Source organism: Podarcis pityusensis (genome assembly GCF_964106645.2).
Source record: "Podarcis pityusensis genome assembly, chromosome: 4".
Taxonomy (NCBI): Eukaryota; Metazoa; Chordata; class Lepidosauria; order Squamata; family Lacertidae; genus Podarcis; species Podarcis pityusensis.
This window is the reverse complement of record NC_138027.1, coordinates 58,299,510-58,371,598: the sequence shown is the minus strand read 5'-3', so window position 1 is coordinate 58,371,598 and position 72,089 is coordinate 58,299,510. Positions and strand designations below refer to the sequence as shown.

At 41.9% G+C, this 72,089-nt stretch overlaps 1 protein-coding gene across 1 annotated transcript; it reads left to right on the top strand.

The window, feature by feature from the left end:
- Positions 1–38,409: 38,409 nt before the first annotated feature.
- Positions 38,410–70,373, top strand: LOC308476235 (amine oxidase [flavin-containing] A-like). Its single transcript, XM_081003766.1, has 15 exons — positions 38,410–38,546; positions 50,544–50,638; positions 50,906–51,043; positions 55,308–55,412; positions 56,690–56,781; positions 59,040–59,181; positions 60,068–60,217; positions 60,685–60,844; positions 61,833–61,929; positions 62,367–62,420; positions 62,835–62,892; positions 65,516–65,613; positions 66,869–66,980; positions 67,923–67,985; positions 68,506–70,373. Exons 1-15 carry the CDS (start codon positions 38,501–38,503, stop codon positions 68,665–68,667), a joined length of 1,572 nt encoding a protein of 523 aa, XP_080859892.1. The 5' UTR covers positions 38,410–38,500; the 3' UTR covers positions 68,668–70,373.
- The last annotated feature ends 1,716 nt before the right edge of the window (positions 70,374–72,089 follow it).

The following is a 72,089-nucleotide window of genomic DNA, read 5'->3' as shown; positions in this document are numbered from 1 at the left end:
CACTTTTCTGTATATATATATATATTTCCATGGAAACAAGTTAATTTATTTCATTGGTTCCCAAACATTTGCTTTCTGATGGACCATCTGAAAACTGCTGAAGGTCTTGGTGGACCACTTAATGATTTTTCTGCCTCTTGTAGCAATTGCAATGTGCAATGCTAGATGCTTTATGATTTTTAATTGCATCTTTACAGACATGCTTCACAAAAATGTGAAGTGCAATTCTGTTGACACCTCTCATTTCCAAAGTAGCTAATTAAATTTAGTTCATTTAAACGCCAGTTTTCTACTGTGCACAAAGAAGCTCACAACACCATCTTATTATCAATATACAAAACATTTGGGTACACTAAACCTATGTGAGGCTTGTCACAAAACCTATCAATAAATTCAAATGAGAAAAAATAATATTTCAACAAAGCAGAATAAATTCAATATAAGTAGAGAGGGAAACATAAGTTAACAGACCACCACCACCCCTGCCCAAAGCTAAATACAAGTGCTGTAGGTTTGCTGTATTCCAAGTGGCCACAGCAGCCTGGGTCGAATACACTTCAGATGGGGTGGGAATCTTCTTACCATGCTAGATGGTCTACAGCTGGCTAGTTCATCTCTCCTCCAGAGGAGGCAGGCAGCAGCAAAACGGACATGCTGGAGGAGGCAATAGTGGCAAGCCCTATTCCTCCAGCCTCCCAAATGCTCTGGCTGGTATTCCTGGTCTTACTGCAGTATGTTCCTCACAAACATACGAGCATCCAACATGCACTGCATAATAATACTGAATTATAATGCACACTTGCCTCTGGTGTAAATCTTGAAAAAGAGATAACACAATATCCCAAACTGTCAGAAACAGTAATGGCAATTCTACTCTCTGACTCTAAACACATTGCTTGCAGCTTATTTGCTTATTTCTTTAAAGAACCCTCCAAATTCTCTCTTTACACAGCAGAAAAAAATGAAGCCTGTTTTGCACTCCCCAGTCCCAGCACAGCAAGATATTCCAGGGCACTTTGTTGGGTTCAGGGTGCTTGTGAATAGTGAGCACTGGAAACACGTGTTCTGGTGATAATTCATTTATTCCCAAATATGTAGCTTGGGATTGCCTTGACACATTTAAATTTCCAGGAACATGGAACATGTGTGAGCTGCCAGTGGGAAGGACCAAGGAGTAAGTTGGAACAACATGGCAAATCAGGTGGCAGGATCAAGGAACAAGTTGGACAGAAGGACAGCCAAAGGATTGAGGAACGGCAGAAACCGGGAAGTTTTTGTAAGGCTCAATTGGAACCGGGAAGTCCTTTTACACTCCTTTCTGTCCAAGGAGCCCATGGCCAGTGACCCGGTTGGATGAGCAGTGTCAGTCAAGAGTGTTGGGGTACCTCACTGAGAAACTACCATCTACATACAGCTCAAACATTTGCTATATGGTGAGTCAGCAGTTCCTGATACACTGTACAACTAAGCTGGAAGTATGATGAGCCTCACTCCCAAGTATGTTTTTCTGAAGGCAGCCCTGTTTCTGAAGGCAGCCCTGTTTAGGGAAGCTTTTAATGTTTGATGTATTACAGTATTTTAATGTTTTTTTGGAAGCTGCCCAGAGTGGCTGGGGAAGCCCAGCCAGATGGGTGGGGTATAAATAATAAATTATTATTATTATTATTATTATTATTATTATTATTATTATTCCACTAGGGGTGTGCAAAAAATGCTGCAAAATCAATAGCCAAAGCAGGCGTCTTCAAACAGCTTCGGGACTTGTCAGAGCCAAAGTGGGATTTCTTTGAAGCACCTCAGAGTGAAGCGGGGATCTCTGAGGCGCTTTGGATATTAGGGTGTTCAAAATATATACTGCAGATGTGTATGTTCTAAAAGTGAAAACTTGGTTTCAAAGTTTGTCATATGAGGAAAACAGATGGAGTTCAGAAGGAATAGTTCTGCTAGTGGTACTTGCTTGGAAAATGCTTGATATTCAAGTCCTTCTGCCTCTGTGCCACATGACCACATATCCCACCCTGGCAAATCACCTTTGCACTTACTTTCTGTCACTTTTTGTGCCAATTTACCAGAACACCAGCCTGAAGCAGTTTAATTCATCATTACTCCCTAGGTCCTGCCCTCCTCGTTCTTCAGGTTACTTTCCTAGGCGCACCTCTATAAAGCATGCCATTTTCATATTGTTGCCCAGAAAAGAGGAGAGGGGGATGCAATCTCTTTCAGTTCTCCCCCACCCCAAATCCATTCAAAAGTGCCTGGCACAAAACATCCTGGATCCATATGTGTGTGAATTGACAGGTTTCTTACCTTGGAAAATCTCTCCCATCTCTGCTATTTTCATACAGATCACCCATAAAACAATATGAGAGAATAAATGAACTCCCAATCAGTAAATGCTGCCTTGGCAGGAAAAAACACTGCAGCTATCCTCATGAAAGTTAGCAGGATTCATTCATTCATTTATTCAGGACTGCCATGCCTGAAAATTCCCTCTAATTCTTCACTTTTATTGGTGGTGGGGGTGTTAATGGTGTCCATCACAAAAAAGTCTTGGACCTATTTGTCAGTAATATGACATTCGTTATCCACTCAGAAGGGGTTAATATGCCTGCAAATTCCATCCAATTCTGCCAAGAGGGGGAAAGTATTATCTGAGTGTTTTGGTGTGTTTTTTTTAAATCCATAATAGGGAGGAAGGGAGCCATGAAGCTTAATTTTCCCCTAACAGGGATTCAAATTCGAACCCTGAGCCAAATGAAACAGTCTCCAAAGTGCTTCTGACTGAATCTTGATCGTTTCCAAAGCACAAAGCTTTGGATCTTGATCTTTTCCCTAGTTTCCACTTTAAAATGTTTGTGCCTCAATAATAATAATAATAATAATAATAATAATAATAATAATAATAATAAATTTTATTTATACCCTGCCCTCCCCAGCCAAGACCGGGCTCAGGGAGGCTAACAACTAATAATAAAAACAAGTTGATTAAAATGCAATTTAAAAAACAAGATTAAAATACAACATTAAAACATTAGGATGCAGCCTCTACACAGGAGGAGAAAGGAAAAAGAAAGAGGGGGAGGGAATCAAACTGATTCTAAGCCAAAGGCCAGGTGGAAAAACGCTGTCTTACAGGCCCTGCAGAAAGAAATCAGATCCTGCAGGGCCCTGGTCTCATGAGGCAGAGCATTCCACCAGGCCGGAGCCAGTGTTGAGAAGGCCCTGGCTCTGGTTGAGGCTAATCTAACTTTCTTAGGGCCCTGGACCTTTAGGGTGTTGTTATTTATGGACCTTAAGGTCCACCGTGGGGCATACCAGGAGAGGTGGTACCGTAGGTACAAGGGTCCTAGGCCATGAAGGGTTTTAAAGGTCAAAACCAGCACCTTAAATCTGTACTCCACCTTAAAACCCTGTACTCCACTGGGAGCCAGTGCAGCTGGCAAGGTGGTGTCTCTGCTTTTTAAGATGCTGTCTAGGTTTGTCATTGCTTTTCTCCCAAGAAGCAGGTATTTCGTGACTGCTGTCACCATCTGCAGTGTTAGCCCTCAACATAGAGGGCTAAAGAATGGTTAGGGTTGTTGTCTTTCCTGGATGTGGTGAGCAGCAGGTCTGTAATCGTCACCTGTAGCATTCGCCAAGTCCTTCTAGTTTTGTCTCCTGCAGTGTTTTATTTTACTCCCTTGGAAGCAACTGTGAAATTAATAGTCACTCTAGGAGAAGCAATGCTCATTCTTGCCATCATAAAATCACAGTGATGAGATGGCTCACTCCAACGCCAGAATCCTGCTCAATTTGAAGCAGAAGCATGAAATTTGGATCAAGTGCTATGTTTGTCATGCTGAGCAAAATAGGGTATGGGGCCAGTCCTCATTTGGCCTTGTTTGGGCAGGAATGGCCATTTTCCAACATGGCAGCTCCAGCGATGGGTAGCTTTTGAAAAAAGGTGCCATTCAGTTTAACATTTACTGGTTGAAAATTAGCCTTCATCCTTGGCATGGTTGCTAGGAGCTCTGTTTTGGCAAAAAAAAAAGATGACTGATATAATCTGCAATCTGAAAAATCAGAAAAGGGTCCTGCTGCTCTAGAATAGCACTGCTATATATATATAAAAATGAAGCTGTTCTCATGGCTTTTTGTTGCATATCAGTCACAAAGAGGAGATCTCATGGCCGCCATCTGTTTCAGCATTTAGAGAATGCAGCTTTATGGCATAGTTTAATACATGGGTAGACAAACTAAGGCCCGGGGGCCAGATCTGGCCCAATAGCCTTCCATATCCGGCCCACGGACGCTCCAGGAATCAGTGTGTTCTTACACAAGTAGAATGTGTCCTTATATTTAAAATGCATCTCTGGGTTATTTGTGGGGCATAGGAATTTGTTCATTTCTCCCCCAAAATATAGTCCACCCCCCAAGGTCTGAGGGACAGTGGACTGGCCCCCTGCTGAAAAAGTTTGCTGACCCCTGGTTTAATATAAGGAAGGGGTCTGCATTGGAAGAGTGGGCCACATGGCAGTGGTGGTCGGTGCAGGGTGGGGCATTGCTCACCAGGCTTCCCAATGCTGAGAATCACTGTTGGGTACTGAAAGGGAGAGGGGGAGATGCACGGGCAGCTCAGTGTGGTGCCAATATGACACACCAATGTGTGCCCACACTGCAGCAAGGCCCCCTTGCCTCTCCCTTTCTCAGTAACCAGAAATGATCATAGATTCATAGAACTGTAGAGTCGGAAGGGACTCTGGGGATCATCTGGTCCAACCCCCTGCAATGCAGGCATATGCAGCTGTCCCATATGGGGACTGAACCTGCAGGCTTGGTATTATCAGCACCATGCTCTAACCCAGGCTTCCTCAACCTCGGCCCTCCAGATGTTTTGAGACTACAATTCCCATCATCCCTGACCACTGGTCCTGCTAGCTAGGGATCATGGGAGTTGTAGGCCAAAAACAGCTGGAGGGCCGAGGTTCAGGAAGCCTGCTCTAACCAACTGAAGTTTGTCATTGGGAAGCCAAGTGAGTTACACTGCCCTACCTGTGCCACCCCTCAGACTGCTGCAGCCACATGGGCCAGCTCTGTCCCTGCACTGGCGATTTGGAGAGCTTCAGAAGGAGATGCCCATCATCAATGCACACACAGAGGACCTCCACAAGAGGGCTTAACCTTGCATAAAGAAGCTCCAGGTACATACATTGGAGTCATCATAATCTTGCCTCCAATGTACTCTAAATGCACAAATAATGGAGCAAGCCAGTGTTTCCTCTGGTATGGAAGAGCTTTATGAGTACACATGGAGCATGTGCAAATTCCCTGTCTGGTGCACTCTCTAAGTGTACATGGCACATGTACATGGTACATCTCTGAGTGTTCATGGTACCTGTGTAAAGCTTCTGTCCAATACACTCCAAATGCCAATTCGCCAAATTCAAACAAAACACCACTCCAGTCACGCAAACACCCAACTGTGTAAAGGAGATGAAAAAGACGCGACATAGGCAAATTAGTGTCTCCAATATGGAGAAGAAATGGAATAGTTTGCATAAAGAAGGTCCCAGATTTACTATCTTCAGTTTTCAGGATCTTTCACAGCAGGTGTCTCTGTCCGAAACCTTGGAGAGCTGCTGTCAGTCACAGTAGATAACACCTGGCTCGATGAACCAGTGCTCTGCTTTGATAAAACTCAGCTTCATATGTTCCTTGTTAAAATGATTGCATAAATTCATCATTTCACTTTTATGAGCCTAATAAATGGGACGTAGGCTGTGTTTTCAATGGAACTAAATTTCATTAAAATCAATGAGGCTTATTTCTAAGGAAATGTGTTGTGGTTTTGGATCACGTTGTCACACCCCTAAGTAACTTCGAAAGTCTTTTGTGCCTTCTAATGTACAGCTGCACCTCTTTCTGTGAGCAAGAATAGCATGCCACACCGAAAGAAAAAACTTAGCAGCCTATCTATATGCTGCTATGTCAGAAATGATTACACATATTTTTAAAAAAATCTATCAAACTTGAAATTATTGGCACAACTTGCCATATTTGAGAGTGCAATTCTATGCATATCTCCCCACAAGTAAGTCCCATTGATTTCAATGAGGCTGTCTACCAAGTAAATGGGTCTAGGCAGTGCTTTTTTCTAAAAAAAAGTTTATGGGTACTCTCATTTTCCTACTCATATTAAAATACTGCCCCTCAATGGGGCCAAACTTAGATTCACAAAATGTTTAGGGGTATGCTTACCCCTGCATCCCCCCCAGAAAAAAGCACTGGGTGTAGGACTGAATTCTCAATTATTTATTTGCTTTGCAGTGTTTCCATTTACGCAGAACAATCTCTCCCCTTTGTAGCAGCTCTTCCTTTCAAAATGTACCATGAATAGGCAGCAGCCTCACAAATTGCAGACTCACAGAGGCAGGAATCAAATCCAGCTAGTATATTCAGCTTGTCATCCTCTTAGGTACAAACAAGCCAGCAAACAGAAAAATATTCATTTTGCCTTGAGACCCCCTGTGGCAGTGTGGATCGAGGCGCACGGTTCCCGGGATAGACGTTCTTCGCGTTCTCTCCATAAAATTAGTTAAATAGGACTGTGGGTTTTGGCTTTCAGTACAGTAAAAATTGTTCTCAGCTGTTCTCAGCCTTTGACAAAAAGACACAGAGAGGAGGGGATGTTAAACAAGACATAACGCTATAGGGTGAAAACTAGTGTTGCGGTCCCACTCATTGAATGGCTTTTGGTGCAGCTGTAAAGGTAAAGGGACCCCTGTCCATTAGGTCCAGTCGTGACCGACTCTGGGGTTGCGGTGCTCATCTCGCTTTATTGGCCGAGGGAGCCAGCGTACTGCTTCCGGGTCATGTGGCCAGCATAACTAAGCCGCTTCTGGCGAACCAGAGCAGTGCACGGAAACGCTGTTTACCTTCCCGCCAGAGCGGTACCTATTTATCTACTTGCACTTTGACGTGCTTTTGAACTGCTAGGTTGGCAGGAGCAGGCACCAAGCAACGGGAGCTCACCCCGTCACGGGAATTCGAACCGCCGACCTTCTGATCAGCAAGTCCTAGGCTCTGTGGTTTAACGCACAGCGCCACCAGCGTCCCGCTGGTGCAGCTGAAGAGTCCACTAATACAGGAGGGGGAAGCCTTTGTCAGCCAAGGGACACATTTCCTTCCAGGCAACAGACACTGGTGGAGGGAGCGGCCAGAGGTGAGGGATGAAGTGAATTTTACTTTTCCATGTTAGGGTGATTTCAATACACACTGGATGGTCCTCCATCCAAGCAAACCAAAAGTATTATGACTATGATTACCCACTCTTAATTGGAGGCCCCAGGGCAGGCTGCAGCCATTTAAAATCCAGAAATTAAGAACAGTTGGAACAAATTAAAGTCACAGGAGTAGGGTGGGTTCTGAAAGCATCAATATCAAGTGTCAAAGGCAGGGTAGAGTTGTGTCTTCAGGATTCACCAAAAGCTATAGAATGAAGATGTCAGATGCATCTCTGTGGGGAGGAAATCCCACAATTTAGGGACTACCACAGACAGGTATCAGGCCACTGCCCTCCAAATCTCTGTTGATCTTAGCACCTGAGAGGGTCAGTAGGGAAGGAAGACACTAGGTCATTTGACCTAGGTCATTTACCTAGGTCATTTACAGACTCTCCAAGTGCCACTATAGTCTAGGTACAGTCCCAGATTTACAGAAGCCATCCCAGTTTCTAATTTGATTCTAAAATGTCCCACTTTTTCTTGTGGCTGTTTAGTCGTTTAGTCGTGTCCAACACCCCTATTTTCATTGGAGAAATGTTGGTGAGTATGGTGTTATCTGACCCCGAGTCATCTGAAGGCAGTCTTGTATAGGGATTTTTTTATGTTTAATGTTTTATATATGTTGGAAGCCACCCAGAGTGGCTGGGGCAACCCAGTCAGATGGGTAGGTACACACAGTACAATTATTATTAATAAAATTAATAAAATTATTATGGAATAGGATGTCTCTATTTTCATCAGGTAAATACTGGAGGGTAGGCATTTAGGGCTTAAAATGCTAACATGAGCACCTTGAATTAGATCTGGAAATGAACCGGAAATACACTTGGCAACACTCTCTTGGCTAGATGTCAAAAGCCCATTCACCCCTTGGAAAAGCTCTGCCAAACAGCTACTTAGAGATACAATGGTGGTGGAAAAGTAAGCTTTCTTTTCTGCTACCACTACTATTCTTATCAGAATTCCAAAACGCATTCCTGCTAAGCAAAAACACTAAAGAAGGGTGCACAGCAAAGTCAGTGAGGGGTGAACCTCAGGGTGGTGTCTGGCCTGGGAGGAGTCCTGACAACCATTTAGATAACTTCCGGGTTGGCGCCATCGCCGAATGGCGGACTCCCTCCGAGCTCCGGAGGGAGTCGGCTCGGCAGGGGCTGGGTCCTACCGCGCCGGCGACGCGGGGACCCTTAAAAACCACGGGCCCGGGGCCCGTGGACATGGGGACTCGGCTGGTACCGTCAGCGCCCTCCCGACCCGTGAAGGAGCCTTTTTAAAGGCTACGGATCGGGTGCCTGGGAGTGGCGTGGTACTTTGAGTCTATCGCTTCCCCTGCCGAGTGCAGCCGCATGCCATTCGTCGGAGAGCGCTGGCTTCTTCCATTTGAAATTCGGACATTTAACAAAAACCCGTGAGTAATTGGGTAACCGGGTACAAAAGGAGGGGGAAAAAAAGGAATTTTTTTTTTCGGATTCGGCACGAGCGGGGGGGATCTAAAAAGGAAGTCAGTCCCCTCCCTGATTGTAAACATGCTAAAACAAGGACTGAGAAACCAAGATCAATTCAGAAGTTTATTGCTGACTAAAAATACCAAATTCCACGATGGAATCATTACAAGAATTGTGCTGGAGGAGAGTCGAGGGTGAGAGGGAAAAGGCAACCCCCCCCCCGGGAACCGGGGCGATTCAGAGAACCTGGCGGAGAGAGATGGAGAGTTTGACAGCTGTCAAAGTAGCTGTCAAATCTTGAGAATATAAAGAGGACTTTGCTACAAGTACTTTGCTGGTTAATTTTGATACAATTGGATATAAATATGGATACAAAATGTCGGGTGGAAAAAGAAACAACAATTTGACTTTTGGATGAGAGGACACAAAGTTATTGCAATCCCTCTAGAGGGGCTTTGGGACATTACAAGCGGCGTATATGGAAAACTACTCTGGGATGTGTACTACTGGTCTTAGCTCCTGGGAAAGTAGCAAAACTGAAATATTTGTTTTGTCTACAGAGGTGACAACACAATAGAATCTTTCTATTTAAGTAAGCTCCTGAATAACAAACCTCTGTAGAGATACTAGATTTCAGAATAAGAATGGTTTTGCAGCTGAACAAGACAGAAACCTGAGAAAGTAAGAAACAAAAGAGTAAAGGACCAACTACGCCACGGCAAGAACAATGGGAGGAGTAACAATGATCAAGGGAAATTAAAGGCCTCGATTAGACTGGACTTTTGAAATTAAACATTATCAAAACAAGTAAATTTAAAGAAAACCGGCAAGATGAATTGAGAAAGTTTGGCTGTGGACTTGAGACCTCCAGGCCGACAACATACAGACTGATGGACATAGGGAATCTAAACCGGGGAAGGGAGGGGGAATTCTAGAATCCAAAGGCTATGTAATCAACTTCTGGAACCTTCTTCTATTTTCTATCTTTTAAATTTTTTTTTTTTTATATATAACTTTGGTATTTTGATTTAACAAGTTTTGGAAAAAAAAAGAAAAGGGGGAATTCGTGGAAGGAAACGGGGTAGATTTTGGGGAAAAAAATCTTTGTTCTATTTTGTTAAAGGTGAGGAGTGATGTTAAGATTGTAATTTAAATTGGCTATTAGGCATAACATATTAGGTTAAATTGGGAATGAGAACTTGTGGAACCAACGTAGGGAAAGGGGAATACAGTCGGGAGGGGAAGGAGGGAGTCCCAGAAAGAAGGTTATGAAAATAAGGGTTTAAAATTGGTCTCTTTTCTTTCTTTTTTTTTCTTTATCTTTTCTATCTTCTTTATTCTGTTATTATTGGAAATTTTAATAAATATGATTAAAAAAAAAAAAAAAAGACAACCATTTAGATAGCACTAGGGGCCCACATTTGACCTCCAGGCCTGAGGTTCCTCATCCCTGCACTAATGTAATAGGAAGGGAGGGAATATTCTCAATCCCCCCTCCCACTGCCCCTTTGTAACTTGTTCTGTAGGTTCCTCCCCAACCTTCCGGATCAGAATGTGTGGGAGCACAGGGAGCTATAATGGGAAGAGAACAATTGCAGAAAATTGCCTCCCATCCTTTTACGCTTCTTCAAAAACTCATAATGTGAGCAGGATAGCAAAATTGGATTTCACCCATAGCTTAAGACAAGCCTTTCCCATGCATGCATTCACTCTCTCACACACATTGTACATTAGTGCTGCACCCAAAATCAATTCTTTCAGTGTGTATTCAAGCACAATGCAGAAGTGCATGCTTCTGGGAAGCAACTTCTTTTTTAAAAGAAAAGAAAAAAAACTCTCCAGGGCAGGCAAGATTACATACTGAGATAAAAGGATAGTTTACAAGACAACATTGACTTAATGATGTTAATAAAGAAGAGCTATTAGTTCACTTATGAAAGTAGGCCACCCCGCCAAACCTGACAAGAGAAGATGATGAATGTAGATAAAACAAGCCTTCCCTTGCTTAGTTTCCAGATCAAAGAGCAAAATGTATTGAGTCCATCTGACTATCAGTGGCTTTGATTGATTACTTCTGACTTCTATGGTCAGCAAAGAAATTTTCCCTATATCTCTGGATGGAAATGAAATGGCTCCAAGTTAAAGTTTATTCTCAATCTAGTCCCATTGAGAACAGGTAGATTATATTTCTGAATATTTGGAATAATATATGCTGTATCTCTATTTAATCAATATTAAGATTGCCATGCTAGAAATTTTAGCTGACAAATAGATTAGTTTTTAATTAAATTAACATAAATTTGCATATAAAAACAACAGCTTTGGGGGGAGCTGAAAAGGGCTGAAACACATGATACAATTGCGTTGCCTAGAAGAGGCATGACCTTCCATATGTAAGACACAGAAGCATTTGTAAACTATTGCATTAAGAACTTTAACAAAACAGTCTGGTTATATCAGGGGCAGCTTTTTAATAGATTGAAGCTGCAATCCCATTCCCACTTAACTGGGAGCAAGCCCCATTGAATTTAGAAGAACGTCCTTCTGAATAGTGATGGCTAGGATTACTTTATAATTAACTAAACATATAATCAACTAAACATTGTAACCCTAATCAATATATGACAGAATACTAACAAAAATGTAATTTGTAAACCGACATTGGTTTTCATAGTATTAGTTAATATAAGTCATGACTTATCTGAACTGTTCTTGTCAGAACTCACTTCATAGAGACAGCTTCCGTAGCAGATTGACTTTGACACTAGCAAATGTCTCTCCATAATTAGGGCAATCTGACAGGTGATATTTCAGACAAAAGCATTCTGCAATCAAAATGAAAAGCTTCATTGCCCCAACAAACTCTGCACTGGGCAGCCCACTGCCTAGGACAGTCAATCTGTCTTCCCGGACATTTGGAATCGCATAACAGAATATAATGAGCAGTGCGATAGGAGAATTGATTTAACAGAAGGTCAGGCTAATACTGCTTGCACGTAATTTTCAAGCCCACCTCTGTTTGCATCTTCGCACGTGAGGGAATTCCAATAACTGCTGTGCCCTAGCAATTCTGATTTGTCAGGCAATTTTACAGCAACTGGCTCAGCACTTAGGGAAACCTGTGCATCATCTTCAGGCCTAACCTAGTTTGGGATCGGAACTGCTTGACCATACATGAGACACAATATCTTGATTACAATTCTACAAGAGCAGATATGAAAATGTCAATTCATTTCTTACTTTAGCAGTGGTTTTGCTGCTACAAAATCATTTCCCTATATCTTGCTCTCAGGCTCCACTAATAAATAATGCATTTCATCATCATCATCATCATCATCAAACCTTTACTGGCATCATCTACAAACATTCAGAATAAATAGGCCAGTGCGATCTCATCACCATTTCAACAGTACAGTCATTTGCCAAAGGGAAGAAGAGGTGAGCAATCTATTTCATCTCTGTGGGTCTCCAGCAAGGGCAGGATCCTGTAGCGTACTTTGGCAATAAAAAAAATCAAATAGAGGAACTTAGCTACTGTCTTGGTGAGCTCCTGGTCTCTCCCCTGTAATAAGAAGTGTATAATCTCTGTCTCTGGTTTCCGTGTTGGAATACATAGATGGTCTAGAAATTGTTGGCGGAGATCATCATACGTTTTACATTTAAGGGCCATGTGAGCTAGTGTTTCCACCAGGTGGGCATCGCATGGGCAGGTCCTATCTCCTTCTGCCAATAATGCATTTCAGCTCGTTGCATGTTGTTTCATTTTCGTGTGGTTACTTGGATATGTCAGTATTCCCATGCTAGCATTAGCAGTCCCAGGTAGTCAACTAGGCTTTACTCAGAGTAGACCTACTGGAATTAATGGACCTAATTTACTCATGACTCCTTTGCAACTTGTGTTCCCTAGCCACTCCAAGCAGCTATGAGGCAGGGTAGTGCAGCATTTAGTGGGAGACCATAGTTCGAATCCTTCTGAGGTTTCTCAGTCTAACCTACAGGTTTGGTTGTGAGGCTAAAATGAGGAAGGGAAGAACTGTGTATGCACATTGAGCTCCTGGGGGGAAAGGTGGGGTATAAATGTTATAAAATGAATGAATGAATGAATGAATGAATGAATTTTAAAGGCAGCTATCAGATCGCTTCATCAGATTATAAATTTATTTCTTTTTTGAGAATAGCATGCAGAGATAGATGGAAAGAAAGAAAGATAGATAGATAAAATCTGCACATTAACGTGCAAATGGGATGGAATAGAATCATAGAAGAGAGTTTGAATGGAACATTTTTAGAAATGGTATTGACCAAATTTAGACTGATCTGTCAATCCCCCCCACCATTTTTTTTAAAGCTATATAAATGTGATAGACTGTGAAAAAACTATTCCCCCCCCCAAAAAAAAAAGTTTAGTTTATACATTGAATGGGAAAGCATTTGAGAACTGCATGAGAGATTAGCAAAGGGGTGTCAGAACTGTTGGAGATCAAGTGTTGATCAGAAAGAATGAAAGATCTGAGAAAGACCAAGGGCTTTTTGGTGACACTGCAGAGTTGGATGAGGGAGTTAATATGGTGCTCAGGATCAAATAATATTTTTTAAAAAACAGTTGGGAAATAAGAGAATACAAGGTCAGCTGTCATGAATATAAATGCTGAAACTGCTCAGGGTAAGGAGATTGATAAAGAACTGGGCAGGATAATGAGAAGAATTTAAATGAGCAACTGTGAGATATACCAGCACTGCTCAGGCATTTTAACACATGTACAATGAACACCCTTAGGCTTGTATGTGCTTCCTGGGGATTTGAAAAAAGCACAGTCCCACAAGTGCACGTATGACCAAATGATGTATTTAGGCATGTTGGAAACATGTACATGAAAGTACATATGGTGGTGGCAGAGCTTTGTCCCAATTATACTACTGACCTAACATGCACGTGGACAAACACTGTCGATAATGAGCGAGGCACTGGAAATGACATAGAAACCATTTTTGAAGATTGGAAGATAGGAAGAATAAAGCAGGGCACACAGGGGTGTGGGTTTTTTTTCCTCAGAGTGCAGCATGCTCAAAGAAGGTTCACCAGATCATTGGTTCAGATGCTTACAGTGCTGGTACTACAACACACATAATAGGGACTTGCCTTACACCTAACTTATGTAGTCCCCAGTTTTAGCAGACATACAAATCTCAGGAGCTCTCCTTGTTACTAGCATGTTTGCAACCCATGCACTGCCTGCTTCCTGCTCCACTAGGATCCTCAGCCAATATCAGCCTCTCAAAAACCTCTTTGAGAGACTTGCCCTTCCCCTGTTATCCCCAAAGCTCATCTTTGACATTTCCTTCCCTGTAGGATCTCCTCTTGTCACATTTCATCATTATTTTGTAAATGCTGCTGCAAGCTTTGCAAATGATGAATTAATGTTTGGGTATGATAATGACGCTTCACCAAAAGAGCAGGTAGCTTTCGACAGTAGGCAATATATAAAAGAAGCTGAGATAATGTATATTCAATCCTTCAAGACTGACAGAGACTGAATACTAGCACACACACCAAAATTTCATCCTAAATAAGCAAACCAAATGATACCCCTAAAATGTAGTGCCTCTGAAATAAAAGCCATCCCTTGTGTTGTCTAAGAGTTCTTACATTCTAGAAATATGGGGCAATCATTTTCCACTGGGGGGGGGGGGAGAGCAAGTAATGTAGTAGAAGGGACTTTAAAAAAAGAAAAGAGTAAGATGTCCTTCCCACCTGCACTCCAGCTTGGCAGACACACTGGTTAGTCACAAAGCAAATCAGATCAAAGCTATTAATGTCAAATTAAGGCAATTCATTATTTCACGGAGCAAATAATCTTTCTACAAAAATCTGATCCCTCATGCATTGTAATTGAGTCAGTCTTCTGCTTTTCTCTGTAGTAGCCAGTCCAGCAAACCTTGCATTTCTTTGAATTTTTATACAAATCACATATTAGCATAGAACCAGGTGAAGCATCGCTCTGAGAAGGTGACTGGTGTGATTTTTAAAAAATCTTCCCTATTCAAAATGGTTCCATGCTGATCGCACAGTTCTTTGAGCAGCTGCCCTAAGTAGGCCATTCTAAGTACTTATACCACAAATTAGTACAGAGTTTGCTTTTAAATATTATTGAAGGTGAGCACTTCTGTTTGTTACTAAAGTATACATTTGATTCCTCTTGGAACATGTCAGATTAACAACCATGCTTATAAGAACAGGATTAGATCTCTGTTCTCTGAGAGTATTTTCATTGTGCTTGGGAAATCCATAGGTGATCTGTGGTGGGGCAGTGGACTAAGGGGTGAAGATGCTGGACTATAGATACGACATACATGAATATATCTTTAGGAGGCTCATTGCTGTTACTCCTAAATCACTTTTCTCCTCTCACTCTCATGCACTCAGTGATGCTTTCAGTCAGCCATCTTCTAGGCTGTGTTGTAGTTGAAATAAAGGTTGCTGTTCTTTTAAAAGCTTGTGCTATCTGCCTGGTTCTTCATTCTGTGGACAGACTTTTGAAAGCTGGTCTACATATAACCCACATAGAAATAATAATATAGTCATAGGCAGCCTGGCCAGTGGCCAGTCAGGGCTTGGGCAAGCAAGAGAATAAGAGACAGCAATGGGGGCCAGTCTTAGCTGTACCATGTTAGGCATCAATGAGCTGATCAGATGAATGAAGCCACAATGGAGCCTGGTGCAACATCGGAGTGTGGGGAATATCTTAAGTTGCCATGCTTCTAACTGACAGAACAGCTTGTTGACTGGAAAATCCCATTCTCTGGCTCCAGCCGTTTCTGGAACAATATTTCCTTACTTAAAACACTTCAGTTTTCTGAGCATTCATCTTGATTTGTTTGCAGGGAGGTTAGATGGTGCCAGTTGTTTTTGGAGCATTCATTTGTGTATGAGGAGGTTATACAAAAACATGTCAAGCAATGTGATTTGCAGTTGCTGCCCCTACACTTTCCAGGTGACTGAATCCCACCTGAAAATAGTGACAGTCTGGAAGTGCCCCTAATTTCCCCAGCAATTTTTATAGTCAAGAATAACAGAGAACTAGGTCTTAAAAAATAGAGACATCACCTTGCCAACAAAGGTCCGTATAGTAAGAGCTATGGTTTTCCCAGTAGTGATGTATGGAAGTGAAAGCTGGACCATAAAGAAGGCTGATCGCCGAAGAATTGATGCTTTTGAATTATGGTGCTGGAGGAGACTCTTGAGAGTCCCATGAACTGCAAGAAGATCAAACCTATCCATTCTTAAGGAAATCAGCCCTGGGTGCTCACTGGAAGGACAGATTGTGAAGCTGAGGCTCCAATACTTTGGCCACCTCATCAGAAGAGAAGACTCTCTGGAAAAGACCCTGATGTTGGGAAAGATGGAGGGCACAAGGAGAAGGGGACGACAGAGGACAAGACAGTTGGATAGTGTTCGCGAAGCTACCAGCATGAGTTTGACCAAACTGCGGGAGGCAGTGGAAGACAGGAGTGCCTGGCGTGCTCTGGTCCATGGGGTCACGAAGAGTCGGACACGACTAAACGACTACACAACAACACAGGTTATGTGAGTAAAAGCGCAAACAGCTCTCTTGTTTGCCAGGCTCCTCTTGTTCCTCCTGTTTCTGGTTTGGGGTGAGGGACCAAGGAGAACATAAGAAGAGCGTGCTGGATCAGGCCAGATGCCCATCTAGTCCAGCACCCTGTTTCACAGTGACCAACATGAAGCCTCTGGGAAGCCCAAAAGCAGGGCCTCAGTGCAACAGCGCTCTCCCCATTTGTGATTCACAGCAACTGACATTCAGGGACATACTGCCTCCAACAACAGAGGTAGGATGCAGCCATTGTGGCCAGTAGCTACTAGCCTTAACCTCCATGAATTAGTCTAATCGTCTTTTAAAGTCATCCAAGTTGGGGGCCATCACTCCATTTGTGGGAGAGAATTTCACTGTTCAACTAAACACTGGGGAGCAGTCAGGGCAGACAAGAACATGGAAGTTCTGGACATTTCTCTTCAACCATTGATGGCGCTTGAAGAAGGGGAGCTAACAGCTGTGAGACGGCACATAACTCTCCCCTCAAGTGGCCTGATTTCAGACACAGGCTGTCAGCAGCCAACATTTCTGTTTTATAAAGACCCTTTTGCCATTTAGGTTTCAAAATATTCCTGTTTGGGCTTTTGTAAGTATACTAGATATTGTCAATAAGACATTTATAATGAGTGTGCAGGAATTGATGTGATCTCCAGCATACATTGGTACCTCGGGTTAAGAACTTAATTCGTTCTGGAGGTCCGTTCTTAACCTGAAACTGTTCTTAACCTGAGGTACCACTTGGCTAATGGAGCCTCCCGCTGCTGCCGCGCCACTGCCGCATGATTTATGTTCTCATCCTGAAGCAAAGTTCTTAACGTGAAGTAATATTTCTGGGTTAGCAGAGTCTGTAACCTGAAGCGTCTGTAACCCAAGGTACCACTGTACCTTGTTTTAATGACTTGGCAGAAACCAGAACTGAAAATAGATGATGAATATTATCACTTTCATTGCATGGAAGAATTAGTATAGCTAGGATTAATGCTTAGATTAACAATTAACCCCCTGAGCATTGGCCTATATATGTAATTTCATTATTGCTTATTGCTGACATTTTGGCTTGGCAATGTTTTGGTGCAACCACCATTTCTCTTCATTAATGGCTGTGATAAGCAGCTCGGAAATAAAAATAAAACACTATTTAAAGACTCATTGTGGGGTAATGCTGCAATGAATGTTTAGTAAGATTTTATGTGTAAATTGGTAAAGTTCCAGGTTGTATGGTTTATCATTCAGTCTCCTATTAGTCTAATTCATTGCAGTTTTTGCTTGTAAGCATGCATGGCATACATAATTTTTGCAACACGAGGATGTAGGATGCCATGTGTGAAACGGCTTTGAGAAATCAAGTCTGTGACACAGGAACTAAAGCAGATCTGATCAGAGATAGATATGCTTAAGCCCATTGATTTAATCTACACACTGAAGCCCATTGACATCAATAGGCACCAGCATTTCTAACTCTGCTATGCCTAAAAAATGTAACTAACAGGTTATATAACAACTAAGTTATACTCAGAATATAATTGAAATTAATTTCAATTGGTCTCCTCTGAGTAGGACTAGCATAGTGCATATTAAGGATAATTGCATACAAAAATGAGGACATTAGGCAAAATGTGCACGAAAATTCACACATTTTTTTTCCTTTGGAGCAGAAAATTGCAAACTGATATGGAAATGGGGTCAACTGCACTTAAGATTTTTTAAAAAAGAGAGAAACAGAGAAAAAATGAAATGGGCAAATCTGTCCCTTCCTGCTGGGGACCCAGTTTTGCTGGAAGGAGTATGCTAATGGCCAGATGCAGTCACTGCTTGTCTTAAATTGCGCTAATGCTGATGACTGTCTAGTCATGGTAACGCAAGGCTTTGGCCAGTAGTTTATACCTCAGTCCCTAATCCCTTCTATTAAGGGCTTTAAAAAGATGAGAAGAATTCTATTGACTTTTACCTGAGCTGTGCTAGAATAAATATATGGCCATTGGCCATTGGCCAAACACTGAAATTCCCAGAGAGTCCTATAACTCTTAAGTCCTTCAAGAGGCATGTAATCAACGAGGCCTGTCAAATGCATTTTCAGAACACACTATGCCTGATATTAGCCACATAAAACATAATGTCTAGCAAGCTGATGCCATTCTTTGAGCTAGACCTACAAAGGGGAAAGGCAGCGTGTTTCACATGAGCTCAGCTCTTTCCCAAATGGTTTGCAATTCCAGCAGTCCAGTCAATGCTTTTTTTAAAAAACCAACAGCAACACTAATCCAATTAAAAAACAAAATATGGTGTCAGCCCTTAAAATCTCTGTAGCCCAGGTTCATCGTCCTTCTGAAGACCAACTGCAGTAATTGGAATGGTTACTTTAATTGCATAACACTGGTAGCATAAGTGGCACTGGGTTATCTAATATCAAATGGCAGCACAGAGATGGCAAATACAGTGAGTCAAATTAATATAAGATACAATAATATCTGCTTTCTAGGGATGCTGTTGGAGAGGGTTATGGCAGGGCACTTGCAGACATTCTTGAATGATATGGGTTATCTAGACCCCTTCCAATCTGGTTTAAGGCCTGACCCTTGAATTGAATCAGCCTTGATTCACCCTGATGGATGATCACTATCGAAAACAGAACTAGGGAAGTATAACCTTGCTCCTTATTCGTAATATCTCTGCAGGCTTTGATGTTCTTGACCATGGTATCCTCCTGGACTGGCTCCCTGAGATTGGAATTGGAAGCACTGTGTTACAGTGGTTCTACTTCTACCTCTGTAACCGAGTCAAGCAATTAGCTTTGGGGGTCCACTGGTTGGTAATGGTATGGAGTGCCACATGTTCTGCGGTGCACATTTGGTTTGCAGGAGCCCTGTTGGAATTCCCACCCCCACAAATGGTCCATGTACTGAAAATGCTAGAGCCTTTGTGCCTACCCTTTAAAGCAGGATTCCCCAACTTGGTGCCCTCCAGGTTCCCCCTCCCCCCCCCAAAAAAAACTTTGTTGAATTAAGCATATATATACACACACACTTTTATATGCCTGTTGTCTTTGTCCATGCGAGAATTCATCATGCAAAAGGCTGGGCTGAATGAATCCCTAGCCGGAATTAAGATTGCCAGAAGAAATATCAACAACCTCAGATATGCAGATGACACAACCTCAATGGCAGAAAGGGAGGAGGAATTAAAGAACCTTTTAATGAGGGTGAAAGAGGAGAGAGCAAAATATGGACTGAAGCTCAACATCAAAAAAACCGAAGATCATGGCCACTGGTCCCATCACCTCCTGGCAAATAGAAGGGGAAGAAATGGAGGCAGTGAGAGATTTTACTTTCTTGGGCTCCATGATCACTGCAGATGGTGACAGCAGCCACGAAATTAAAAGACGCCTGCTTCTTGGGAGAAAAGCAATGACAAACCAAGACAGCATCTTAAAAAGTAGAGACATCACCTTGCCAACAAAGCTCCGTATAGTAAAAGCTACGGTTTTCCCAGTAGTGATGTATGGAAGTGAAAGCTGGACCATAAAGAAGGCTGATCGCCAAAGAATTGATGCTTTTGAATAATGGTGCTGGAGGAGACTCTTGAGAGTCCCATGGACTGCACGAAGATCAAACCTATCCATTCTGCGGGAAATCAGCCCTGAGTGCTCACTGGAAGGACAGATCCTGAAGCTGAGGCTCCAATACTTTGGCCACCTCATGAGAAGAGAAGGCTCCCTGGAAAAGACCCTGATGTTGGAAAGATGGAGGGCACAAGGAGAAGGGGACGACAGAGGATGAGATGGTTGGATAGTGTTCTCGAAGCTACCAGCATGAGTTTGACCAAACTGCGGGAGGCTGTGGAAGACAGGAGTGCCTGACATGCTCTGGTCCATGGGGTCACGAAGAGTCGGACACGATTAAATGACTAAACAACAACAACATGCGCGCGCACACACACACACATACACACACACACACACAAAAACAACTAGCCTTCTTCCCCAGAACCACATTTCATAATATACATATTAATCATATCTACAAAATTTAAATTTAAAATGTGTTTGTTATCTGTCTGCTGTTTCACAGAAATGTCTAACTCATCACAACTCATTGTACCTATCAGAGGCATCCAGATTCTGAAGAAAAGTAGCTGACATTATTGGTTCCATATGAACTGGTCTTCCGTTGGGATATTCTGATCTTGCTATATAATCAATGAAGTCAGATCAAATGGTGTAAAATGTGTCTTTTTTTTTAGTCAGTGTCTCTGAAAATGCCAAAAATCATACCCCTTCATGCCACACCTCTATAGAAAAGCTCTCCAAATATTTCCAATAGCTAAAGATTAATATTCTTGCAGCCATAAAAAACTGACAAAAAATTTACTTTTCCCATCTTTGTTTTGATTGCTCCATATACCTACAAGTGGCAGTGAGGGCACTGGCAACAAGTCATGTGCTGCTGTTTGGTTGATTTCAGTGAGCACAGATTCCCAAAAGAAGACTCTCATCCAAGACATTCTCATCCAAAGGTGGAAATATGGTCATTTACGCTACTCACCAATAGTTTGGGGAAACTGTTTTAGATATTTGAGTCAGTTGTATGGGGTATAGGACCATCAATATTGTTATTGTTGTTGTTGTTGTTGTTGTTGTTGTTGTTGTTGTTGTTTTGAGAACAGCTTCTTTGCTGAAATTATATTCATCATAGGGTTATCTGAGATTTTTCTCCATTTGAGAAATGGTATCTCCCATGTCACTTTCCTGGCACCCTTTTAGGTTCTGTAGATTGCTAGAGTCACGAGACAAAAAAGACAACCAGAGACTGGTTGTGCCAGAAGTGGTGGCTGGGCTTCTGGAGCACTCAGCAGCACACTGTGAGCAATTTGCATGGCACTTTGAGGATAAAGTAGCTCAGTGAATTGGACTGGTAAAAGCCATTCAGAGGGGCTTGACCCAATGTTGTTTTGGATGTAATTGCAGTGGGTAGATCTTCGGACTATGGGATGGCTTCAATAAATGCTCTTTGAATTCTGAAATAGCAGTCATGACAAGGCAGAAAATGATACAGTATTTTGAAAAGATTTTGTTCTAATCCTACAGACTTTTCCGAGGTTCATTGCAAAGTTTCCTCAATAGACCTTTAATTCAGAAAGCGGAGTATTTTATCATATATGGTGGGATTGTAAGGTAATTTTAAAAATTTGGGAAATGATATACAATGAATTGAAGAAAATGTTCCATTTAACATTTGTTTAAAAACCTGAAGCATTTTTATTAGGGATTGTAGGGAAAGATCTGCCAAAAAAGCTGGAAAACATCTTCATGTATGCGACAACGGCCGTGAGAGTTCTGGTAGCACAAGGATGGAAGACTGAAGAAACCCCAACCAAAGAATCATGGCAAGAAAAATTGATGGACTATGCAGAACTGGCAAAACTGACATACAAGCTACGGGACAAGGATAACTGTGACTTTAAAGATGAATGGGAACCCTTTACAAAGTATTTGAAGATACAACAAAGCGAACTGGACTCCTTGGCTGGCTTTGAATAAACATTCACAAACTTTTTATTGATAATAATCAGCTAAAGATTTTGACAATTTATACAACTGTGTAACATGCAGAAAACAGCATTTTTAGAGAAATCAAAGACTGGAACTGAGGGAAGTTGGGGGGTGGGGGTGGGTGGGTTCTGTGGGGGGAGGGAGGGGAGGGAGGAAAAATAGGGGGGAAATAAGGATGATATGTTTCTGGATAATATGTTTTGTTTTAATTTTGAATAAAAGTTATTTTAAAAAAACAGAAAGCAGAGTATTTTTAAACTACAAAGGCCTTTAGAAGTCTGTGGAAACTAGCAGATTCTGGAATTAATAATATGCAAAATACTCACCTGCACTTTCTGTATTTGTGCATATCATTAACATATGAAATGAAGCCTTGCCATCTCCCATGTGTGGAATTGAATATGCTATGCCTACACAGTGAATACCCACACCTCCCTGTGGGGGAGATAGGGAGTCCCTGCTTCAGGCATTAACAGTATGTGCAAATGCAGAAGCATGACTCATGCTTCCAGTAGCTATGCATATGATTAACATCCTAACCATTCTCAGAAACAAGAGGAACCGAGTTGTTTGCTATCTGGCACTGTAAATGATTGGCTATGTGGTGACTTGCCTGCATGCTCAATTCTGGAACAGGAGAAATTAAAAATAAAAAGCAAAAACAGCTTTTGTTTTGACCTATTGCTATTCCAATTGATTTTAGTAACTCTGCAGGCCTCCAATATAGCTTGTCAAAAATCCTGGTTCACTTTCCCACCCCTTTTCCTCCTTGAACTTGTATTGTGCAAAATCAATGTTTCCTAAACCTTTATTGCCCCCTGGTGGAATTTCCTAAGTGAACACTTACCAGCGGGCATTTCCAGCTGTAAACATCTGCTGTTTGATACAAACATACATGGAAAACTAACAATCATCTAATCCACCAATAAATATTTCAAGCCTTCCTAAGAAAAGGGATCTTCCAGAATCAGCACTAATCTAATCCATCTATTTATTTTTATCCAATTATGGATCAGAGCAAGGATGTCCACTTGCACAATGGAACTTAACCACCCTCCCTAAATCTGTTCTGGGGTTTTCCCCAACCCTTTAAAGCAGATTTGGGGAGGGTGTGGGGTGCCCAGAAGGGAGAAGTTCTATTGCACAAGTGAAAACCCTTGCTCTGATGGAGCCAGTTAGTTGGATACCACTCATCGTCTCTAAATGCATTTTTCAGACTTTTGTACAAAGCACATTACAAATCTGAAAAAAGACAGCGATATAGCCTTAAACCCCTCACTTCACCCTCCTGCTGAATTAAAGTAACTAAAATTAGGTCAGAGCACGTTCATTCCTCAAGGCATGCAACCCCCCCCATGCTGATTTTAAAATTTTATACATATGTGTGTGTATGTGTGTGTATAAAATTGTGCATTTATTGTGCTGGTGAATTTCTTTCATATCTCAGGCTACTTAATGTGATGTTCTCTCAGATGCACCAGTAAAAACAGATATTAGCTTTCTTCAGTATACAGTGGTACCTTGTTACTTGTGTGGCTTGGCTCCCGAACAAATTGGCTCCCAAATGCTGCAAAGTGTAGTTTTCAAACAGAAGCCAAACGTCTGATGAGGCTTCCACTTGAGTGCAGGAAGCTCCTGCAGCCAATCGGAAGCTGTGCCTTGGTTTTTGAACAGTTTCAGGAGTCAAACGGACTCACAGAACGGATTATGTTTTAGAACCAAGGTATCACTGTAATGTTGTTTCATTTATTTTACGATCTGAGGGCAATTTTAGTATTTATTTGGCATGGTCATGTTCTGTGCTAGGCCCATGAGGCCAACTCCTGTGGGCTGAGGATACTTTGGTCTTCCCAATAAAATATTTGAGGTAGGCAGCCCTCCCCCCCAAGTTGATGGGCATTGCCATTCAAATGGTGCGTGTGTGCCATGTCATGTGATTGAGTATGGGGGCAGAGCTTACCTGTATTTTGAACTATACAAACTGAACACTTGCCAGACAACTGTAGAAATGTCCATGACAGGGTCATAGATGCAGATCATTATTCCATCTAGCTGTGTATTGTTCACACTGGACCTGGGACCTTCTGCATGCAAAGTCCCGTGGTACCTCTGGTTATGAACTTAACTCGTTCTGGAGGTCCGTTCTTAGCCTGAAACTGTTCTTAACCTGAGGTACCACTTTAGCTAATGGGGCCTCCTGCGGCCGCCACGCAATTTCTGTTCTCATCCTGGGGCAAAGTTCATAACCCGAGGTACTACTTCCGGGTTAGCGGAGTTTGTAACCCGAAGTGTTTGTAACCTGGGGTGTTTGTAACCTGAGGTACCACTGTACAACCTTCCCCTCGCTAGGAGGCCTTTCCATTAAACATTTTTCATCTCTAAAAGGCTGGCAACAATTTGCTACTTTGCTACCTACTATATCAACAAAAAAAAATGATTGTGGAAGTGCCACCCATTGCAAACAAGATTATAATATTATAATTAACTCAAACAAAAATTGCTGCAGACTTGTTTACGATTGGGGACTAAGAGTCTTTGAACAAGAGGCTACCTCTGAAATAAAGGAAGATATAGGAATGAGAAATTTGTTAACAGTTACTTTTATAGATGCTTTCTTGTGGAGCTCATACATATGCAGTCCTGCACCTTCTTCCCACCCCCACCTGCAATCAATAAAATGGCTTTTTTAAGTGCCCTGGACACCAGCACACTATGCGAGGAGCAATTCTCATACCAAGTTCATTAACATGAGAAATTTAAATAGCAAAGTGATTCTGTAACAAATAAGCTTGTTTTTACAGTACTTGTACTAGGAATATGCAGTTAGGTATTAATAGCTGCAATTGTTTGACTCTAAATAGCTGGCAACTACCCACCAGCTGTAATGAAATCTCATTTTCCTCTTTTGATCATTACGCATTAATAGCCAAAGGGAGGTGATAAGGACCCGAGCTTGACATCAACTTTTAACGATCTATTTGGTCATTATGCAGGCAACACACATAAGAATGACTCACTAATGGCTTCTGCTGTAAACTGTATGTTTAAACAATGAAAAAGACAGTTTACAGTGCTAGATGGCTTATCTTGCTTTGATGGTGGCTCCTTTTACACTTGTAAGATGGAATTCCAGGTAATTTGATGGCAGTCTTAATTGCAGGTTTTCTGTAAGTCAGAGTCCTGCTCAACACTGCTGACCTCAGCACAGCCAAAGGTATATATGAGGAAGGGCTGGAAGTCGGTGACAGAGCATCCATTCCACAGACAAAAGCAGAGGAGTTCCCATGGGTTGGCAAAACCAACCCCACCAGGAGCAGAGGCAGTGAGATCAAACTCCTTGATGATAACATTAGCTATATGGCATGGTGTAATGTGAGCTGTGCTGTGGGTTAAACCACAGAGCCTAGGACTTGCCGATCAGAAGGTCGGCGGTACGAATCCCCACGACGGGGTGAGCTCCCATTGCTCGGTCCCTGCTGCTGCCAACCTAGCAGTTCAAAAGCATGCACTGCAAGTAGATAAATAGGTACCGCTCCGGCGGGAAGGTAAACGGCGTTCACCAGAACGTTCTGGTTCACCAGAAGCAGCTTAATCATGCTGGCCACATGACCAGCTCCCTCAGCCAATAAAGCGAGATGAGCGCCGCAACCTCAGAGTCGGTCACGACTGGACCTAAAGGTCAGGGGTCCCTTTACCTTTACCTTTAATGTGAGCTGCAGCTGTACAGGCTTACTACAGTCAACCTTTTTGGGATAACATAGTAAAACATGTTGCATAGCCCCCAACATTTTGGGAGGGCAATTCAGGGCACCCCCAAAACCATCCCACTGCCCCTGTCACTTGTCCTCTTCCTGCTGCCAAGCCCTTCCTCGCCTGCCCACTCGCCCCCTACCTTTGTCCGCTGCTGTCCTCCTCCTCCTCCGCAGCCTAGGGGGAGAGTCAGGAGATGCTGCAGGGACAAGCATGGCCTACTGGAAGGTTGCACCAGCCTGTGCAGTGTCAGGAGATGGCGCCACGACAGAAGGAGGAAGAAAAGTGGTGATGCACAGGGTTTTCCTTCTGTTTTTTGGTCCCACGCTCTGGTGTGAGCCAACTGACCCACACCACAGCACAGAACCCAAAAACACCCATCTTTTGGTCCTGGCGTGGCCAGAGCACGAGAGCCAAAACAGGACATTCAGGATGTGGATCAGAAGCCAGGGCGGCTTCTGTCAATCTGTGATGTCCTGCTTAAATCGGGATACTTGGAGGGTATGATGTTGGTGCTTAACATTTCCAAATATTCATGAAGGTAACAGGTGATTTCAATTCATATCCATTATTGGTTGTGGAAGAGAAACTATTAATTGGCCCTAGTGGAGAATCTGCAGAAAGACAGAGGAAGGATATGATCTCCTTGGTATATTTCCAGACTTTCCAGAAACCTTTGATATTGCTAACCATCAAATCCTTCTGACTTTCCAGGAAGAATACCAATTAGGTTTTCTGGTTTTGCTCTTACACCAATAGGCAGTTCTGTAAGGTAGTTTTTGGACCAGCTTTTGCCAACCCGGTGCCCTCCAGATGCCTGGGACTACAATTTCCAGTGTTTCCCATGCACTTGGGTGTTTTGTTGCTTGTCTAGGGTCCCCTGATTAATGTGCATAGGTTTCTTGGTTTAATCTGTGTTATTAATGTCACTATGTTTTTTATTAGCTCCATGCTGCACACTGCCTTAAGCATAATTGTGGAAGCCCAAGATAGGAATGTAAAGATAAATAAATAAGCCTATTCCATAACTTCATCTCGCTTCACCCTGCAGCCTCAGCTTTATAAATGGTGAAAGGGCTCTGGTGTTTAAGCACAGAAGCAGCCTGTGGGTGAAATGGCTCGTGCATATTGTGTTTTGTAAAACACTTCATGTGGTAAATACCGGCATTGTTAAATGGTGGTGTTTTATTCATTTAATATACAGCAAGGTTGTACACTTTACAGGCTCAGAACAAGAGGCTGATAACTGATGAACAGGTTAGCACACAACTATTTAGGAAAATGAAAGTATTCACAAGCTTAAGGATGGAGTCTTCGCTCCAATCCATAATCACTGGACATAATCTTTTACTCTTTAATGACTAAATACTACAGGCATAATAGAATTGCTTTTCAGAGTCCCACACACACACTTCTGACTGGATTAAACTACAACATGCTACTACTACCTTTTTATGTGCTTTGCAAGCAATTTCTTACATTCCTGCTATCCCTAGAGAGTAGTTCTTAAATGACTGTTTCAGCCTCTGCAGTATTGATCCTGCATTCAATTCCCATATTGAAATTTGCCTCAGATTATTCATCTATTTAGCTCAGCACTGTCAACATGCACTGGCGAACATTCTCCAGGGTGGCAGGAGGAGTCACCTTTTCAGCTCTGCCTGGGTTTACCAAGAGCTGAACCTACATGCATGGCACTTTTTATTATTATTGGTGAGCTCAGCCCCCTGACATTAGCCCTGTCTACAATGTCCCTAATAACAGAGCTTGTCATTTCAGCTTCAGCAGATATCCTTGCTCTGTCAGTGTGTACTCCCTGCTCTACCGGTGAGTGTTTAACCCTGATTTTAGTGGTGCTAATAAAATATTCCCATTTTACCAGTTCTCAAAATTCAGGCACTGACATAATCATATATGCCAAATTTACACCAAATCAGTACAATCTTCCTGAAATCTATAGCAATGGATTAGTGGATTACTGCAGTGCTCTCCATGTGGGACTTCCCTCAGGCTTGATCCGGAAGCTGCAGTTAGTGCAGAATGCTGCAGCGTGATTGCTGACAGGATTGAGGCCTTGTCAGGATATAACACCTATGCTCAGGGATCTGCACTGGTTGTTTGTATGCTACCAGGCCAAGTTTAAGGCGTTACCTCAGTATATAGTAACAACTTTACAACTTGGGACCACTTTGCCTATAAAATCACCTTACGACATTTGACTGCTTCAATCTGTGGAACTGGCCCCGTTACAGATCCCACATAACGCCGGTTCTGCCTTTGTAAGAATGCTATCTTTTAGCGTTCTTACGCTGTTTTCAGTGCCTGCTAAAAACATTTTTTTGTTTAGACAAGCCTGCCCAGAAATTTAGAAAGTCGATGTGAGTTTTAATCTGTTTTTAGTTTGTTGTTATTTTAACTTTTTTTAAAATGATATTTATTACTTTTTTAACATTTCCAACACAAACAAAAAAAGAAAAAAGAAAAAAAGAAAAAACAATGCAAATACAATACAAAAACGCTACATGAACTAAAAAAACAAATACAAACAAGCAAAAACAGTTTAAAATCACCTCAAACATTTTCAATATCTTATATTTCATTCACTTATTTCCAGCGACCTCCTCCCACCTCCCTTTTTGTATTCCACTTCTGTTACTTGTTTCAGCAATTCCTTTCCATCTTACTCTGCTTTCTATTCTATAATTATCTTTACACATTCTTGCCATACTTTTCCTTAATTATTCTATTAATCTATTTATACCTGATTCCTTATGACATTTCTGCTAAAGTCATATAATTTCATTCCAGCATTTTTCTAACATTCCTTAATTTTACAATATCTCTATAAATGGTCTTTAAACTTTTTCCAATCTTCTTCCACCGACTCTTCACCCTGGTCTCGGATCTTGCCAGCCATTTCCGCCAATTCCATATAGTCCATCAATTTCATCTGCCATTGTCCAACGCTTCAATATTTTCAAAAAACAACCATTCTCTCAACCAGCAAAAAGCAGATGGTTCACAGCAAAATTTAAATTTAAGTTTTACTCGAGGCTTCCTGCCCTGCCAGACAACTCTAGGAGCATCCCTCTGCCACCTCCTGAAACCCTCCATCCCATCCAAAGCTTGCAGTGTTTGAAACAAAAGCAACATCCCCAACAACACAGCAGCCCTCATCCCCACCACAATAACTTGGCCCAACAGTGACAACTTCTGATTTGTCCATATTTCCAAATCCCCCTTCTCTTCAATCCAACATCCTTCACAGTTATCCTTAAGCATATTCACATTTTTGGCAGTTATATCAACCCCCAAATACCTCTCTTTCTCAACCAATGTTAGTATTGCCTCCTGAAACTCTGTCAAGCTTTCCTTTTCCAATTCAGATAGGGCTCTGGTCCTCAAATTCATCCGTTCTTCTTTAAGTTCAATCATAACGAATGTCAACTTATGTTCGTCAGGTTGTCTTTGTATGGATGGGACTCTCCTCTCCAGATGTATTATTTTAGATTCAGCAGCAAGGGTTTTTCCCCTGACTTCATCTGCAGTTTGCCATATCGAAGTAGATTCCTGTGTCAGTTTCTGAGTGGTTTCTGAATTAGTATTCACCTTTTGTCCCAAATTATTTAAGCTTTCTACAGTTGAGTCAATTTCAATATTTGCAACATCCAATTTCACATTTCTCACATCTATTTTCTTGTGGAGTTGTTCCAGCAAATCGTTTATTTTCAATAATGCAGCCACCAAGGCCTCCTCTGTCGACATCCCGTCTGCCCTTTCCTTTCCGTTTGCCATAACACTTAAAAGATTCAAGGTCAATTCCAAAGTCTCACACTTTCTTATCTTGCAGCTGGAAAATCCCCTAGCCCAGCTCCTATCAAGTAACCAATTTCAAAAGCTTCCACTAGGGGAAAGCGAGTTGTATTTGTATCGGTCAGTATGTCCTCTTTTAAACACAGTTTCAATAATCCAAAATTAGTTTCAATTTTCAGTTACTCTCCTCCTTTTTTAATAAAGTTCAGTAAGATTGTTTCAATTTTCCGTTACTTTACTCCTTTTTAAGTGCAGATGAAGACAATGGAAACAATGTATCTCTCTTATGCTAGCTGTCACCGAACGTTCTATTCGCTGTCAATGAACCTTCCAAGGCACGTCGATTTTACTGGCAGCCCATTTCCAGGTTCGGAACGGTGGTATTTTAACTTCCTCACTCACTCCTGCAGGGATATACAATCCAAAGCCTCCCCTCTCTTCTCCTGCTTCCAAGGGGGGTTTAATATTTTTTACTGATAAGAATTTAGTCCTTTACAATGGGCTTTCCAAGACTTTACCTTGCAGCCTCTTTGCCTCAGTCTTATTTACAAAAAGGGGAGATGGACTTCCTGTTTTGAGCGTCCCCGTTTCGGTGCCAAATTAAAACGTTTAAAAATCCAATTCTTCACTCTACTCACGGGTAGTTGCTTTAAAATCAAATTGTCCACAGGACAAGTCTTAAAATTATGGTTGTTCATTCTTATTGTTAATGATATTATTCTGGGGCTTTTTTTGTTGTTGTTAAGTACTTTGAGGATTGATGTTGTTTTGCAATCAAGTAGTGCACATTGTCTGAACACGTTTATTATTTATTTAATGAGTTAATGAAATGGTCATTTACGCTGCTCTTTAACCAAAAACAGAACAAAACAAAAACTTCCTAGTAAGACAATCCCTGACCACAGGCCTGCATTCTACAAAAACATAACACAGAAGAAAGAAGGGATGGGGGCAGGAGGGGGGGCAAAATCAGGGCCCAGTGCTTAAAATTACAGTTCTTATCACCTCCAGCTAGAACAGAACCATGATGGCAGCCTGATGAAATGGCTGCAACTGGGTGACAGTTGAAGGAGGACTAATGGCATCTGGCATCAATAGAGGCAATTACCGGTACTGCTTCTCTTTTCTCCCTGCACTCTGTAGCCTGATAGAATGGTACCAAACATGTAATCAAACCTCAGTTAGGAGCATAGGCATTAATTTCTAGGAAAGGTGCATCCTTGCCAGAAGGCTGTGTCTGCCTGTTCAACAGCCTTTCCTTAATCAAGAAGAAAAATATACTTGGGTAGATTTTGACCTGTTGTAATGGTCAGGGAGACATGTCCCTACACAGCACATTTCCCCACTTTCAATTCCATTTTGAAAGACTTTTATACACGCTAAGCTGCCTTCTGTTGTTTTCTTTTAGCGGCATTTTGAGGAGGAAGCTTGAACAGTAAGGGCAGCTTGTTTTGACCAACCTAAAAAGCCCTTGTTCTAAAAGTGCACAGAATATTGGGTAGGATCTAGCCAATGTTCAGTGCTTTTAAATCTCATTATTCAATGGGGAGTTTAAGCAGTGCACTTAAATATATTCCACGGTAATCAATGGGACTTGGAAGTGTCTCAACTGTGGCTAAACTGTGTCTATTGCTAACAGAAATCAGTGCAAAACGAATGCTATTTAAAAGAGGTAGGAATGTGAAAGCGTTTAAAATATTTGGAAGCAACTATAAGCCTTGCGCAGCATGTGGCCACATTGATAACAGCTTGTTTTTAAACTAGAAATCTGATTAATAGCCAGGGTAAGTACAGCTATAAATGCACTACCTGCCCAGATTGCACACTTTCCTTGTTAATCTGTAGGGGCCCAATATTAGTTCCCGTTCTCTCTTTTTTGTTTAATTTTCCTAAAATGTTTTAAGGAAATAAACTGAAGGACAAAGTTATGAGACTAAAATATAGGGTTTTTTGCATCACACACCAAGCTCAGCATGCATTCCTTGGTGCTTTATTGCATTTCAAGGAGGCAGACTTAATGAAGGCATATTAAAGCAAAAGGCTATTATCTAGTCCTAGAGATCTCATTGATCTTGGCATCAATTTATTACAAGGGTTCTTGAAATTTAAGCTAATTAGATGAGAGGCCCTGCTCTCTCAGGGTAAATCCCCCCTCCCTTTTCTTTTTCTTTTATATTACAATCAAAGGCATAAATATGAAGTAAGGGTTATTAGAGAAATTTCATGCCTACTCAAGCATCAAATAATCAGCACTGTCCACTAATGAATTAATAGTGCTACTGAACTGGAGTTCCTGGTCTTCAACCCTTTTTGTTCATTCCACAGTTCATTAGATGCAATTAGCATATATGCAGCATTCCAAAATATTCCTTTTGAGAGAACTGGTTGAACTTGCGCAACTGGGAAAGAGAATATTCTGGACTAGAGATGCCCACCCCAGAGCAATGCAATTTACCAAGGGACAGAACAGGAGAAGGCAGTGGTGGGTTTTCATAAGCCTCAGCTTCTTTTCTTGCTGGGGTTGCACCTGGGAATACAATCCCAGAACTGGTGGGGACTGGCACAATTTGTGACAATTCCACCCAGGATAAAGCTCTGGCAGGGGCTCTGGGAGTGGAAGATGCAGCCCTCTTGGGATAAGCTCTGGGGGTACAGTACTGCTTGGTACAGGAACGGAGGGTTAGCACCTTGAAATCCCATTGATTTCAATGAGAGAGTTAAGCACATCAGTGTGGCCTGATTCTATGCATGTTTCCTCAAAAGTATCATCTGAACTCAAGGGGACTTGAGCAAACATGTGTTACATAAGTTGGTATCCTGACAAACATTTAACTTTGGCCGGATCATATCCAATCAGCACACATTTGTCCTCCTAGTGGTGCAACAAGAAAACTGCTACCACTTTTGCAAGGCTAAGCAGGGTCCAGTATGGTTTCAAACTGGATGGAGGCCCACATGTTAATATTCTATCATTTCAGGGGGTTGGACTAGATGACCGTCAGGATCCCTTCCTACTACACAATGCTATGATTTTAAGCCCTCTCAGATCTCAGGAATGCAGGACAATATTTCAAGCCTACATTGATGTCAGCACGGGTTCTGTTATTCCTTGAGGCATGCACCTGCCATGAAGTGTTAGAAATGGAATGTATTAAGATATATGAAGCACAGAATCCTCCATAAGTCCAGCCAGCCTGCTGTTCCTAAGGGGCAACGTTGCATTTGCTGACCTTCCAGTCATCATATATGAGGAGTGTTTTTTGCTTCACCTTCGACACTCATTGTGTATTGGCTCAGACTTGCCTTGCCATATTTATTCTACCAGAGAGCTATCTCAGTCCCCTGGGCTATCATTTACCTTCCAACATTTTGCTCCTTTTTCCTTTGACTGCAATTTTATACTTGCTGTGTATGTTAATAAATCTTATTTTTTATTTTTATGATTCTATTTTTCAGTTTTTCAAATTAACAATAATAATAATCACATATGATTGCATACATAGTTGTTTAGACTTCCCTCCTCCCCTTCCTTGGTTCCCTATATGAGCATTTGCAAAGCTGCTTCTCTTCCTTAACTCCTTTTGTTTATTACTCTTTATACTTCTTCCAAAGCCACCTTTTAACTGCTAGATTTTAAATTAACCCTGATAATGTATTTAATTGTTTACATTTAAAAAATAATAATCCACATATCCATAATAATCCCCCATTCTTTGTTGAAACTTCTTTCTTCTTGATTTCTTAATCTTCCCGTGAGTTTTGCCATTTCTGCATAGTCCATTAACTTTACTTGCAATTCTTCCTTTGTTGGGACAGTACCTTATTTCTTGGTTAACCTGCAAGTTCTGAACTGGAGCAAAGGGGTGGGTGGGGATCCTGACTAATCTTATTTTACACCACATTAATGCTCTCATCATCTTGTCCAGTAACTAAGGGAATTCACTACACAGAATATATAGGCTTCACATCACCGTAAAACTGTGCTCCTAACACACACAGGTAGTCCAGGAGGATGCCATGGTCAACAACATCCAAAGCTGCTGAGAGGTCCAGGAGAAGCAACAAGGTTGCACTCTCTGGTTTCCTTCTAAAAAAGCTTGTACATGCAGGCAACAAAATCCAACTCAGAGCATCTGCATTTGAACACCCACCCTCTCAATTATCTTGCCCCCCCCCCCGCCAAGGTTGTATTGGTGACTGGGTGGAAGTTGGCACAAATCTCTGTTTTCATGATGGTTTTTTCTCCCCTGGAATGGCCACACCTACAACCTCACACAACAGGCACCAACCCATACTGTGCTTTCACCACACCCTAGATCTACCCAGTCAAGAGAGCATATAGGAGGCCACACAGCTGCAAAGGTCCTCAACCCCAGGCACCAGTAACTTAAATCAAACTCAAAATCAGATAGAATGACATATCAGACCCTTCAACAGACACTATCAGGGCCAGCCCTCAAATCCACATGGAGACAGGTGATTTCATCCTCAAAGTCCCTTGCAAAATCATCACAGTGGGCTTCCATTAGCTTTCATCCTCCTCCCCCAGCAACTCATCCACCTTAAACCAATTCCTCTCCTTGCTTTGCTCTGTACCTTTCACACTATGTATGTTAACTTCCAGCCAAGGAGCAAAAAGGATAGGCTGAAACTTTAAAAATTGGTGCTCGTACTTGCCTTTCTTCTCTTCCGCCCCCTTCCCTTTTACTTTATGTGTCCTGTCTTTTAGACTGGAAACTTGATGCCAGGGACTGTCTTACAACTGAGCTCCAGGGTGGAAGAGCACTTTTAATAAAGTACTTGTGTGGGTAAATAAAGCACTTATGTGCTTTGAGACTGTATTATGTCTGAATGTGTGAAGCATAGCTGGGAGACCAGGGTTCAAATCCCCACTCAGCCATGAAGCTCACTGGGTGACCTTGGGACAGATACTGGCTCTCAGCTTAACCTCACAGGGTTGTTGTGAAGATTAAATTAGGAGGAACAGAACTATGAGGTCCCTGGAGAAAAAGGTGGTATAAAAATACAAGTATGGAAACTTAGCAAAACACAAGTTTAGAAATCTTAATCAGAAAGTGCACACAGTGGACCCTTGGGTTGCGAACGTGATCCGTGCAGGAGGCACGTTCGCAACCCGCAGCATTCGCAATGCGCAGCGCACGTGCAGGTCACGATTCGGTGCTTCTGCGCATGTGCAAAGCGTGATTTAGCACTTCTGCACATGCGCAAGTGCCAAAACTTGGAAGTAACCCGTTCCGGTACTTCCGGGTTTGGCACAGTGCGCAACCCGAAATCACGTAACCTGAAGCGTCTGTAACCCGAGGTACCACTGTATCTAGTCATGATAAGAAAGTTTTAACATCCAATATTAGTGTTCTGTTGGGTGTCCATGGTAAAGCCTTGCGTTTCTGAAAGTCAGGAATGAAAAAGAAAGAAAACAGAAGATATGACCTATTTTAGACTCTGCCTCAGATGCATCCCAGGAATAATGCCATGCTTTTTAACTGTTGTACTGATTATGGCTTTCCATATGTACAAAAGAAATCTGTGATACTGTGATCGACAAGGTCTTTGGCTTTACTACGAAGTCTCTTCTCCACATCCTTTATCCAGGTTCTCTTCACTCTGATGTCAAAACAAGCTTCCCCCAGTCAAGAAGGGCAGCCAGCCATCTGGAAAGCTAATAACTCCAATCTCCACTCTGCTAGCTTTCAATATTGTTGGCAGAGAATCAGAACTCCAGTTATCCTTCTGTTCTATAGATTTTAAAAAATGCTTTTAAAAGAGGATTTCAGAACACCATACAAAAGATTCTCAGAATGAAAATCACATTCAAGTCTGGTATCTAATACACATGTGTTAATTTTGGCTATCTTTAGTTGCATTTTATTCCTCCTTCCCTCCAAGGATCTCAGGATGGCATATATGATGCCCAACCCATTTTATTCTCACAACCACCATGTAAGGTAGGTGAGGCTGAAAGACAATAGCTGACCCAAAGTCACCCAGTGAGCTTCAGGGCTTAGCAGGTATTTGGCCCAGATCCTAGTCTAATACTCTGACCACTACACCATACTGCCTTCACATTTGCATAAGCTAGCACACTTTCTTCCACTGCAGCAAAAGATTATCCCCATGTGCCGCATGCTGCTTAAGCATGGCCAAGATTAATGGTGGAAGCCCCCCATGAAGACATTTGGGGCAAGAGTAGCACCCATCGGGACCATTAAACCCTGAGTGTGCAGCAGTGTTACAGCTCCTGAACTGGCCTTTCTTCCTCCCCAGCATCAACTCCAACACACAAAAATTCTTGAGAGTTCTCCGACTTGTGCACTTCAGCTGTTTTCTCCCTCTTCCTGTGTCTTGGCTTGTACATGGGAGCGAGCAACTGAGACTCATGATAAGGGGGAAACTGTACCAAAGCATCTGTTTGGAAGGGCTATAGTTCTTTGACACCTCCAGGCAGGGCCAGGAAATTCCTTGTCTGCAATCCTGATGACTTCTTTGACCAGCAAACAGCCCCACACAATCCAAAGGCCACCAGCTGCCAGTGTTCCTGTGCCACTGCTCCCATGGAGGGGACAGCTCTTTGAGGAGTCTCCGGGGTGAGTTAGGGGACAGACCCATTCAAACACTGCTGGCCCTTGTTTAGTTTAAGTGTGATCCCAGAGCCTGCAGTTGTGAATGACCCAGTATACATCAGCAGCTGAGACAAGGGAGGTTGTATGAATGCAAGTTGGCTTCTGTATCTTGGGTTCATGTCCAGCTTACCATTGCATTAGTAGAAGCCAGTACAAGGATTCCCACTAGCACAATGGGAATCCCCCCTCCCCATGTACCCCATTCCCAAATCTGCTCTGGAGGGTTGGGGAAACGCTAGGGCATATTTAGAGGGCACACAAGGGGAGGAGAAGGGGAGAAGTTTCTCTTGACGAAGGAAAATCTTTGCACTGACAGAACTTTGGCCGTATAACTTTGGCCGGAATGCAAGCCGTGGTTATTTTTAGCATGTGGTTTTCTAAGCTAAGATTGGAGGCAACCTTCATTTTTTTGAGAATCTCATCAGATAATAATTAACAACCAAGGCTGGTCATAGAGATACACAAACCTTATCAAATTCTGCTTGCCATGCAGCTGCTATAACATTCACATATAACAATGTTGCTCATTTAGCAACTACTATGAAGTGATACAATCAAAATATATATTGTTATACAACCCCCCCCAAACAACCCACCACAAATATAAATTCTGTGTACCTAAGTTGCACAGGCAGCATTTGGAGGATGCAAAAGAAGCAAAAATGTAGACACAAGTCCTTCTAAAACATCCAAAATTGAGAAGAACTCTGTGACAACATCACAGTGATGCTGCTGACAGTACAAAGTTCCCCGTCTAACACTGTTGCAGAATTTGAAACTATTATTAACTGATACAGTTAAAATATAAACCAGTATACATAAATACAAGTGTAAATGTTGCAAACATAGCTACATTATTGAGGGAGTGGGTGGGCTCAGTGCTTGGCAGGGGGTTGGACTCGATGGCCCTTGTGGTCTCTTCCAACTCTATGATTCTATGATTCTACATACTATTGTCCTCATACTCTTGGGCTCTTAACACCTTTGCAGCTCTGAAATGTTGGCATCTACAGTTGTTCCAGCTCTATGGTTCTTTGGTTCTATGATTATGTATTTAACAACCGTCAATATATTATGTGAACTCAATCATTCATTTTACACCTGATTGCACGGAGGGTATATTCTTGCTTTGCTTCACCACAGTTACTTTGCCAATATTGATTGAGCATTTGAACCCACAAAAGGGGGAAAATACAGCGCCACTTTTTATGATAGGTGGAATAAAGCTGATTCTGTCAGTTCTCATCAAGTTGCTTATCTATTTGTGGCATTTACTAGCAGTTTGAGTTTGGCCTTACTTCTCACTATGCAAAAGAACTTTGAACACACTTAAAAGTAAATCATCACATCATAATAAATCTTGCAAAGAAAGCGGTTATCAATATCTCATTGATGTTGCAAACGATGGCCTTCAAAAGATAAGGAGATCATGTTAAAGAAAGATAGGTGGGCCTCTGAAAAGCTGATCCGATTCAAAGGACTGATATTCTGACAGCCAACAGATGTCAGGAAGAGACTCTGAATTTCAGGGTCATGGGTTCGAGCACCATTTTGGGCGAAAGATTCCTGCATTGCAGGGGGTTGGACTAGATGACCCTCATGGTCCCTTCCAACCCTATGATCCTATTATAATAAGAATAGTTGGTGTGGGTGCTCCTCAACCTGCCTACCTGCCTACCAATTATATACTATTGATATATAATTTTATGGAGTAATACCATAAAATTATATGTCCTTGGAAAGATAATTCAATAAAGAATGTAATGCAACAAGGTTTGTTCCATTATCGGTATTCTATCAAAAGATATAGCCAAATAACCAGAAATAGGAGTGTTAAGAGAGCCAAGCATCTTGTTTTGGCTATGATGACTCATAACACCACTTTTTTTCTTTTCTTTTTAGTAATACCATAAAATTATATATCAATGGAAAGTTAATTTAATGAAGAATGTAATGCAATAACTTTTATGAAGGATTATTTATTACAACATAAATAAGGAGGGCATTTGTCAGTGTGTTATTAATAATGATAAAAAAGTGGTGTTATGAGCCATCAGACCTCAGAAACACACTTTCTCCAAAAGCTTTCCACAATTTTGGCCACTAGTGTACATGAGTGGGAAGAGGCTGGGCTGATCTCGCCAGTTTGGGGACTTCGCCCTCTTCCTTTCCCGAGAAGGGCCTGAGAGACCCGCTGTCAGGCCAAGAGCAGCGCCCCGCCCCGCCCCGCCCCTCCCCTTGGGCACCAACCTTCTGCCCTGATTGGCGGCTCCGGCGAGGGGGCGGGGCCTCATAGAGGGAGACCCAGCTGGGAAGTTCCCAGGGCTGCCGCCGTGGCCGCTTTGCCCGAGTGGAGAAGCCCGGCGCGGGCGCGGCGCTGACAGGAGCTGCGAAGGGCACAGAAGCAGCAGCAGCAGCAGCAGCAGCAGCCATGAGCGTCGACTGCGACGTGGTGGTGGTCGGCGCGGGCATCTCAGGTGGGTGAGCTTCCCCGCTCTTTGCCCGCCCGGGTGACCCTTGTGAGGAAACCGGCCTGGCGGTGCTGCGGGAGGCGAGGGCGGGGAAAGGGTCGCGCCCTCAGTCACGGGAGACCGGCTGGGCGCGTTGGGGACAGTGGTGGCCCCGCGGGGAAAGGCGTCCGGCGTGAGGCGAGCTCGGGGAAAGGTCGTCGGCCGAGCTCGTGAGAGGAACTTGGTGGCGGAGGCTCCGGAGGCGCCTGGCCCCCGGCGGACAGAGACTCTGGCCCCGCCCCCTGTGAAGTCTGCCCCGGGCCAGCCGAGGCTCGACGTTGGCTGCCTGTCGCGGACGGAGCCGGCTTCTGCTCGGGGTCAGAAGGCTGGTCACGCCGCGCCCCACTCCCTTGGGGCTCGGGGTCCGGAGGAGCCACAGGGGTTTTGTCAGGCAGTTTGGTGGCTGCACCGCGAGATGGAAGTTCTTGCGAGCCGAGAGAGTACAAGGGGCTTTCGTTTTCGCAGTGTTTCGTTGGTTTGTTTCTTGTCCCGCTGCGATCGGTTTTACTCTGGTCTGCTTTGAATCCAGGAGCTTGCGCTGCCCATCCCCGCCCAGCGCGCTTTGCACCCAGACGGATCATATCAGCAGTGAGAGGAAGGCTTTCGCCAAAGAGGAGAGGACAGGACCTGAGCAGGTGCTAGGGAAGACTTTCTCACGATGAGATGCTGTGATCCATTGTGTGTGTGTGTGTGTGTTTAAAAGCCTTCACTGACGGATAACGAAAGCAATACATTGAGTCGCCCCTTTAAAACACATACACACAAATTACCAAAACTGTTGACTTGCAGCGTTGCTCCCAGGAAAGCTGCTGGCACCTGTTGAGTTCCTCTTCTGTTTCTTTTCCTACCTGAGGCAGACACTTGCATTCTGATATGGAATAAGTGTATCTCAGCCAAGGGGGTTGGCATTTTTTGTGCAATCCTACATGTGCCTACTCTCAGAAGTACGTCCCACTGAGTTCGGCAGTACAGTTGTAGTTGATTGGTAGGTCTTGTGCAACACACACACACACACACACACGACTAGACTCCATGCATTAAGGAAACTAACAGGAAAATGCACTGGAAAGTGTGAGTTAGCACTTGTTTTGACACAGCCATTGAACAAATCGGAATCAATGCTCTTTAAATAGCTAGTATCATCTAATTCCCATACAAACAAGTCTGGGTGGATGCTCAGTTAACAGGTTGCTTGAAAGCACAGTGCTTACCCCTGTTGCACAATATGTGCTCCCCAGCTACTGTCTGTTACATTAAAATTAATTCCCTTGGACACTTCAAACACAGGGCGTCTTTTTTTGAGAATAACTTGTGTGCTAGAAATATAACACTGGAAGAACTATAACCCACTTACTTGCCTTATAACAAAGAGACATGCTCCCTGCAGGCGTAAGAGTTCTGTCCTGTTTAACAAGCCTGCACTTGCAGAAATATAATCCAGCTCTTGTATTGTATTTTCAAGGATGTTCAAAAATGAATGTTGTCCCAAAGTGAACGCCCATGCCATTCAAACCCTACGTGGTGTTTTATGTTTTTATTGTTTATTTGAGCAGACTGTTCAGCACCCTGAGCACTTTTACAGAATGTCAGCATGGGCATTTTCAAAGCAAATAATATACATATACATAGGAGGAGGAGCCTTTGCTACAGCCTGGAATTGTAAAATTAAGATGACAAAACACATCTATAGGAAAGTAGTATATAAACAGAATAAGGAAGGCCATGAGTCTGTGTACAAATACCAGGAAGTACGCCCTACTGTATTTCAGTACAACTTACTTCAGAGTTTGCATGCACAATTAGGCTACACTCATGCACACACTTGCCTCAGAAGTAAGTACCTCTTGAATTTTGGAGGGAGGGGTTGCTTTTGAGGAAGTCCTCCTAGCCAGGGGTGCAAAGCTTCCTTTATTTAGCTATTTCACTGTCAGACTTTTATTTATTCTTCATTTTTTTCTTCCAGTGCTTCAGATTAGAAAAGAAAGGATGTGTTAGCTAAGGGAGCAAACACATATAGTGCCAGCCTTGTTCCTGTTTTTCAGTAGCAGTTAGCTGTATCATATTGCTTTCTTGGATGCTTGCCACAGCGAGAGCATGAGGAAAACCTTTCATTGACCTCTCTCCAAGCCTCTATCTCAGGAAGCTACCAAAAATCAGACAGAGCCCTTCAGACTGAGAGCAGCATTATTATTCTAAATTAAAGGACAGAGGTCTCTTATTAAATAACAGTGGGAGTGGTGCTTATTTGTAGCTAGAACATGGCTGCTGCATTTGTTTTCAGGGCCCAGATCTCATGTGGAGTAAGAATAAAGATGGTGCCTCTAAGCACCCTAAGAAGGTACAGAGTGCTTTCCACATAGTCCCAATGAATAGCTACAGCCAGCCTCCAAACAACAGGTTTTAAGGCTGTAGGGTTTACAGAGCATAACTTTGAACAATCCGAAGTCACATTCCACTTCATCTGAGATATTAAGCATGCAAATCTCACGGATGGTAATAGGCAACCACACTTAAATGAACATAAAAGGGGGCCTGTTAGATCAGGCCAGTGGCCCATCTGAGTCCATGATCCTATTCTCAAATTGGCCAGCCAGATGCCCATGGAAAGCCCGCAAGTAGGACCTGAGTGCAGCAGTACCCTCTCCAGCTGTTATTCCCAGCAACTTGTATTCAGAGGCAGTGGAGGTACATAGCCATTGTGGCTAGTAGCTTTATCCTCCATGAATCTGTCTAATCCTCTTCTAAAGAGAGTGCAGTGGTACCTTGGGTTAAGTACTTAATTCATTCCGGGGGTCCGTTCTTAACCTGAAACTGTTCTTAACCTGAAGCACCACTTTAGCTAATGGGGCCTCCTACTGCCGCCACGCTGCCAGAGCACAATTTCCGTTCTCATCCTGAAGCAAAGTTCTTAACCCGAGGTACTGTTTCTGGGTTAGCGGAGTCTGTAACCTGAAGCGTATGTAACCTGAGGTACCACTGTATAAGTGCTTGGCTTATTATTTGATTATTGACTTCCTCCCCCACATGGTGCTTGCCATTCCCGCGCCCCCCACCCAATCTAGTCAAGTGAAGTTCCACACCTACATCAGCAATGTCACACCCACTCGTCTGGATAGAATAAGGCAGGATGTGCAAACAAAAAGTACAATATCACACCCTGTTGATGTTGGTATCTTACAGCAGCAGAGCAATGATTTATTAGAATTAGAAGTCACCTGTTTTGAAGCAGGGTGAGGTCCAAGTTCCATGTTATAATGGGAGATCATTGTTGCTTTGTGGGAGATCAATGCAGCTGGGGGAGCAGGGAATGCCAGTTTGATCAGGAAGTGGTGCCGGGGTTCTGCAATGAAATATTGGAGGGGAAAAGGGCACCAGAATCGTGGAGTGGAAAAGTCAAAATTAGAAACAGAATTGTTAGAACCCAAAACTAAAAATTTGTCAAGAATGTATAACTTGCTGTTGAAATGGAATACTCAGGATGAAACGGTGAAATCTGCTATGATTAAATGGGCACAAGATGTTGGACATAATATTATGTTCGCTGACTGGGAACAGTTATGGACCGCAGGTATGAAGTTTACGGCATGTAATGCCTTAAGAGAGAATATTATGAAAATGATATACAGGTGGTACATGACCCCAGTCAAGCTTGCAAAAATTTATCATTTGCCCGATAATAAATGTTGGAAATGTAAAGAAACTAAAGGTACATTCTTTCACCTTTGGTGGACGTGCCCAAAGATTAAGGCTTTCTGGGAAATGATATATAATGAACTGAAAAAGGTATTTAAATATACCTTTCTGAAGAAACCAGAGGCCTTTCTCTTGGGCATTGTCGGCCAACTGGTGCCAAAGAAGGACAGAACCTTTTTCATGTATGCTACAACAGCAGCAAGAATACTTATCGCAAAGTATTGGAAGACACAAGATCTACCCACTTTGGAAGAATGGCAGGTGAAGGTGATTGACTACATGGAATTGGCGGAAATGACTGGCAGAATCCGAGACCAGGGAGAAGAGTTGGTGAAAGAAGACTGGAAAAAATTTAAGGACTATTTACAGAAATATTGTAAAATTAAGGAACTTTAGAAGGATGTTGGATAGAAACTAAGAGGTTTTTAGCTGTAATGCTTTAAGAGACATGGAAAAAAAAGGTTAACAATTGGGTAAAAGATTAATGGTAAGGATTTGCTGAACCAACAAATTGAATTGGAATACAAAGAAGGGAGGTATGAGGAGGTCTGGGGAAATAAGAGTAAGGAAGATAGGTTATGGAACATTATTGTGTTTTTAACTGTTTTATTTTGTATGTTTTTTTTCTTACTTTTTACTTGTTTGCTGTAATTTATACTTTTTTCTTTGTTTTCTGTATTTTTGTGAAACTTTAATAAATATCATTAAAAAAAAAAAAAGGAAGTGGTGCCGGGGATGGGGGCATTTAACCCTTTTCCAGTTTAAATATTGCTCCATGCTGGGGGTGGGGGGGATGGGGGAGAAATATAAGTCCCTTATTTTCATGTCTGAATTTTTATTCAAGACAGAACAAACGCCATGTGTATGTGATATAGATTGGAAGAACAGTTCAGGGGCAAGGGTTAAATACCTCAAGCCCTTTCTATTTATCCCCAGTCAGATTAGTACCTCCACTCTTCCATGAAAAAAAAAGCTTGGGAATCAGCTTATCATGGATCTTTCAGCCTAGCCTGTAGTTTGGCCTTGGGATAAGAATTCAGTCTTCTTTGTCATTTATGTCCCATAATTTCATTATTACTCTATGCTGTATTTTTATGGCAGCAATTATAAGTTCAGTGAACTGATGAAGGTCTTGAGATGCACAGTACAAAAGATGGCCCCAGCCGTGAAGACTTGCAATCTAACATCTCAGTCCCTAAGCACATTTCACATGACCCTCCCCATGAACTTGGAGATGAGTATTTCAAATCACTTTTGAACATTCATCCATCAAAAGGGAGTTCCAGATTTTTTAGGGGCCAGGACCAAAAAAGCTTTGTCTTAATTGTCCTTTCCACTACATGGGGTGCAAAGCAATTTCCCCCACTCCCTCCAGCATTCCCATACATATCCCGTTAAGAGAACCAGTTGAGGTGCTTAATTAATAATAGTAAGAGTACAACCCCCCTTCTCTCCAAGCATTACATATTTCTGAGAGTTCTTATCTGCCTGCTGTACATTTTATTCATGTATTTTGTGTGCTAGTTTGTGTTGGTGCAAGGGAAAATAAATGCATGTAGAAGGAGAATTCCCTGGATGCCAAGATCCAAGTTTGGGGCAAGTACCCTTGGGTGAGAGAACCCAAAAAAGTTTAAAAATCACAAAATGTGTAAAACCTATGCATGCTAAAACAACAACAACACAAGAAATCCCCATAAAAATATACAAATAAAACTAAATTTTTTTTGCCAGGAATAAGCACAGAACTTAACCACAGAACTTAATAAAATGCATTAACTGGGAACTTGTATTGATCTCTGATGGGATATTGGATGATGGTATTCCTATCATTCGTGTATCCCAACTTGAGTTGAGTGGTGGTATTGATTATTTCCACAGTACAAATAAAATGGAGGTGAATACTGGGAAATGTTTCAATAATTTTTCCTAGTTCTGATCCTGCAGCATCAGCTTGAGTCAATGTTATATAGCAGATCAAAGTACAGAGGAAGTTAATACAGACACTTTCCTGAATAACATTGGTGAAGAAGGATCTGAATGCATTTGTGAGCTGCTTTAATCATGGTCAGGATTCTGTGATCTTGTATTTGTTCTAGGGGTTATAATGGAAGTATGTAAGCAACATCAAAAAGAACCCTGTAGTCAGGTATATCTCTAAGTAAATTTAAGACATAGTAACTCTAAGCTATGTTCATAATTAGAATCATCTCATTTAGTACAGAGGACTCTGAATATAGTAGTAAGTGGTTTGTTGCTTGGAACATCAAAAACATGTTGCCAAGACAAGTGGCTTCTCAAATTTGCTGGTAGCAGTGGGAAATGAAAGTGCTTCCTACCATATTTATCTATCAAACATGACTAAGTAGTTGAGAAGAAAAAAACTGAATCCTATTCCATTTCATAGAATTGCTCATCCAGCTAAATCATAATTTTAACTAGTTTTCAAATATATGAAAAACAGAAAATATAGGTGTGCTTTGTGAATTCTGCAATGACAGCATCTGCAAATATCATTTTTGCTTTGCAGACTGGAAAAATACTCTTGGGTAGAAAATACAGACTGTAGTTCCAAACATTTGCTCTAAGCTTGGGAGCAAGCATAGCCATGTCCTTCTTTGACACATGGGAGGGTGGTGGAGGGAGAGAAAGAGAGAGAGAGGAAGGAAGGAAGGGGAAGAAGCTTCATTTTCTTCCTCATGGAGGTAAGGGAAAGTGACCTAGTTTAGGAACAGAACATACCCCTTATACACTAGCTAGCTCTCATGCATTGCTATGTTTGACTGCAATTTCACACAATATCAAAGTCATCTTGATAGAATACCAACAACTTTATTTACTATGCAATTACTTCTGTGTGGTAAACATTCTGCCTATGGTCTTTGGGCTATCCACAGTGTCTGTTCATCCTCATGACTGGTTTATCACTGGGAATTACTGTATTTTTCGCTCTATAGGACGCACTTTTTCCCCTCCAAAAATTAAGGGGAAATGTGTGTGCGTCCTATAGAGCGAATGCAGGCTGCGCCGCTAAGCCCAAAGGCAGAACAGGGAGACGGAGCGCTGTGGAGCGCTCCGTCTCGCTGTTCTAGCTTGGGGATGGCTGCACGCAAAGGCTTCAGGGATCTTTGAGGCTGGCGGTGGGGGAAAGCAGCGCTTCTCCCCACTGCCAGCCCCACAAGCTTGGGTGAATGCACCTTGAACGCACCTTGTTTTAGAGGGGGAGAACAAGGAAAAAAAAATTCCCTGTTCTCCCCCTCCTATGGTCTGGTGCGTCCTATGGTCCGGTATAATCCTAAAAAGAAAGGGATTTTGACTATTGGTGGCTACCTAAAGATGCATTGAAAAAACAAGTCTAGGCCATGCATTTCAGTAAGCTGCTCTAACAAAATACCATTAAAACACAACTGCATATTGGAAAAGGGAAGAATGGGCAGGAAAGTTTATCCCTGGGGGGATTTTTGAAGTATTATCTGGCCCATATTGGCAGCTCCACATTTTACTTGGCACAGAGATTCCTGTTTGACTAATGAGAGCTGAAGTTAAGATGGGCCATTGCCAGATTTCATTTCTCAGTTGTGTGTAGGAATAATTAGATTCCCCATCGAGGAAGCAGCGAAAGTAAATCATGGCAAAAGTGCATCATTATGGTGGAGCTCTAATGTAATAAAGATACATCGATAATTAGCCTTATTTACCACTAACTGATGTGGACAGTGAATAAGAAAGGAGAAATGTTGGGAAATAAATGCACAAATAAAATGCAAAGACAAGACCATAAAGGGATTTTCTGTGCTTACTGTTCAGCGTTAACTAGCAAGGTGACTGCTCTAATAGGCCAATAACTTTTTTTTAATGCACCACGATAACCATAATCTCATGGAGGATGCTTGTGTTATCATTCTAGCATAAAGCTCATATTCGTGACTTATTTATTTAGCTGTTCATTACTTTAGCAGTTTAAAAAAAATCTTGCTTAATTAGTAAAGAACTGCACAGGAAAATCATACAAACCACCTTCCTCCTTTCTTAGAAGTAACCATTGATTTTATTTATTTAACAAAATTTATATGCTGCTCGATTGCAGGGAGGCGGAGGCGGCTCGGCGGGTGGAAGGGAGCATGTGCATGCATGCTCCAACAGCCCCGACACATGGAGGGGCCAGGCACCCTACCCCTCCTTCCCTCTCCACAGGCCCAGTGTCAGGGCATGCTCAGCATCCCTAAGCTGACCACGAGGAGAAGGAGGCACTGCTGGCACCCCAGCCCCTAAGGCCCGACCAGGTGCAGCTTGCCTCCCCATGGCTCTGAGCCTCCTGCCCACCTGCACGGGGGAAGCCCCAGCAGCCCACACAGTCCTTGGTGGGTTAATCCTCTCCCCCCCCCCCCAAAGCTGGTGGAGAGGAGTGCTACATGATGTTTCAATGTATATTATACACTCCTTTGGGTTAGTATCCCATGCACATCATATATGAATAAGTGTTATGACTTCCTTCTTGTCGACTTGCACCTTGCTACATCTCTACAGGCTTTGACATAAATAAATACATTTAGAACAATTTCTAGCTGAGAGATACCTGCACATATTAAATAGTTATTGTGAGGAGTATTGCAACAACAGCCCAAGTTTCACATGTTTGGATCTGTTGAGTTGGTTCCGGTAGGGAGCCTTGCAAATGGAATGCAGTTAGCTAACAGTTTACGCATGTTTTTTAAAAGTAATGCTAAGATAAAGCCCTCAGTCTACAGCTTGTTTACACAAGAGAAGTCAATTTAATGTGAATGGGGTTGCTACAGACATATTCTGGTCTGCAGCCAAATGGATAGTTTCTACTTAGCACTCACGGTTCTTCACACACTTAGGATTTGTTGGTGATGAGAACAAGCAGCTCTTGTAGAATTTTGCTGATGTTTTGTTTTGACTTTTAGCTAAATTTGGGGGCAGCTGGGAAGAACTGGCTTGTAATCTTTAGCCTGACATTAGTTTATTTTCCTTTTTATCAAACTGGATCGTAGCACAAATTGTATATATCGCTGTGCATCTGTGTTTGGATGCAATGAGATTGGGGGCTTTTTCTAAAAGTAGGTCAGTTCTGGTGCTGAATGTGGCAGTTGCAGTTTAGTGTCTTTGAATGCACTGTAGAATCAAACTGGGATGCAGCCCCCCCCCCTTTTTGTAGCACCTCCAAGCTTGAGTTGAGTTGAGTTGCTATGGAAACGCCTGGGCAAACTGTTCAAGTGGCTATGACTTATTTGCCCTGGCCAAATAATAAGCAGACTCTACTTTGCTAGGAGCTTGCGAATAAGTCAAATTTGTGATAGTAATGTTTTGTTGTGACTTTTGGGTGGAAAGGCTTAATTTCTTCAGAAAATGCCAAGGTCTATAATAAATTGTAATGGCATGAAGGTTTTTGAAACTAGGACTACATTTGGAAGACATGAGGGATGCAGCTGAGTACTGTTCACCAGTGCTGGTGAAAGAAAGAAAGAAAGAAAGAAAGAAAGAAAGAAAGAAAGAAAGAAATCCCATCATTCCTCCTGAAGTTACCCAGGGTGGCAAACACACAATTAAAGCATCTAAAATTCCAACACAGTTGCAGACTTGGAACTATCTGTGCTTAAAAGTCATGATGAAAGAAGAAGGGCTTGTATTCAGTGCAGTGCAGTGGGGAAGCAAATCCAATGTTCTTGCCACTGTGCCACACTGAACTTCCTGCTGCCTTCCCTTCCCTCCCCCTCTTGGTAAGGTAAATGTACCCCTGCCCGTACGGGCCAGTCATGTCCAACTCTGGGGTTGTGCGCCCATCTCGCTTAAGAGGCCGGGGGCCAGCGCTGTCCGAAGACACTTCCGGGTCACGTGGCCAGCGTGACAAGCTGCATCTGGCGAGCCAGCGCAGCACACGGAAACGCCGTTTACCTTCCCGCTAGTAAGCGGTCCCTATTTATCTACTTGCACCCGGGGGTGCTTTCGAACTGCTAGGTTGGCAGGCGCTGGGACCGAGCAACGGGAGCGCACCCCGTGGTGGGGATTCGAACTGCCGACCTGACGATTGGCAAGTCCTAGGCGCTGAGGTTTTACCCACAGCGCCACCCGCGTCCCTCCCCCTCTTGGTAGTCTACAGCAATGTGCAGCATTGGGAAGCCAGGAGAGCAATGCAACCCCAGCTGCACAGCCCCACTGGCCACTACTGGGAGGGGTAATGGTAAAATACACCTCTCTCTGTAGCCAGACTCTACATGGTTGTGAGCTGTCATGTAGTCAGCACAGACATAGTCACCTGCTGTGTCCAGCGGCATTGGAATACTTGGAACTGCAAAAGAGAAACACTGTGGCAGGAAAATGAATTTGGAAACAGAAAAACAGCTGGCAGGGAAAGGATAAAGCCCCATCCACCTCTCTTCCTGATCATCCACTCCTGAAGCTGCTTTTTGATTTTAAAGAAACATTACATGCACCTGTTTCTCATGTGTAGCTTGCTCCCCTCCCCATCATAGTTGGCGTCTTTGTTCTCCATAGAAAAGGCAAAGTAGTGTCTTACTACTTGGAGTCTCCAAGAACTAGTGAGATTCTGGAACAGAGGAAAATAAGTGGGATAAAGATAAAATTCCAAAATTGCTTGCTCTGTTTTCCTGTTTAGAACTCTGGGTTGTTGTAAGACTGCACTGTGTCACGTGAGCCTGAGGTCCTTTCCAGGCTTGTGATGCTAAGCCTTGAGACTAGACATATGGGGCTCCAAAGGGCTTTTCCTTCCTGCCTCTGTGCTAGTTGATAGTACAGAGAGCCAATTGCTGGATTACATATAAGACTGGCAGTACACCTATTTCCTTCCTCAGATTGTTGGGAGCGCTGAGACCTTTTGTGTAATTCCTCCTCACTCATAGTATATTCCTAGCCAATATATGGCTAGTTAACACTTTGCTTATCCAACCATTTTTGTATTCAAGAAGGTTTTTGTATTTTGAGGGGTTCTTTGTGTTACTTAGCTCCATCCTTATGCAGTTATACATTAAAAAAGGGGGGGGGGATTAAACCCAATTCGAGGGTGTCCATTTGCACATTGCCCAAAGGGAGAATATGCACCATAAAAGAGGGGAATAGGGCAGAAATTTGCATTAAATGTGCATTTGCCAATTTTTATGTGTAGGTACAAATTTAGAAATAATTGTTAGAATTTAAATTTAACTGCAGGCAAAACAATTTATTTCACTTTGAGATTACCCCAAAATAGTTCATTTAATTTGTTTCTCACCTCCCCATCAAATGAACTGTTCAATAATTTTGCCCTGCATCATTAGGTCAACCATCTTCAGTTCATAGCCCACAACTGCAGTGTCTGTTTCTTACAAGGTGGCCAGGGGATGGTGGTCTTTTTGGTTTTTTTTTTCCTTTTTCTTAATCTAAACCCCAAAAGGCCAGCTGGGAGCTCAGCAGCAGGTGTTCCCAAACCACAAATGACCTTGCAATTAGAAAATAACCCTATTATGCACCCTCCTGGGTTCATAGGTGGCAGCCTTTTCTTTTTCCATGTTTCCTGGAAATGAAATTGAGGGTACATCATTCTGCCAGGTTGATTCCAATTTTCCAGGGACAACCCAGATTGCTTCCCTTTGGGCATCTTGCAGCACAGTCCTAGAATACCTGCTCTGTAACAAACTCCATTGACTTCAGTGGGACATAACTATGACTGCTGTCTTATATACACTTACTATTTAGGACTAAATTTAAGTAAATTCAATGGGACTTACTTCTGAGCAGACGTGTGTGTGTGTGTGTGTGTGTGTGTGTATCTATCTATCTATCTATCTAAATATATCTAAGTGGTTTCAATAAAAACATTAACATTCAGCATTTCATAAAATTCCTAAAAACCAGATTAAAACAATATACCAACTGAATGCTACTGTATGTCACAAATCAAACTGAGTAGTGTATAAAATGGAAAATAAAAGTTAACTGAGTCCAGGAAAGTTTGGGTAAACATAAAGGATTCTAAGATGCGTTTAAAGGTCATTACTGTCTCCACCTCACAGAGTTGTTCTGTCTGCACTTATTCAATGTACTTCCCCTCCCCTCCTACTCCCCCTTCACTCCATGCATCCCATTCCCCAAATCTCTACTGGGGTTTCCCTGACCCTCTGGAGAAGATGCAGGGGGCTTGAGAGGGCAGGGAGAAGAGGAGGTCCTTGCATGAAAGGAGCAACTTTGTTGGAGACAACCCAGTACTTTTTAATGGTAGAGGAAATAAAATAAAATACTATTTTGTCTTTGTTTTAGGTCTGTCGGCAGCTAAGTTGTTGTCTGAATCTGGAGTTAATGTTGTGGTTTTAGAGGCTCGTGACAGAGTTGGAGGACGGACTTTCACAGTTAGGGTAAGAAACAAGTAGCCAATAACCATATTTTATGTAAATGTAGCATATGACATTCTTGAAAGAGGATGCCAATTCTGCAAAAGGTTCTGCTTGATCACAAAGTTATGTAGAACACATAACTGTGGTTCTAAGTTTGCATGTGTGAATTAGGCCTAATTCTGAGGTGGAGCTTTGTTTGCTGCTATGAAACATAAGCACTTCCTGGTTCTTCCAGTGTGGAACATCCAGTAGGTTCTGTTATTCCTGCATTTTTTCCTCTTTTGACAGAACAAGCAAGTAAACTATGTAGATGTTGGTGGAGCCTACGTGGGTCCTACCCAGAACCGAATTCTGCGACTGGCTAAAGAACTTGGCATAGAAACATACAAAGTAAACGTAAAGGAGAGAGTTATCCTGCATACAAATGTAAGAATTACATCTCCTTTTGGCAGCAGTGTGCACAGGAAAACATTTGATGCATTGTAATATGAAGGACATATATCTCTTTTCTGTCTGTTTATTGACAGTTGAGTGGAAATGTTTCTTATGCATTCTTTTTCTAATACAGTGGTACCTCAGGTTAAGAACTTAATTCGTTCCGGGGGTCCGTTCTTAACCTGAAGCTGTTCTTCACCTGATATGCCACTTTAGCTAATGGGGCCTCCCGCTGCCACCGCACCGCTGCCATGCGATTTCTGTTCTCATCCTGAAGCAAAGTTCTTAACCCAAGGTACTATTTCTGGGTTAGCAGAGTCTGTAACCTGAAGCGTCTGTAACCCGAGGTACCACTGTAATAAATTCCCTACTGCATATGGATGATCCATGAAGCACTGCTGAGTGAAGGCAATTGATCAGGACTTTATAGATTCAGGAACCTGAAGATTTGCAGAACAATTTTTTTATTGCCCTCCAACAAAAAACCCCCAAATTCCAAAACACTCATAAGAACATAAGACAAACTTGCTGTATCCTGCCAGTGGCCCATGTAGTCCAGTATCCTGTTCTCACAGTAGCCAACCAGATGGCAATGGGAAGCCTGCAAGTAGGATCCAAGTGCAAGAGCACTTTCCCCTCTTGTGCATTCCAACAACAAGCATTCAGAAGCAGAATGCCTCCAAACATGGAGGCAGGGCATAGCCATCCTGACTAGCAGCCACTGGTAGCCTTTACTTCTATAAAACCTCCATGCATTTGTTTAATCCAGGCATAGGCAAACTCGGCCCTCCAGATGTTTTGAGACTACAACTCCCATCATCCCTGGCCACTGGTCCTGTTAGCTAGGGATGATGGGAGTTGTAGTCCCAAAACATCTAGAGGGCCGAATTTGCTGATGCCTGGTTTAATCCTCATTTAAAGCCATCTAAGTTGTCCCCCATTACTGCCTCCTGCTGTTGCTCTGTGTAAAGAAATACTTCCTTTTGTCTGTTCTGAATCCTCCAACATCCAGCTTCTTTGGACAACAGATTTTAGTGCTATGAGTTCTCGTGTTTCCAACAAAACAAAAATGTCCCATCTTGGTTTCAGAAATTAAAGAGAATGCTTATCAGTGGAAATGCTTTCTGTGGAGGAACTGTCTCTTCATTCCATAAAACAACACAATCTTTAAAAAAAGAAATATTGAATAATTAAATGACAAATACTAATAGCAGCATAAATCCAGGTTCTCGCTCCTCCAAACATCCACTGAAATAAAAGGGTTGTAACTAGTCACCTAAAGCTAGGAGGGGTTTGAGTTGGGAGAAAGAGTGTGCCAGTTTAATTCTTGTTGCCTTATATACACATTGTATTATTGAAAATCAATAACTGGATAGAGAAGAACCGAACAAAACTCTGCACTTGCATGTCTATGCATCCTTTGCTGTGAGTGTGTTCAACAGGACACAGTGGGACTTACATCTGAATAAACATGCATGAGTTTCCATAGTTACAAGGTGTGTTCTCCGCACCCCCCCAATACACCGTAGACAAAAACAAGTTTTTGGAAGCTCAAATGTCATTTAAAAATAATAAAGCAATAGAGTGTGATAGCCAAAATTGTATGCAATAAAAAATAACTTCTGTCATGCCACCTTGGTTACGTTACATGCTGTTCCCAACCTTCAGACCATAATTCCAGTCGCTGGTTTAAGCACAAGTTCACTGTTGAGTTTTAAATCTGAATGCAGAGCACTTAGAACAGTGTTTCCCAACCTTTGGTTTCCAGCTGTTTTCAGACTACAATTCCCATCATCCCTGACCATTGATCTTGCTAGCTAGGGATCATGGGAGTTGTAGTCCAAAAACAGCTGGAGATCCAAGGTTGGGAAACACTGACTTAGAAGATACAGCGAAATGTTTATTTCTAACTGTTGAAGAGAAATTGCTTTCTTGATTGATGATGTTTTTCCCCTCCCTCTTGAGTTATATGGAATGATCATGTTCCTCTATTCCCAGAAAGTGTGTATCTTGTGATTATGAGCTAAGAAAGGGTTGAGGACGTTTCCTACTTGGCTGTGATAACTGGACAAGTTTTCTCATGTTTCTGTAAATCCAATTGGATTATCTGCTGAGTTACTTTGGATAAAAACTTGCATTAGAGCACTGCCACTCACATTTATCTCCCTGCCACTCTGAGCAGCAACACAGGATTAAGTGCCCAAAAGTCTTCTGCAGTTTTCTTATTTGGTTTCCTTACGCTATGTTTATTTAGCTACAACAGTAGTTTTGGTGCCTATTCAAACACTGCGTTTCACATCCATGCAATAGGGGAGCAGAGATCTAGAAGGGAGTTCAGTGTTGCAGCATCTGCCTTGCATGCAGAAGGTTCCAGGTTTAATCCTCGGAATCTGCAGGTAGGGCTGGGAATTCTCCCTGCCTGTAATCCTAGAGAGATGCTACTGTTATGTACTGAGTTGAATAGGATCCAAACTGCAGCAGTCTGATTGGTCCTAGAACAATAGGATCCAAAATGCAGCAGTCTGATTGGTCCTAGAACAATAGGATTCAGAATGCAGCAGTCTGATTGGTCCTAGAACAATGCAGCAGTATGATTGGTCAGCAGGAGCCACCCAATCCAGCTCCAGATAGAAGTGAATCCACAACCTGATTGGCCTATAGGAGAAGTCCGGAATTAGCCAATCACGTGCAGCCCATTGTGTAAATAATGTATATAAAGCAGACACTTTGAGGGGACTTCCATTCTTCCTCACCACTATGAGCTGAATAAAGAGCATGAAATCACTTTGCGACTCTGAGTATATTTCAGCTACTAACCTGTGAGGATAGTACAGAGCTAAATAGAGCAATAGTCAGACTCTGTATAAGGCAGCTCCCTATGTACCTTATCAGATCCATCCTCCTGAGACCAGTGTTATAGAGACCCTGCTGTCAGGAGGGTGACTTTGTGGCTCTGTCTCACCACAGTGGTTTTTATGGCATCCAGGGAAACACGGGACATGGAATTAATGGGCAATGCCCTAATTTGTGCATGCTAGCCTGCTTCTCTACTGAAGTTTAGCAATTGGCAGGATGGGTGGGGCAGGTCTCTGTAGTATAAGAAAGCAACTCTATTTGCTTAGGAGATGAAGTTTTCAATTTTGGGTGTCTGTCCTAAAGACCAAACTGAGCACAGTTTGCAAAAGCAGAATGGTGAGAACAGCTGGAGGAAGAGAAGAAGAAAAAACTGTAGGAGATTTTGTTTCTGCAATACCTAGAGGTCAGAATACTCATCCCATAGTAATCATTAACCTTTATTTCTGAGGCAGTTGGACAATGAACTTGAGCTTTGTTTATTGCATTTATTATGTGTTCTTTGATTTCAGTTTGTTGGGGTGGATAAATGTTAGCTGTTGCTTTTTGAATATTTGAAACGTCCTGCTAACCTGTGCAGATGAATTATATAGAGCACACTTTTAAATGTTGCTTTTTAGAGCCGTTTCAAGAGCCGTTTCAATCTGATGAGCTACATGGCATGAATGTAAAAGGTTTTACTCAAACATGCATGCAAATCAGGACGAAGCTTTTTCTTGCCATAGCCTCAGCCCAGATTTTGCAATGCATTTTGCTGACATTCTGGACACACACGCCCATATCACAACTTGGGGACACAAAATTAAATCAATTGGTAGTAGATTCAGCAGCAAAGAATTATGCTCTTCTCAGAAGACATGAGAGCATTCATGCAGTTAGCAAAAGGAAATGGTAGACCTTAACCCTTTCACGCCCTTGTGGTCCTGATCCCTATAGTCCTAAAGTAAGAAGGGTAGCATTCACTTAAGAATATTCATGAAATCACATAAATGACATATGATGCAGCAATATTTGCATCCAGTTAAATATTTATTGATTAATCTGTATGTAGTGTAAAGGGTTTGTTTTGGGATCGGTCTGGCTTATATTTGAATATTATCTTATATTCTCACTAAAAGGAATACATTTCCCTTTATTTTGACTGTGGTATAACAACATGTAGAAAGTTTAATTCCACACACCCACTCCCCGGAAATGGACATTATATTCTGTATATGAAAGCTACCTTAACTAGCTTTGCTTATTGGCTGATGTCTTCAGAAAAATCCATCTTTTTCTATACTTCGTGTTTATGGATTCATTTCCAATTTTGTTTGTGGATTGTAACTGATATGACTGCTATGGAGACCTCAGATCCATGCCAGGAAACAAATCCATTGTTCCATATATTTATTTGTTTCAGGGAAAGTCCTATCCATTCCGTGGTGCATTTCCTCCAGTGTGGAATCCTATCGTATATCTCGATTTTAACAATTTTTGGAGGACAATGGATGAACTGGGAAAAGAGGTATGCTAGAAACAATGAAGGGATACTATGTATCATTATCTGCAATATTTCTAAAAGCTCATATGGAAAATCATTAGGGCTACATGAAGATAGCATTCAGTAAGAATCCATCAAGAATCAAAGAGAGTTCTTTATACTGTATAAACATTGTGTAGACATTGAAATCTTCAATTATGAAATGTATTGGCCAAATGAGTTGGTGTCACTTGGCATGATTAACAACCAAGTGTGTTTTACTTCAGGAAAATAAATTGTGCCAGAGGCGCAGACCTGCCTTTCCGGCACTATCCTAATAATGAAATACAGATAGTGGAAATCTCTCAGTTTTACTGGCTCTGTTGGATGTGACCCAGCCTAGCTTCACTCTATTTTGCCCAGAAGCAGAGTTAGTGGTATATATTTTGTCCAAGCCAATTTTTCTTCTTTCCCTCCACCTGAGAGTTTTTTGCAACAGCAGCAAAGAAGGGGAAAATAAAATAGACGTAGTGTTGGGGTGGGCGGAGCCCAGTGCCTTGAGAGGGATGCAAATTGCCCCCTCCTCAGTCATCAGGTGGATCATCTGATGGGCAGAGATGGGGCAATAAAGGTCTCTGTCCAGTTGATCTGCATGGATCAGCTGAGAGGAGACTTTGCACCTGTACATTTGCCTTAAAGTGCTGTCTCTCTCTGTGTGTATGTACAAGATGCATGTGCAGCCCCTGGAGGGTTGGTTATGGTTGAATGGGACCCTCAGGCCCAAAAGGATTAGCCCCCACTGGGTACCTGGGTATAAGTCCTATTGGACTCAGTGGTGCTGAGTAGACATGTATAGGATTGCACTTGAAATCTTAGTGAATATTAAATGTACATATAGTGAACTTTGACAGCTCTGGAAAATATCTACTAATAGCTGTCCTATCTCCAGCTGTTCTGACTGATTAAAACAAGGTTCTACTGGTTCTGAATAGAAGAATTCACCTATTTAATTTTATTCCACATGGAGTGTTCTGCATCTATGAAGCATGAATATATATACACACGTGTGTGTGTGTACGTGTGTGTACGTACACGTACGTACGTGTACATATATATGCATGTGTGTGCGCGCGCACACACACACACACACACACACACACACAAAGAGAATTGTATTAGCATGCATTTGGGGCTGTGGAGTGAAACTATTGCCTGAATGCTCTTTCGGTGCATGGATGGAAGTTCAGTTTTAACTGTGATATATGTAGTCTGGCGAGTAAGAAGAGTGACTTATTTCCCCACATCCCACCTCTGGTCTTCAGATTCCAGCTGATGCTCCCTGGGATGCACCACATGCTGCAGAATGGGACAAAATGACAATGAAAGAATTCATTGACAAACACTGCTGGACCAAGTAGGTGATTTGATTCATTTTGAAAGTTTACCTGAATGTGATACTTGCTTCTTTGCTTGCTGCATGCCATATTCAGGCTACATACATCAAAGCCTTATTCATGTTGCCTCTCTCCTCTAGTCATAGAATAACCAATCACACATATACAGTGTGGCTAGAGAAATAAATTTGGGAGCAGAAAGTTAAAAATTGTAGAATATACTTAAAGTGTGGAACATGCTTGACGGATTGACCTTAAGCATCCATCCTGATTTGCTTGTGCAAAGCTTATGCACAGGTTAGACAATACCTAGTCTTTACTGAGCATTCATTCTGATTTCTTTGGTGGGCAGTTATACAACAATGAGTAGTCATTCTGAATTGTTTTCAGGGTGTTCACACTTCTTCCTGGTAAACATTGGTCCATCTCACATGTTTCAGTGCTTTCCCCATCACTTCCATAAAATCTGGTTTTTTTTTAAAGTGCATTCATTGCATCAATGAATAATAAACATGAATACTGGAAGATGTATAGAAAACACGTTCCTGATTCTGAAGGTGAAAGGAGGGGCTTTGGGATATGGTATTATAGTACCCATTACCATTCCCCACAGTTTAAGAGGTAGTTCCACTTGTTTCCCCACATCTCAATGTATGCCGGCATTGAGAGACAGGAATAGGGAGAACTTTGGTGGACTTCAAGGGAAGACTCCTCACAATGAGGCGTATCTGCACTGCCTGTGGTGGGGCAAAGCCACCCTCCTGCCATTGACATCATTGCTGCTTATCTTGGCAGGGCCATGGTGAAGTTGGGACTACATGGTTGCACTGGCAGAGTTGCTGGATTTGTGACAGTGCTGCTGCTGCATCCTCCCGGCCTCACCCCTGTTCAGACAAGGAGCCATGATGCCCCAGCCATGCCATGCCCCACCACACACACCAGTACTGAGGGTTCAAAAGAGATGCTGAAAACCTTTTCAATTACATAAATGATGAGCTTAATGAGGCTTCCTTGGAGGGCAGAGGCAAACATCACCACTAAATGTGAAATATAAAGGTAAAGGGTAAAGGAACCCCTTACCATTAGGTCCAGTCATGACCGCCTCTGGGGTTGCGGCGCTCATCTCGGTTTATTGGCCGAGGGAACCGGCATACAGCTTCCAGGTCATGTGGCCAGCATGACTAAGCCGCTTCTGGCAAACCAGAGCAGCGCACGGAAATGCCGTTTACCTTCCCGCCGGAGCGGTCCCTATTTATCTACTTGCACTTTGATGTGCTTTTGAACTGCTAGGTTGGCAGGAGCAGGGACTGAGCGACGGGAGCTCACCCCGTCACGGGGATTTGAACCGCTGACCTTCTGATCGGCAAGTCCTAGGCTCTGTGGTTTAACCCACAGCGCCACCCGTGTCCTTAATGTGAAATATAGTTTTCCCCAAAGCAAATATTAATCATTGACTGCAACCATTTAATAAATAAGGCTACAGTACGTTGAATCCATAGAATTTGTACATTCATATTGCTTTTGTAGACTAACAGCCTAGTTGGGAGCTACCTCAGATCATCAGCTGGCCAATTCTGGTCTAGACCAATATTAATATGCTATCTGCAGTTTTAAGGTCTTTGCAATTAACAGAGATTTTGGACAATTTATTTTTAGTGGAAGTGATAACATCTAGGAACGTAATAAAGGCAATAAATTCTGAACAAATCAATAGCAGTACAAAATTAATGACCAAAGGAGGAGCTGTCACTCATTAAAATGATCTTTCCTCATCAGATTAAGAAAACACTTCGCTCTCTTCTATTATTATTTCTTAGATTTCTTACCTACCCTTCACCATAAGGTCCCAGGGCAGGTTATAATGGCAGAAACAATAGAGTTTAAAACAAAAGAAAACCAACAATCAATAATAATATTTTAAAATCCTTACATTAATTCACAATTTTCAGGTAGGCCAAAATAATACTATTCAGTTATCAAAGCCCTGGATAAATAAGTGCATCTTCAATGCGTGATAAAAGCCAAATAATGATGCTGCTGGAGGCACACCTCTGTTTGGTTGGAATTCCACAGTTTATGGGCTACTCTTATCTCACATTGCCACCCCTCAAGCTTCTGAGGGTGACAGAACTACCAAGAAGGCCAATTAAATAGAATCTTTGCTTGGTCTCCTAATAATAGTATATAAAAAAATTGTAGAGAAAAGTACTGTTGATAATATCAAATTAATATCAATAGCTCTCAATCTTTGTTGTTTCTACCTCTTCATTATATAAAGAACCACTAGGGATTTTGCTACACTCTTTGTTGATATCAACGTCACTTCGGAGTCACACATGGTCTCTGCTCTCTGGTTCCTGTGGTATGTGAAGCTGTGTGGAGGAACAACCAGGATATTTTCTGTAACCAATGGAGGGCAGGTATGTGAAATCTTACATGGATTCTTCCTTGTGAGAAGAATGTGCTGTTGCATCTTCTCTAACTGATGGAGAAAGAGCATTTGACAAGAACTCAATGTGCCGGAATAAACAAACAGAAGACCATGCTATTTTGAACATTTAGACTCTTGTTGAAATTAGATTAATATTATTTCCTCTCCCACATTCACACACCCCATACTATGGAGGCTTTACTGTGCTATTCTGATAATGATCCAGTTTAGTTTCTATGGTTACTAGCCAGTTACTGTGTTCTTAAGAATTCTGTATCTCATCACCACCACCTCCTGCCCAGAGTCTCTAGTTTAATAAACATGCACCCAAAGTACAGTACTACTTATTGCCTGACCTAATCACAAGGGTCTTTGGGAAGGTCCTTCAATTAGAGCAGAATTTATAAAATAGTTTGTATAATTTCTGAGAACATGAAAGTAATAAAGAGACAATATTTCAAGGAAAACTTTGTCGGGAGCACTGCTGTCCCCAGTAAAAGCAATATTTCATAAGCTGGAAGCTTTATGCTTTCCCTGTGCTTGTATTAATTGTGAATTCTTCTGACCTAGAAATGATAGCAAAATTCTGTCTATAATTACCTCTTTCATAATTATACTAAATGTATTAGAGATACCATATCCCATAGAAGAGAACTAATGTGCTTTTGTCCAGATATGGTTCTGGTTCAGGGCTGACGCCAGTAGTCAGCCAGGTCAAGCACATGTTCAAGATGTTTGCTGATTTTGATTACTTGGGAAATCCAGCTTTCAATGTCTTTTTCTCTCAAGCTTAACTAAAGATGGACTACACCATTTAAAAAAAATAAAATAACAACATTGTTATCTTATTTCTCTGATGGTGCTGGTGTTCCCAGGAGAGGAAGTTTGTCAGGGGTTCTGGACAGATAACAGAGAAGATAATGGCACTACTCAAAGGCGCTGTGAAACTGGAGAGGCCTGTAATCCACATTGATCAATCAGGTGATAGTGTCATTGTGGAGACACTGAACCATGAGACATATAAGGTAATCCAATAAGAATAAAACATAGTATGCATTTAATAGGGGGCATGTCCGCTATAGCTTTTAAGCCAATGTAATCAGCCCCACCCTTGTGTGTTACTCTGCTTTTCTCAGTACTGAGAAAATCTTTGAAATCTATTTTATTGATCTATTTATGAGAGCTTCATCAGCCTCTGACATTTTCCTGTCCTCACTGTCACTTGCTTCCTTCCTTTTATATTTATGTCACTGGACTGCCACTTCAGTGCTCACAGCTTTTATCCAGTACAAATGTAAATGTCAGAATGATTGAAGTACTGAGCGAACATCTCTCAAAAGTGTGTAACATTTCCTCGTACAGATCTGTATGAAAAGCTTATGCCACGATAAATGTTACTCTTTCAACATTTAACAAAGCAGCGTTAGCCTTTAACTGCCATGGTTGCTCTTCTGGGATATGCGTCTTATGTTTTCCTGTTTACATTTTACAGAGCAAGTACGTGATTAGTGCCATCCCACCAGCCTTAACCACAAAGATCCATTTCAAGCCAGAACTACCAACAAAAAGAAACCAGTTAATCCAGCGTATTCCCATGGGCTTCGTTATCAAATGCATGATGTACTACAAAGAAGCCTTTTGGAAGAAGTCAGGTATGTGTGCTTTAAGAATTGATTCATTTATATCCCACTTTCTGCTTACTAAAACAGAATAGACTTTGGCGTTTCAAACTTGAGTAGCACACTGTGCAAGGTGAAAATCTTGTGCCCCCCCACCCACCTCTCACCTTCCATTTTGCTCAATTCACTATGTCATACTTGTAACGCCATGTGGCGCCCCCTAGGCTATCCATCTAGTGTAGCAGAACCACTTAAAGAGTCGCGGACGACTCTGGAGTTGCGGCTCTCATCTCGCTTTACTGGCCGAGGGAGCCGACGTTTGTCTGCAGACAGCTTCCAGGTCATGCTGCCAGCATGACTAAGACGCTTCTGGTGAACCAGAGCAGTGCACGTAAACGCCATTTACCTTCGTGCTAGAGCGGTACCTATTTATCTACTTGCACTTGACATGCTTTCAAACTGCTAGGTGGGCAGGAGCTGGGACTGAGCAACGGGAGCTCACCCCGTCATGGGGATTCGAATCGCCGACCTTCCGATCGGCAAGCCCTAGGCTCAGTGGTTTAGACCACAGCACCACTGTAAAACTGTAATAAGGGTGGAGTTAACAAGCGTCTAAGTTTCGTCTGATGGGTACACAAGTTGTGTAATCCTGTCAATATGTACAATCACTAGTGTTGATGCACTTTCCCTTTCTAACCCATATTAATCACAACATAGATATGCAGTGTATTATCTCAGTAACTGTGTTTAATATAATTATCATTGTATATGACAATGGGAGACAGGGAGGCATATCAAAGAGTTTTTGAATATTGCAATGAGCAAAAAATGATTATTGTAAAGAATTTAAGATTAGAAAGTGCATTCCTTGGAAGTTTGAACAGGAAGATTTATGCAGCATAAGAGTTCTAAATGTGCAATGGCTAACAGGATACTTAATGTTAAAATAAATGTACATTTGTGCCTGGAAATAGTACTCCACACTGAGTATTTCTGGTGGCCATTCTATTTTTCCTTTCAGATTTTTGTGGCTGTGCAATGATTTTGGATGAAGAGGCTCCAATTTCAATCACCTTAGATGATACTAAACCTGATGACTCTGTACCTGCTATTATGGGGTAATGAAGCCTGCATTTATATATTAGATGCAAGAAATATTGACAGAAAGACTTGTGCAAGACCAGCTGGTGTGAAGTTATGGAATGTATGCTAGGTAACATTAGAGAACCCTATAGAAAAAAGTATTTATGCCTTGCTATTAGTTCCATCATGCATGTCCTGAACTCTGTCCTTCATTTCACACACATGCAAACATTATCTTTTAGCACTTGTTGCTGTGCCTACAAATCCCCACATACCACAAGGGAATCTACATGCCATTGCAGGAATCCAGCACTGTATTGAAGTTACCAATTTCTGAAGTATAAGACTAGTTGCATGTAGCTCTTACATATTGCTGTTGGGTTTTTCTAAACATTTTGGTCACATGTATCTTTTCCCCCCAATTGGTACCTTTGTGTATGCAATATTGACATGTACTTTCCTCCCTGTTTAGCTTTATCCTTACAAGAAAGGCATTTAGACTAGCAGATCTTAGCAAAGAGGAGAGGTAAGAATAAGCAACTGTTTGTATTCTCTAACAATAACTAATTCTTTATCATTGTATATGGGCGCATTTTTAAGATGCAGAAGTCAGATTTTTAAGATACATACAATCAAACCTAACTTCATGGTTGTTATGAGATAGTAGCTTGGACAAGGTCACCTAACAAGCTAAGCAGCAACTAAATAGCATGCTCCGACTCTCTGGAAGAGAGAGTCTGCCATCTTTGTGTATGAACTTCAGTTTAGTACAAAAAATGTAGTCTTTTGAGTAAATACACTCACTGGAAGATTTGAGTTGTTCAGTGGTTTTGATAGTTGTTTGGAATCTTATTTTGCTATCCTATTAGTTTCAAAAACCTGATGATTATGGATTTGGGCCCTTTCACATTTTGTCTGTTCCTTTTGCTTCTTCATGTAGGAAGAGAAAAATCTGTGAACTCTATGCAAAAGTATTTGGATCAGAGGAAGCTTTACATGTAAGGAAGAAGAGCATCTAAAATTGGTGGAGTATTAATTATTACAACTTATGGTTTAGCTATATGAACATTTGAGGTCTGTGTTCATATTATTATTTGTTTCTTAGGTGAAAAGGTAATAGATGACAACTATTTTATCCCTTGCCATCTGAATGAAATCCTTAAATGTAAATATCAGGTGATATCCAGTCATATTCAGAGCAGACCCCTCAGAATCAATAAGAGAAAAATGCAGAATTGCATGCCACAAATTAGGAGATACAGGTGTGTTAAGTAAATTAGCACAATCATTACAGGTGGAATAACGTATGTGATAACAATCTTTTTGAAAATGAATGAAGACCTTTTGTATTATATTAGAATGCAAGACAAAATAAGGTACTGGAAAAGTCCCCTTTTTGTAAAAGCAATCTTTTCTTTTTATTTGGAAATATATATTTTACAGCATGTAATTGATTAATGTAGTGTTCTTTTGTTTATTTTTCCTTGTAAAGCAAAATACAAATCTAACTTGAAAGCAGTGCTTCTGTTATAGGGAAATGTAATTTATCATATGACAGCAATCTTGTTAATGGTTTTGATTAATGTTTATGTGCCTATCTTGCCTCAAATGGGTGATTAGCAAAAGAAGCTTGATGGTCTTTAATTATTTAGAATCTCAGAGGCAGAAAGAGGCAGGTATCTTTGAGGAATGTTGTTTGGGGATCTGATGCAGGAAGAACCATGTAGTGATAGTCAACTACCTTTTAATCAGAGTTGCTCCATTGATATTTACGTAAGAACAAAGCTAAATTAAGTTTATTAATTTCAATAGGACTACCTATGAGCAAAACTTAGTTGGTAAAACTTACTTTTACTTTGGATCTATGTGGAAGCAACCATAATCTCAATGGCAATCATACCAATCTCTATACATCTAAAGATGATCAGAGCTTGTTTGCCTATCTTACAGACTATCCAAAGGCAACCCTGAGAGGTTGAATTATGCTTTCTTAAAACATGTTAACCGTTACTCTTAGAACATTGTTTCAGAAGGCAACTGCCATATTCTTTTGTACAGTGGTGCCCCGCAAGACGAATGCCTCGCAAGACGGAAAACCCGCTAGACGAAAGGGTTTTCCGTTTTGGAGGTGCTTCGCAAAACGAATTTCCTATGTGCTTGCTTCGCGAGACGAAAATGTCTTGCGAGTTCCTGCAGGGTTTTTTCCCTTTCCCCCCCTTTTTCCCAAGCCGCTAAACCGCTTATCAGCTGATCTTTAAGCCGCTTAACAGCTGATGCTAAGCCGCTTATCAACTGATCTTTAAGCCGCTTAACAGCTGATGCTAAGCCGCTTATCAGCTGATCTTTAAGCCCTGCTGCTAAGCCGCTTATCAGCTGATCTTTAAGCCGCTTAACAGCTGATGCTAAGCCGCTTATCAGCTGATCTTTAAGCCCCTTAACAGCTGATGCTAAGCCGCTTATCAGCTGATCGTTAAGCCTCTTATCAGCTGATCTTTAAGCCGGCTAAGCCGCTAATACTGTAGCGCTAAGCCGCTAAACCTCTAATGGGCTTGCTTCGCAAGACGAAAAAACCCGCAAGACGAAGAGACTCGCGGAACGGATTCTTTTCGTCTTGCGAGGCACCACTGTACTGTTGAAACACTCTGTTTACGAAGCATTGCCTAATCCCTTGTATCCCATCATTGAAATCTTCAGAGGAGTCACTATTAACGACTGTTCATGGCTTGGATGAAAACAGCTCATATCCACCAAGAGCTGTGCATTCAGCATTGTGGTTCCAATCTTATGAAATTCCCTTTCAGCTGAGGTCAGGCAGACCCCCCTCCCCTGTTGAACTTCCAATACCTGTTGAATACCTTTTTTTTGTTTGTTCCAAAAGACATTTTAACTGAAGTCTGGTTTTATAGTTGTAGCACATTTTTATATTTTCTGTACTCTATTCCTTGTACACATCTTAGAGATGATTATAGTTAAGCAGTATATAAATCATTTAAATAAATAAAAATAAGCCAAATCAATAAAGTTTAGAAAAAAGTAGATTCTGTTCAATACTGATAGGAACAAATTAATGCAGACTTTTCCCATTTGCATGAAGACTCTCACTTTTTCCTGGAGGGGGGGAAATTGCAGGGGGGGGTCACTTCTACCAAGGACCGCACCCGTGGGGTTGAGGAGCATAACCTGTGAGTCCATACCATGGGACTGCAACATGTGAAAACAATGCAAGTTCTGGAAATTAAAGTTCTGCTCCATTATTACCATTTCTTCATAGACATACTGCAAGAATAGTCATTTCTCTTACCTACCAATCCTCAAAGCACTCGGCTCTTCGGAGATATGAATCAGGCTTTGTGTTAGAGAAATGCTTGAAAAATCACAGCCTGGTTCATAGCCAGTAACAGTGAAACCCAGCTTAGTCCAAAGTATTGAGTCAGCACTGTGAAGTAGCATAACCTCCTTCTCTGATTTATATGAATTGTATTCCGTTTGTAAATTAACACACCTCCCTGTAATCCAGTAATGGAAACCTGGAAAAATATCCAGCATTTACAATGTAAATTCTGCCATGAATCAATGCCTTAAAAAACAAACAAAAAAACTTTGTTTGATTTATTCCTGCAGCCAGTGCATTATGAAGAAAAGAACTGGGGTGCCGAACAATATTCTGGTGGCTGCTATTCAGCCTATTTGCCACCAGGCATTATGTGCCAATATGGAAGGTACAACTAGCTAATAATATACTCTTGTTCTGTTGTTGCTAGCAGAAATTTGTTGAACTATAAAACCTTCTAGATATGAAGCCTGCTACACTTAGGCATACTAATACGCTATCCTAGTGAGAAAAATGCCAGAAAACAGAAGCCATTGCCAGCAGGCAAAATAATAATATGCTATAAAGCACTCTGTAAAAGCATAATAATCTATTTTAAGGTTGTAGATAACATGCTCCTGATTTAGGCATCATTGAGGAGAAACAATTCAATTATAGTCATGGGGCTTAACTACAGATTACTAGCAAATATGTGGCTTGGGACCTCTGAAGGAGAAGACAGTTGCGGGGGGCAGGGGGGCAGTTTGGAGATCCCCACCCCCGAAATGGCCCACATATTTCCAGTTCCCTTTGTCTGATTCCTATTAATAGATGTTGGATATATTTAAACCTCTGGAACTGGGGATTACTAGTGCTGAGGCAAAATGGGAAGGCTGCATTTCATACAGCATTTTTGTTTCTTGCAGAACACATCACCCACTCATTCCTTTTTTACTGTGTTAGGTTAGATGGTATGTCACCATTGGCTAGGCAACTGGACCCAATGTTCTCTCCTTCGGCTCCAGTCACAATTAGCAGAATATTTGGGCTAGAATGTGGACAGAGATTCACATCTGAATGTTCAACCAAGTCCACATCCTGCAACGATTAGTACTGCATAATTAGACGTGATAATTGGATGCAGGGCAGAGTCTTGCTGCACAATACAAATTGACAATGATGCTGTCAACAGAACAGTCAAGGGTGGCACAGTTGGGAAGCAGAGATGCTTTCCCTTTCCATCTGAAACAATAGCCAATTAGGATAATGGTATAATCATGAATGGGAGGGGGGAAATGAACAGTGAAGAGGAAGGTTCTGTGAGTTTTCCAAACATTTGCACCTTCCCTGAAACAACTTTCACAGTGTTACTGGCCACCCCAATCTCTGCCAAGCAGTGCATGAGATTTCAAAGAGGGTCTTGGCACTCAACCACGGTCTGTGTTCCTTTGGAGAAAATGAGACACAGTGGAGTCAGCAATGTCTTTGAAATCTGATTTATTTACACATGTTTACACATATTTATACCAGATCTGTAACAATAGCAAAAGTTGAACATCATGAATATTTGATGCTATACTGCCTGCTACTGTTCAGTAGCCTAAAGCTCTTTGCTCTCAGTGCCTACCAAGTGGGACTTATGTGTTGCGATGTTTGTTTTACAGGGTCATTCGTCAGCCAGTAGGTAGGGTCTACTTTGCTGGCACAGAGACAGCTACTCAGTGGAGTGGCTACATGGAAGGTGCAGTGCAAGCTGGAGAGAGAGCTGCCAGAGAGGTAAAGAGAGCCAGAACGCACTGGGCATCTTCATTAAAGACCTAAGTGATATAGCTGTACCAATGAGATTTTGGGTCTTCTTGGTATTCAAATCTCAATGTCACTGTGCTATAGAGAGAATTCTCAGCAAATCAGAAGGACCAAAGAAGGACAATAGAAACTAACATTCTTTTATAACAATCAGTTGCTAATGAATCCCAGCTATTGTTGCTTAATGTATCCTTGAAATGCCTGAATCAAAGTTTTTATGTACAATAGGATTTTTTCAAACAGAATGCTAATTAAGCCAGAATAAACTTGAATGGTGTGGAGCAGCTGCTTTAATTTAAACAATAGCTCTTAGTAGTCAATGCGCACCATTCAGCTATCAAGTAAACCACTTCAGATGACTCAAACAATAAAGGTATTAGGTGTGTGTCAGTTAACTTCCTTGTGACATCCGAACCTCTTTTGGAAACATGTTGCGGTATTTTCTGTGTAGGCTAGATACTGAGGACTTGGATCTATGAATCTTCCTGGTTTGCAGTATTTGTGGGAAGTAAACATGGAACCAATTCGTATCTCACCTCATTGTCCTACTGAATTATGAGTTGCCCTTGTGGTGTGTTTATTTTTCCATATGGTCTGGTTTTGCACCACCAACATACTGGTAATGTTTGAAATTCGGATCATTTGGGATGATCAGACAATGTGGTGCTTACCACATCAGTGGTGTACCTTCTGGGAAGCCAAGAGAGTTAGCATGGAAGTTAAGTGTATGATCTGACTCTGATCTTAGATCTGATCTTGCAATGTGGGATTCTAGTATGTGGAAACAGTGTCTGAACACCATGTGCAATGCAGGAAATGGCCCTCAGTTGTCTTTATCTCATTTCTGCCTTCATGACTTGTATGGTGATGAAAAGAATTACTGTTAGTGGGATATCATTTTCTGTCTTCCAGATACTGTGCAGTATGGGAAGGATTTCAAAAAATGAAATTTGGGCGACAGAACCAGAATCAAAGGCAAGTATGATTTCTCATGCTCTTTTTGTAGGGCTGAACACAACATTTCATTGTCTGGCTTATATGACTGCATCACTATAATTTATTGCCATATTATTATGAGGATACCTGATAGAAAAATAGCCATGAACTTAAAATGGAAATCTTGGCCTAGTTTTTAGTGTGCATAGTGTATTTCATCAACAGAAGCCCAAACAGCCCTGCAGTCTCCCACTAGAAAATTGCACATAAATAGTTTCTAGTTAGTTAAGTACAGTGGGAAAATTTATTCCCGTGCTTTGCAAGTCTCTCGTTCTGCTCCCCAAACTGACCATCTCTATCCCATAGTACCTGTCTCCACCTCCTTCTAGTTCCTGATAGTCTTGTAGTCTCACTCATTTGCTGAGATACCAGATAGGCGTTCTTCTAGCTTTCATCTAGCAAGAGTTATTTTCTGGGACCTTGTTTAACTGCATTGTACAGTTGCTTTCTTTGTTGTTGAAATTGCTGTGCTCTAAAAATGACTGCACATTCTACCTAGGATGTCCCAGCTTTCCCAATCACTACCACGTTTTTGGAGAGGAACTTGCCATCTGTCCCAGGCCTCTTGGGGTTCCTTGGATGTTCTGCTTTCCTCACCTCGCTGGCTGCGGCTGGACTTCTTGCCTATAAAAAGGGACTTATCTTCCGAGAATGTTTCTGAAGAAAATGTTTCAATTTCGCCCTTCATGCTGGGTATTGTATTTTTATCGTGGGAACTGTATTTTTATCTGTTGCATTATAAGTGGCCTTGAGTGGGTGAGTTTTACCCATAAAGGTTGCCTATAAATATTTTCAATGAACAAATGTTGTTCTTGGAAAGAAGTATCAACACATCAAAAAGAGTTTTAGTGTCCATTTAAAAATCAAGTAGTAGTGAAGCAAAGCTTCTATTTTCTTGTTCAAGACCCATGTTGGGCAAAAGGATCCTGCATAGCTGGGGGATGGACTAGATGACTCACATGGTCCTTTCCAACTCCAGAATTCTATGATTCCTCACTTACTTTTATTGATTAAAGTCAGTGGCCTTTTATCCGTTATGCCTTTTGAGAACAAGCCAGAACAGATACTTTGCACATTTTACAATGCTTTTGGAAAAATTCTGTTTGTCTTAATTTTTTTTAAAATCTCACAGTCAACAAATCAATGTTAAAGGCTTACTCTAGTGGCTCATTAAACTAGATGTTTATGCTGTCAAGTGCCTGTTGTACTTAGTCTACTGCCATTTAAAATGACAAAACTGTAATTTTGTAAATCTTGCAACTGTAAATGTAGTTTCAGCTATTATAAGATATGAGGTTCAGCATGGATTTGACTAAAGAGAAATAACTACCATTAAGTGCAAAAGCAAGAGAGATAATTTAGGATTCCCGAGGCTCTATAAATAAAAGTGAGGTTATGATACGAGATGTGTGTAATTATTTTACATGTATTACTTTACAGAAAAAGGTATAGAATCCCTCACTATGTTCTGAACACATAAGAAGTTGCTTTGCCATTTTTGAAACAAGAGTAACTTACAAACCCCTTAATTAAAAATAGAAACTAGGGAAGTAGAGTCACACTTGTGTAGAAAGCTAGACAAAATGTTTCCCTTCTGACGCAAACAAATAAAAATAAATCAGCTAAATGAAAATGGGCTGTATTCTGCTAAGCATCCTTATTTCTCATAACTCTGTGGGATAGTTTAAGTTGACAGACAGTGAGTGGAAATAAACTAAGTTTCTCAGAGTAGACCCATTGAAATTGATGGGCATGACTGAGTTAGATCCATTACTTTCAGTTGGTCTGTTCTGAGTGAAACTTAGTTGACTATCCCCCAGAAACTGACTCATGGTCATCTAGTGAGCATGGTGGCTGGACAGGCATTTGAATCCTGTTCTCCTCAGCCTTACACAGTACTCTACGGGTAATCAGTGGCTACCAGCCACAATGGCTATACTCTGCCTCCACCATGATTCTTCTGAATACCAGTTGTTGAAAATCACAGGAAGGGAGGAAGGAACACATATCTTGTGTTCAGGTCCTGTTTGTGGGTTTTCCACAGGCATCTGATTAGCCGCTGTGAAAATATATTCTGGGCTATATGGGCCACTGCCCTGATCCAGCAGCTTTTTCTTATGTTGTTAATGTCCAATGATAATGTGACCAATGGTTCCCGGAAAAGACAATTTACTTCAGGTAATGTTATACAGGTATGTAGATAACTGACAATTTGGTGATAAGGGTATCCAAGTCTGTTGGTGCTCCTCTCATCATTAACTACCTTTGTAAAATGGTAGATACGATTTGTGCCTCTTATCTGTGTAATTTAGTGAAATGTGCCTTTGAACATTCCTTGAATTGTCATTAAAGTATCCATTTAAAACACTCCAGATCATTCAAGCTGTGTCATTTTTATGTCTATTGAAGGGCAATTAGTCTGCTGCAAATTACACCCTCCCTGCAAATGCACATATGCACAGCTTTTAGGAAACATTTCAGAGCTCTGTAAAGGAGGACGTTGTGACAGCTCTAGATGCTAATGACCTTGGCGCAGGGAGAGGGGGAGGGAGGCATTTGGACAGAAGGACGAAGCTCTCACAAGTGCAGCAATGGGCGCACACAGAATTTTGCTATGTTTGTGGCTCTCTGAATTGAAGCAAATATGATATGTGCACAACTCTGGGGGAGTTGGGTGCTCAGATTCTTTCTTGGGGGTGGGTGTTTGAGGAGGGACAGCCAAATGGCAATGTGGCACTCAGGAATGCCCCCGGCTCTCTCTGAACTCAGCAGGAGCCAGGGCATTCCTCAAAACAATGCTGCTTACCTGGCTTCTCCAGCAAGGGCGGGGAAGATGAACATCTATGACGCATGCTGGAGAGCCTCCCTCTCGACAGTGGAAGTGGTGGGGTGGGTGGAGGACTGCCTCTTGCACTTCTGCCTGAGGTGGGTGCTTCACCTCGACTCATGGGTAGGCTGCCTCCGGCTCCAAGAAGCATTGGAGAAAAGACATGGCTTTGTATCCCCAACATTAGTATCCATTTAGAAATCTCTCTCTTTGGTGCAGAAAGAAGTAACCTCAGGTTGAAGTTCCTGTTGTGTGTCATGGATCCAATGCAGAATGGCCTTTTGCATTGTGCAGCCCACTTCTTCTGCAAGTGGATCAGCCTTGCTGGTTTGGGGCATTTAGGGGGAACCTTTTATTGGCTTGCGAAGTGGTTGTATTGTTCTGCAGCTGCTATCTTCAATCACTTAACATTGCCTTGTGCTGTGTTCCAAAACTTCACACAGAGAAAAGCACTTCTCATGACTGTGGGAGCTGCAAATGGGATTTCGACTAAAAGACTTTCATTAAAATTGGCAGTGTCCTGCTGCTTGCTGACATGATGCTCCTGCTGGAAGCAACATCTTTCTTTTGCTGCGGAATAAATTTATACATCCAATTTCTTTCTACTTTTTGATGTTTCTGACAACCAGCTCAAACTTAACAGAAGTAAACTTAAATCTTTCTGTAAAGTATATACAGTGAAGAACATGCTGAGCTTTAGCTGCAAGGACAAAACCATTCTTCTCAGAACACTGGGCTGAATCCAAGTACTGTTGCCATAGAACTGCTGTGTGTGAATAAGTGCCCTGAGTCAGAGAAGATGTGACACTATGGATCTGTTGTTTGAAAAGCCAGCAGTATGAGCTGGAACATCTCAATTTCATATTGTTTATCTCTGCGAATAGGGATATAAATACCCAAGGATTTCTTTCATTAATTCTGTTGACTGGTTCTGTTTTTGCTGAAACCAGGCTATGAACAGGTGTAAACATTACAATTCCAAGGCCGTTGTGTAGCATATTGGTTACTAGATATATAATTGGTTGCAGACCATTGTGTTGCATAGTAAATGCTGGCTTCAAAAATACTCTACAGTGACATTGCAGGGCTCCTCACACTCATCAGGATATCAAAGAACTAGAAAAGTTGCAAAAATATTGGCAACCATCAGCAGTAGACAGCATGGTTGGCGGGGGGGATGATGCTCATCTGACTTCTGGTTCGTCACATCCCTGCCTTTTAGGGGGAAGGGAGAGGCAGTGGCAAGTTCAGCATGA

What these genes read in the sequence shown, in the direction of transcription:
- LOC308476235 (XM_081003766.1), top strand. Translation starts at nt 38,501, where the DNA reads ATGAGCGTCGACTGCGACGTGGTGGTGGTCGGCGCGGGCATCTCAG. An exon ending in ATTATGTGCCAATATGGAAG is followed by an intron (nt 65,614 to 66,868) that starts GTACAACTAGCT and finishes TTTGTTTTACAG; the next exon opens with GGTCATTCGTCAGCCAGTAG. An exon ending in CGACAGAACCAGAATCAAAG is followed by an intron (nt 67,986 to 68,505) that starts GCAAGTATGATT and finishes CATTCTACCTAG; the next exon opens with GATGTCCCAGCTTTCCCAAT.